Source organism: Mirounga leonina, unplaced genomic scaffold (assembly GCF_011800145.1).
Source record: "Mirounga leonina isolate KUSES-001 unplaced genomic scaffold, KU_Mleo_1.0 Mir_173, whole genome shotgun sequence".
NCBI lineage: Eukaryota > Metazoa > Chordata > Mammalia > Carnivora > Phocidae > Mirounga > Mirounga leonina.
Genome location: NW_023270447.1, coordinates 39797574 through 39869662, shown reverse-complemented (window position 1 = coordinate 39869662; position 72089 = coordinate 39797574). Strand labels below are relative to the sequence as shown.

At 37.4% G+C, this 72089-nt stretch overlaps 2 protein-coding genes across 6 annotated transcripts in view; both read right to left on the bottom strand.

Moving 5' to 3' along the window:
* Positions 1-3201, bottom strand: part of SLC35D1 (solute carrier family 35 member D1) — a 48735-nt gene extending 45534 nt beyond the window's left edge. For all 5 annotated transcript variants that reach the window (XR_004681647.1, XR_004681648.1, XM_035018314.1 and 2 more), the window contains exons 1-4: positions 2986-3201; positions 2133-2166; positions 1949-2035; positions 1181-1248 (exon numbers count right to left, since the gene is read on the bottom strand). Coding sequence is in view for 3 of the 5 variants with exons in the window: in XM_035018314.1 (XP_034874205.1) it covers positions 1181-1248; positions 1949-2035; positions 2133-2166; positions 2986-3188 (392 nt within the window). In the remaining 2 variants the exon portion in view is untranslated. The remainder of the gene's footprint in view (positions 1-1180; positions 1249-1948; positions 2036-2132; positions 2167-2985) is intronic.
* Positions 3202-27192: 23991 nt separating this feature from the next.
* Positions 27193-65402, bottom strand: CUNH1orf141 (chromosome unknown C1orf141 homolog). Its single transcript, XM_035020150.1, has 8 exons — positions 65328-65402; positions 61657-61814; positions 48658-48770; positions 42813-42880; positions 37727-37877; positions 31253-31322; positions 29818-30007; positions 27193-28084 (listed from the first exon to the last, which is right to left on the bottom strand). The coding sequence occupies exons 1-8, from the start codon at positions 65400-65402 to the stop codon at positions 27512-27514; spliced, it is 1398 nt and encodes a 465-aa protein (XP_034876041.1). The 3' UTR covers positions 27193-27511.
* Positions 65403-72089: the final 6687 nt, after the last annotated feature.

Here is a 72089-nt window from a genome sequence, read left to right as displayed (position 1 = left end):
CTCCAACCCTCCAAACAGCATCTATGATAATCTCACCCCATGAAATACTCCTTGATTGTCCTTTTGTGGAAGTACTTTTGTCTTCCTCTAAATTACCAGAGCACTTCGCTAGCACTAGTCAAACACACAGCCTCTTGCAATATAGTTATTTCTGAATATATCCCATTTCACTCCAAAGTGCCTTATACTTGGCTAGCAACCAAAGATAGGGTGTGAATGAATGGATGGATAGATGGATGGCAATGGATGAAAAAGAGCAAATTCTATACAAGCAGCACTTTGCAGCAGGTCTACATTTCTTTCCAACTGGGTAATGAGATGGAAAAGGATGCCCCAGCCATGATAAATTTGACTGCCATGAACCCTGCCCCAGAGATACCATCATGGTCGCTCTTTCACATTTCTTGGGTCTGAAGAAAAAGGAAATGAGAAACACTTTGTCTCTGATTTTCAGAGATCTCCCCATTCTGTTTTACAATCATCTAATATGCCAGGGGGTTAGCTTCAGTGTAAGTAGTGAAACCATGGATTTCTGTTAAATGCCTTCTCCATGTGTATAATTTTAATATCATATACACCTAATACATACTACACTCCTCAAGTGGAGAAGCCAAGAATTAAGAGGTTAGAGGATAATAAAACAGTATTGTCGCAGAGCAGAGAACTACTGCTTCTTTCTAAAAGTGAATATGCTGCCTCTAAGGTCATGGGTATGATATTAATCATATTTGTTCAGAGTTCCATCTGATGTTACTTTAACTACCTCATGTTAAAAGAAAAACTACAAAAGTTCTCATAACCACTCTCTGATTTTGCTTACAGAATTTGCCTAAAATATAATATTTATAAATTGTGTTAAAGAATTGAAATCCCAGGACCTCTTCACTACTATAGGTCTGGAAAAATAATGAAAATCTCCTATAACAGCATTTTATAACATTTTAAGACTTCTATTATCAAAGTGAGGGGGGGGAAACCCAAAACAAACAAAAACTCTTTCTTTTCAAACTTAAAATATTTAAACTTAAACCTCTGGTGTAATCTTATTTAGTAACAGAAGCTTTCTGGTTCTTTCATTTCTTTTCCAGAATCAATAACAATGTGTTAAATATTTGACATTCAAGTACAGTTTTAAGAATACATCATATTAACCTCACTAGTAAAATAAAGTTATCCATACTTCAGTTTCTTTGTGCTGAACAGTCCCGTGATTTGGTTCCCAAAATATAGTAGAGGTAGTGGAAACGTCTAGAAAATTTAAAAAGGGATAACAAAGCTCAATAATAAAGATAGCTAAAACAAGGTCCTTTCAAATAGAAACAGTTTTGTTTACATGATCAAATTCTCTCCACTTAAAACATAAGATTAGAACTCATACACAATTTTGGCCCCCATGAAGAACCCAAAAAACATTATTTCTGGATAACAGCACTACTATGGCAAAGAGAGGGAAGAATGGAGAAGAAAAAAGAAACAGAAATATGAATATGATCAAACCATATGAGACAGAAACATCATTTGCTTTAAAATATGATAATGTATTAGCCCATGGCTCTAATGTCAGCAGAAAAAGGAAAGGCATTTCATCTTCACGTGGAGTCAAGCAGAGGCAGACAGAATAGTGAGAAAATAAACCCAAAGAATAATGAATGTAGGATACACCAGCTAGATTAGATGGATGCAGAAAATGCAAAACAGCTGTACTCCCAACAAGTGTTCATTAATTAAAAAACACAAGAATTCTGGGGGCCTTTTCCCTTAATTTTAAGGAGCTGGTAGGACTTTTTAAAAACACATATTACATTTATTCTTTACCTTCATTATACCTACTCTGGGCGATATCAAGATTGCCATTTTTAAATATGCAGAGGACCGATAAAAATATATAGTGACTTGTTTTCAGAAAATAAGGTGTTTTTTGTTTGTTTGGTTGGTTTGGTTTTTTTACCTTTCGAGGTACATTTCTGTCAAAGTCAGGAAACTTGACTACTCTGAGCGCCTTTCCCACCCAGAGAACTGCCACTGTGGCCACCATCTGTAAACAGAGAACACAGATTCACTGTTCTACATATAAAGACACACACAGAAGTTCTAACGACATAAACCACGTAATGCCGAAGATTCCAACTAACCTGGCCAAGTCCAACACATAGTGAGGAGGGAAATCTACAAAAAAGGGAGAGAGAGAGAGAGAGAAAAAAAAAATACACGGTCAGAAAAACCCAAACGCAGCTCTGTGAATTCCATTTGCACATCTGCAACCTTAAAATATATTTTGAAACAAACACCAACGTCTGCGCCTTATCCAAATGAAAATGTGAGAAAAAATCCCTGCTGGCTGTCCGGCAACACCGCTGATTTTGTAGCCTCGGGCGGCCACTTGCCTCATCTTGTCCGAGTCCACAATTTCAGTCAGCTGCCCGCAACGCGTTGAAGACACAGGTCTCCTCGACGGTTTCCCATCTTTAAAACAAACATGCTTCTGCTTCTGCCTCAGGGTCCCAGTGACAGCAGCAGAATCGTCTTAAATGAGCTTAAGGATGCGCACGTCCCCCGAGACCGTCGGCGAACTCGGGGACCCCGAAGCCCCGGACCCCGGCCCAGGCTGCAGGGCAGGGAGGGCATCCTCGCTCTGCTCCCAGCCTGGCATGCACAAGAGCCAAAAGTCACAAAGCAACTCCGCTCCATCGATCTGAAGGGCAAGGTTTCCAGGGCGCTGCTCGGCGGGCGCTTTCCCACCGCGGTCGAGACGTGCGCGGGGCGGTCCAGAGCTCCGCGCCCGGAGCCGGCCCCGCACCCCGGGCCCGCGCGCCAAGCCGGCCCCGCCGCCCGGGCCGCTCATTCACCGCCCGCCCTCCCCAGCTCCCGCCCAACTTTGTTCAGCTTTAACTTCAGCAGCATGAGTCCAGGGAGCCGGCGCCCGGCCGCCGCCGCCGCGCGCGCTCCTCCCCACGGCCTCGGCCGCCGCCGCCGCCCCTGCCCTACCTGTAATTGGTGAGCACGCTCTTGTTGACCACCACGATCAGGAAGGAGCTCACGCCGTAAAAACCAGCGGCCAGCAGCTTCAGGAACACCGTCAGCGTTTCGGCCGACGCCATCCCCAGCTCCTCCTCATGTCTGTGTGTGGAGGATTTCGCGGGGGCTTCTCCTTTAACCCGGGCATGCTGACGTCTATGAACTTCCGCCATGGCTGCGGCGGCGGCGGCGGCGGCGGCGGCGGCGGGCGGGCCTGGCGGTGGGGCCGAGCGGCGCGGGGGGCCTGCTCCCAGGGGACTTGCGGGGCCCTGGCCGGTGGACAGTGCCGGCTCCGCCCTCGCCGCCTCGGCTCCCCGAACGGTCGCCGCCCGTCCCCGCCCAGGGGCAGGAACGCCGGGTTTCACACCCTTGGGGATTTTGCTCGGGCATTATGCAACGCAGGGTCAGAGGGTAGGGGCCGCGCCGGGATTGGCCTAGGCATGGGTTGGAGAGGGCGTGGAGAAGGGGCAGCGGCGACCCTGAGTTCGGGCGCAGAGGGAGAACAGGCCAAGGGGGAAACCACTCGGGGACACCGGAGCGCCAGGCGACAAAGCACAGCGACAGAACGCCGCCGCCGTCTCGCGCCTGCGCGCGAGTCTGCGCGGGGTCTCTCTGCGGCCGCGTTTCTAAAGCCGGGGAGGCTGGCGGCCCGGGGCCCAGAAGCCGTATTCTCCAGATAACAGCCGCAACAAAAGTACAGACCCTCCTCCCCTCGGTAACAGGTGGCTGACTAAGTAGTTCTCTGTGGTGGGAGCGTCTAGACTCACTTTGAATGCTCTTTTGGTCTCTCTTTCAGAAGATCAAAGTCCTTCAAAAGTATCATATGGGGATAAAAGGAAACACTCAACAAACATTTCATTCTGCATTCCCTCAGGCTTCTTACATTTTCTGAACCCAGAAAACACCAAACAATACTTTCTTTGCAGATCAAGGGAAAACTTGCTTAAGAAAAATGTAGACACAACTAAAAAAAGTAGTAAGATAATCAAGCACCTTGGGGATTGGTGACAGAACAAGGGCTTGGGAGCCGAGTTCCGATTCTAGGATTCCTAGAAATGCCCCCTCACTAACCGCGTGCTCTTGGATCAATTAGTTGACCTCTCTGGGCCAGCATCTCTTTATCTCTATGGATGTAAAACTAGCGCAGAGATAGTTTTCAGTAAGTGGCAGCCATTATTACATAACAGAAACAAATCATTATTATCAGCTTGAGCAAAGAAATGACATACCTAATTTTAATGTCAAAAAAGAAAAAAGAATTGAATTTGAATTATTTATCTATTTTGTCTATCGTTTTTATTTCTTTTATCCCATATTTTGTAATTGTGGTAAAGTATACATAACATAAAATTTACCATTTCAACCCTTTTTATTATGGTAAAATATGCTTAGTATAAAATTTATCATTTTACCACTGAGTGTACAATTCGGCGGCACTGAGTACATTCATTGTTGAGCAACTCACCACTACCCATCTCCAGAACTTTTGCATCATCTCTAACTGAAATTGTGTAGCCACTAAACAGTCATTCCCAATCCTCCTCGCCCCAAAATCTAGTAACCCTATTCTTTCTGTCTCTATGAATTTGACTATTCTGGGTACCTCATGTAAGTGGAATCATACGGTGTTTGTCCTTTTGTGTCTGACATTTCACTTAGCATAATGCTTTCAAGGTTCATCCGCTTTTAGGATACGTCAGAATTTCCTTCCTTCTTAAGGCTAGATAATACTCCATTCTGTGTATATCTTTTGATCCATATCTTTTGAGTTTTTCCGCGAACACCTTTGTTCTTTGAATATTCCTTAGGAAACACTGGTACACGGAATGAAGTTCTTAACATGGCCCACAAGAACTTAGGGGATGTTCCTTCTGCCCACATCTCCAGAGGCACTCCTCACATTTCCTTCCATAACCTGCAACTAAATTAAACTATGCCCAGTCCCGTGAAGAACAATGTGGGTTCCTGCCTCTATGTCTTTACTCCCATTTTTCCCTCCTTCTGGGATGCTTTTTCTCTCCCTCCTCTCCCCTGTGTCCTGGAGAACTCTTACTTTTCTTTTGTTATTTAGGCAAAGCGTTACCTCCTCTTTGGGTACCTTCTTTCACACTTCCCCTCCATGCCCTCCACAGAATTGATATCTCTCCTTTGTGCCCCTCCCACCCCATCCTTGTACATCCCCATTATAGAAGTTCTGGGATTACATGTTTATATGTCAGTCTGTTCCAGTAGACAGTGAGCTCCCTAAAGACAAGGCAGGGACACCTAGCACAGTTTAAATGTTTTGCTGAATGAATAACTTTTTAACAATGAGGAAAAATGAGCAGATGTCTTCCTTAACTGCTAGCAGCAGAAGAAAAATAACTAGAAAGTTATATTTTGGGGGAAAATTACTATAAAAATAATATCCCTCATAACAAAAGCAAACAAGCAAAATAAACTTGTATCATATAAAAAGTATCTTCCCGGGCGCCTGGGTGGCTCAGTTGGTTAAAAGTATCTTCCCCTCTTCCTCTTCTACCAACTCTTTAAAGAAAGCAACTGCTAACAGTTTAGAGGTTGTATTTAGTGCCATGTTCCATACACATATGAATACATATGTATGTACGTATCCATATCCATACACATGTATACTTACACACATGGATTTTTATGCATTTTTTAACATACATGGAATAGAACCAGATAAGAACACTGAGCCTCAAGCCAGACACTGCCCTGACACTAATTTTGTGACCTTGGGCAAGTTACTTGACAATAATGTGCCTCAGTTCCCTTATCCATAGGATGAGGATTTCAATAACACCCACTTCACAGGGTTGTGGTGAGAATTGAATGAGTTAATAAAGGTAAAATACTTAGAACATAGTACATACCTCACAAGTGTTTATAATAATAATAATTACAATTATCGTTATTATTTTTATGCAAACTTTCTGTTTTCACTTAATATTCTTCTAAAGATCTTTCTGTGGCAGTAGAGAAATTCTACCTCATTCTTTTTAACAGCTGCCGAAAATTCCATTAGCTAGATGCATCATAATTCATGTAACCTTTCCCATGGACATTTAGGTTGTTGCCAGTTTTTTTGGCTTATAAACAATGAAGCTTTGATTATCCTTGTCCATTCAACTTTGTAGAGGTATAAGTTTCTAGAGGTGGAATTGTTTAATTAAAGGCTTTTTTTTCATTAATAGCATTAACAAATTTATCTCCAAAGAGATTGTACCAATTTTGTATTCTCACTAACACTGTATAAAAATGAAACCCTCTTTTATAAAGTCAGATGGCAGCAATGGAGACCACTGAAAGGGGCCACGTGGTTCAAGTACCTCCCAGTAGAGGGATGAAATGCCAGGTACACATTTCTGCAATAAATCAATTGCAATTACACAAAATTAAATGAAAATTAATCTCCTAAAAGTATTAATTCAAGAAGGTGCTGTTGTTTTTCTCAGCATGATTATGTTATTTATTAATAAATATTTGTTTAGAACTACCATACACAGGCCAAGAACTATATTGGATTTTCTCAACACCAGGAATGCTTTATGTCCTCAGTAAAGTGCTGTGAAGTCTAATGGAAGTCTAATCTAATGGAGTCAAGCATTTGTATCAGGTGCCCATAGAAATAGGTGCTCACGCTCTAGTTGCTTTTTTTTTTTAATAGGTATTTAGATTTTTTGGTACTTTTAGGTATTTCAGGTGCTCAGACCTGTTTCCTAACCTCAGTAATATTAATCACAGAACTATATCTGGGAGATTTACATATTATTTATAAAAATGAATAAAGGTAGAAACATCTAAAATTGTACAAGATTGGAAAAACGATTTAAATGTTCTCATTAGTATACAAGTCTACTCTATTTGGAAATGTCAACATTGCAGCTTGACACATTTTATATTTTGCCAGGTGGAATTACTGGCAGAAAAAATCTTTTTTGTAATTAAATCATGTCTTTTCATCAAAACCTTGCTTTAGCCATCATGTTTCTCCAGAAGGGAAAATTAATTCTGTATACTATTTATTAAATTAATTCATGTTATTTCTTTTCCCTGAACTTCTCCCTTTGCCTTAGCTCACTTGCTCTTCTTTTTTAAAGATTTTATTTATTGATTTATTTATTAGAGAGCGGGAGCGAGAGAGAAATAGCACGAGAGGGGAGAGGGTCAGAGGGAGAAGCAGGCTCCCCGCTGAGCCGGGAGCCCGATGCGGGGTTCCATGCAGAGCTCAATCCCAGGACTCCGGGATCATGATCTGAGCTGAAGGCAGTCGCTTAACCAACTGAGCGACCCAGCCACCCTCACTTGCTCTTCTTATAGTGGAATTTATGTAGGCTTTTTTGGTGTCTACCTCCATTTATCAATTTCTTATTTCACTGCCTGCCTAGATCATCCTAGTGACCTGCCATGTTGCACCACTGATTATTTTACAGCCACGGAGCAAAGGTCATGTGTGTTTCCTATTTGAATAATGCCCTGAAAATTCCGAGACCTAAAAAGCATGGAAGGAGCATGGAGCTTGTCTGCAATGCCTTATACTTCTCTAAGTTGGGTTGGAAGGAATGAACTTATTGATTACTGATGGTGAGCCTGGCCATGTGCTATTGTAATTTATTATTTTATTTCATCATTACCACTCTAGGAAGTAGGTATGGTAAAACAACTTACAAATAGGAAAACAAAGGCCAAGAGGGAGTCTTAGACATGCCCTGAGTCCTACAGTTCTAAGTGACTGTACACAGATTTGGCCCCAGTATACTGAGCATTTAGTCTGTGCTCCTAAACTACACAGTCCTGTCTCATTTGGGGTAGGTGAACAAACTTGCTTTTATAAGAAGTCTGGCAATACCATTTCCTCCTTCAATTACCAAGTTTAGTGTTTATCAACTGTATGAAGAAGAATAACTAGGATAAAGAAATGAAAAATTATTGAAGTCATAGTCAATCATGACCCATTCACAAATACCATACCAGTCATCAAATTAGGCATTGAAAATACAAAGACATTTCAAACTCAATGTGTTTACAACTGAAATCCATACAAATCCTTCATAAATCGGCTGCTTTGAGATCCTCCTATCTCAGTAAACTTGGCCTTACTATCCACTGATTGACCGTGGTTCTACCCTTTCTATAACCACCCCCCTCACTCTTCAACCCACCCCAAACTACTTTTATTATCTCCCCACATGAGTGTTAATTGGCTTTGGTAAAAATACTACATGTAGAACATTAACTACAACTGAAGTCACCTCCTGATTAAGTTTATGATCATCCTCAGATATTTGTCAAGATCTGCCTTCTGCTTTGGACAAACAGGCCACTTAAGTGAGAATGTGATAGGTATCACCCCTCATGCATCTTTCCAAGTCTTGGTGATGGACACTAATCTCTGCAATTTCCCTGAAGATGTGCCATTCGTTTTGGTTACTCTCCTGGTAGGATAGAAAGGTTCCAGAAGCTTCCTTCTTTCTACTGTTATGGTTCTTATTCCATGGGTCAAAGAGCCAATGTAAGGATTTTGCCAGTTGCCAAGTATATCTATTATGTCTAAACGTGTATCTCTTCTAATTATGCATTCAAGAACTGGATAAATAACCATACAGTGGGTCTGCAGACCTACTGGGTCCTCTGTGTTTCAAATTTGGGCTAAGATTCCAATTAATATCTGACTCATCTAAGCCCCCAGTTTCACTGTTAGATTACAGTGATATAGATACCCAGGAATTAATATCAATTAGCCAATGTTTGATAATCCCCCAAAGGTCTAGCTATTTCTTTTTCCCCAGCACACAGTCACTCTAGTAAATGACTACAGGTCCCTTTGAGGAACACTTCGAGGAAAATATACAGTATTTCAATAGTGAAATTTCCCATAATTATACTTGGCTTACAGCCATGACAGAACTTCTCAAGAATGTACATGACTTACAAACAGTGTGATTTTCAATGTGTTGGTGATGAGAATGTCCTCTTGATCCTCAGGATTTAGTTGAGTAATGGATGTGTAAATTACACATGATAAAGGCACTCTAATATCCCTATCTCCCTGCACTTTCCTTCATCTACATTATGATATCTCAGTCTCATTAAGAGGTCGCTATAGAGCCCGAGTCTCTGTCAACTGATAAATGAAATTGTTAGATTATTTCCACCTGCCTGAGCTAACACATTGAATCCAGAACCTCCGGTAAGTGCACTCATATCAATACATTTGGCCTAATCCAGTGTTATATTCCATTTTCCTTAAAATCCATTCCTATACATTTTCTGTAGGTTTATAGTGATGTAAATTGGGAAAATCTTGCAATTTTGGGGTGTTTACAAGCTGTTTCCTCCTGGATCAGACTTTGTACTTGTTCCCCTGGAGCATGCTGACATCTGACCCTAGTTATGGGGATAGTGGATAGTTTTCAAGCCAGGAAAGGCTAATATCTTCAGACACAGAAGGACAAGCTGCTGCCACTGACAGAAGAGGTTCAAAGTGACTTGAGATTTCAAAATTCTCAACTTGGTCTAAGTCCAACCAGATGTATCCCCAATCTGAGTTTTGGGGTCCGCTCTCCTTCCCTATCATTTTCCTAACTTCTACATGAGAGCCCTGGCAAGACTATAGATTCAAGTGATGTAAAAACTGTGAACTGGACAATTAAATGTTCGTTCATTTTTTAGCAATGGAAGCCCCATGGCTATAAGAAATGAGAGATTCTTTTAGGGCTGCCATGGAATGTCTCTGCTTCTCTGATGAGACCTGAGCAGAGAGTGTAAGGACCCGAGGTTGGTACTTTCTTTCTGTAAGTGCTTCGGTGCACTCAGAAGAATCTATTTCCCAGCAGTTGTCATAGTCATTGCCACTGTTATAACAGTCAAATGCAGCAGGTACATGTTCCAAGGCACTTGTTTCAGTAGGCACTTTATCACAATCAACTACAGGTGATGACCTAATTAATCGTGATACTTCTGCATACATGGGTTACCAGCATTCATTCCCTATTAGCAAGGAGCTCAGCACTACAGTCAAGCCAAAGCACAAAACCAAGCTAATGCCCAGATCCCATCTTTTAGGGTCTGTTTCCTGGGACTATTCCTAGCAACAAATTCTGTACCAATCCAGTTAGGAGACAGAAAGCACATTGGTTAATTTGCTTAGAGAGAATTTAATATAAAGAAATACTAACTTGGTAAATGAAAGGTTTAAAAAAATTCTCTAAGAAATCATGGAGGTAGCAACTGCAGGAAAGGCAGAAGAAATAAAGGGGAGAGACTAGAATTATTAAACCTAGAAACTTAGAGGGTCCCCCCAATAGCTAAAACTCAGACACCTGAGGAAGAGATGCTACTCAACTGATACTGGAATCTTTGAGTTCAGAGGAGGCTCCCCATAAGCCTGGGATCCAGGCTTTGAAGAGGGAGAACCATCTTGTAGGTGCTGTTGGCTCCAAAGAGCATGATTAGACTGACTTTGCAAATGCAGGGAAAACTGCAAACTGCATTCAGCTACTTCTGTGGGAAGGACCTGCTGCTTCTGGGGTGAAGAATCATTGCTGGAGAAATGCTAAAAGGAAGCAGACAGTAAGGGGTATTTCTTTCTTTCTCCTCCAGCTTTGCAGTTTCCCTAGCACCACCGATGGCCGAGCCTCACACAGGGCTAGCTGGCAAAGCAGGAATGTGGTTTGCAAAATACAAGCATCAGCTTCACAAAGCAGAATAGAAACAGATAGTCCAAATTTAGTCCAAGGTTTGGAGCTGAGAGACAATAACTTAATAATTGGCACTCCAGTGTTTGTAAAAGGAACCACCATCCACCAAGTTGCTCACCTTAGAAACTTAGTAACTAGTCATTCTTAGGGCTTCTCTCTTTTCATTGGTCGTCCACAAAGCCCCTAAATGTCTCTGAAGTTTGAACCCACTGCCATCATCATCATCCCTCACCAAGATTTGATAACTAGCATCTGTGCTCCTTCAGTTCATTCTCTACTGAGGAGCCCCACAGCAAGCCACAGTGGTTTTGTAAAACTGCAGATCTAATTGTTAGGATTAAACATACCCACTGCCTTATTTCACAACATTCTCCTTTTGGTTCTCCCTGCTCTATACTCATACTTGACTCTCTTTAATGTGTTCCTCAAACACATTTTCTCATTTCTGGATCTTTGCACCTGCTCATTACTTGACTTACAGATTAATCTTCCATCACCACAAACCCCACCTCCCTCTGCTGGCTAACTTCTTCAAGTCTCAAATAAAATAGATGATCTTCAATGAGGTCTTCCCTACGCATAGACTCATTAACACCCATTCCTGCATGCTCCTGAAGAGGCATAATAACTTCAGTTACTAATTGAAATATTCTTTTCCTACTTTCTGCCTATTGCCTTCCCCTTACCACTTATGTGCAGACCATAATGCACAGGTGGTTGCTATTGAAATATACTCAGAGTATAGACTGCAAATTCTTAAATTCTGTGGTTAAAATTCAATGGTGCATAAAAATTTTAGAAAAAATCTTTTTCGCCTTCTTACTCCCTGTAAGCCAGATAAACACCTTCCAAAACATCTCCCCTCAGAGACTTCCCCAATTGAACTGATGAAAACTATTCTTCCAATTATTTAGGCCCAAAACCTTACAGCCATCTTTGACTCCTCTCTTTTTTTACAGCCCACATCTAACTTTCAGCAAATCCCATCAACTCTATCTTTAAAATATATCTATATTCTGACATTTATTACTTCTACTGGCATCCTAGTCCAAGTCACCATATGGCCTTGCTAAAATATTATAAATTTTTCCGCAATGGTTTTTCTGCTTCTATCTTGAATTTACCTTTCCCTATTAATCCTTTTTCACTGAAACACCCAAAGTGACCTAAAGAAATAAATCAAATGTCACACCTCTTCTCAAAACTGTTCAATCACTTCTCATCTTACTCTAAATAAAATCCGAAACCTTACAATGGCCTACAAGGTCTTACATGACCTTGCCACTTGTTACCTTTGTGATTTCATCCTCTGCCCCTCTCTGTTCCACCTCACTCCACTCAGCCACGGTGACCTCCCTGCTGTTCTTAGAACACTCAAAGAACACTGTACGTCAGGACCTTTGCACTTATTATACTCTGCCTGGAATACCGTTCCTCCAGATAGCCTCATGGTTCATGCTATAGCTTAATTCAGGTCTTAACTCAAATGTCATCTTAATAAAGTAGTCTTCTCAACTGGAGAAAGAAATGGAAGGAAAGCTAAATAAATGAAGAGCTATACTGTGTTCATAGATTGGAAAATTCAATATTGTTAAGATGTTAATTTCTCCAAATTCACCTACAGGCTTTTTTTTTTTTTTTTTTTTTAGATTTATTTATTTGACAGAGAGAGAGTACAAGCTGGAGGAGAGGAAAGGAGAGGGAGAGGTAGGCTACCTGCTGAGCAGGGAGCCCAACGTGGGGCTTGATCCCAAGACCCTGGGATCATGACCTGAGCCGAAGGCAGATGCTTAACCAACTTTCACCTAATATAATAATATTCCATTGTAGATATATATATCTTTTAATCCATTCATCCACTGAAGAACATTTATATTGATTCCATATATTAGCTATTGTGAATAATGTTACAATGAACATAGACATGCAAATATCTCTTTGAAATTCTGTTTTAAATTCTTTGATAATAAATACCCGAATTGTTGCAACTAGAGAGCATCATATTAAGTGAAATAAGTCAGTCAGAGAAAGACAAATACCATATGATTTCACTCGCATATGGAATTTAAGAAACAAAACAAGTGGTCATAGGGAAAATCAGAGAGACACAAACCAAGAAACAGATTCTTAACTATAGAGAGCAAACTGATGGTTACCAGAGGGTGGATGGGTGAAATAGATGATGGGGATTAAGGAGAGCACTTGTGATGAGCAGCAGATGTTGTATGGAAGTGTTGAATCGCTATACTGTACACCTGAAACTAATATAACACTGTATGTTAACTAACTGGAATTTAAATAGAAACTTAAAAAAATAAAAAAAAATCAAATCAATCAATCTAATTTTATATCTAAGGAAGTAGAAAAAAAATTTTAAATTTTTAAAATATTTAATAAATATCCAGAAGTAGAATTGCTGGATCATATGGTAGTTCTATTTTTAATTTTTTGAGGAAACTCCACACTATTTTCTCTAGTGGCTGCACTATTTTGCATTTGCTTCAACAGTGAATAGGGTTCTAATTTCTCCTCATCCTCACCAATACTTGTTATTTTCTTTTTGTTTTGTTTTATATAATGATCATCCCAACAGGTGAGGTGATTTCTTGTTGTAAGTCTGACCTGCATTTCCCTGATGTTGAGCATCTTTTCATATGTTTGTCAGCCATTTGTATGTCTTCTTTGGAGAAATGTCTACTAAAGTTCTTTGCCCATTTTTAAATCAGATTATTTGTTTTGCTATTATTGAGTGGTAGGAGTTCCTTATATATTTTGGATATTAACCTCATACCAGATACATACTTTGCAAATATTTTCTCCTATCCCATAGGTTGCCTTTTCACTCTGTTTCCTTTGCTGTGCAGAAGCTTTTTAGTTTGATATAGTCCCACTTGTCTATTTTTGTTTTTGTTGCTTGTGCTTTTGGTGTTATATGCAATAAATCATTACCAAGACCAATGTTATGAAGTTTATTCTTATGTTTTCTTCTGAGAATCTGGACTTCTAGACTTTAATCCATGTTGAGTTGATTTTTTCATATGGTGAAATATCAAAGTCTAATTTCACTCTTTTGCATATGGATATTCATTTCTCCTAGCACCATTTGTTGAAGAGACTCTTTTCCCCATTGTGTAGTCTTGGCACCCCTGTTGAAGATCATTTGACCATATACATGGTTTTATTTCTGGGCTCTCTATTTTGTTGCAGTGGTCTATATGTCTGTTTTTATGCCAGTATCATACTATTTTGGTTACTGTAGCTTTGAAATATGTTTTGAAGTCAGAAGTGTAAAGCCTCCAGTTTTGTTCTTCTTTCTCAAGATTACTTTGGCTATTCAGGCTTCTTCGTGGTTCCATGTGAATTTTTGGATTGTTTTTCCTATTTCTTAAAAAAAAAAAAAGCCATGGAATTTTGATAAAGATGGCATTGAATCTGTAGATTGCTTTGGGTGTTATGGACATTTTAACAATATGAACTCTTCCAATCCATGCACATGGGATGTCTTCCCATTAAATTGTGTCTTCTTTAATCTCTTTCAGTGATGTTTGGTATTTTTCAGTGTACATGTCTTTCATCTCCATTGCAAATACCTTATCTTTCTTCATAGTTTTACCACTCCTTGACTATGTTATATTAGTTTTTGTCTTTCTCTTCCCAATAAAATATTAGCCCCATGAGCAGGCATGGATCCAAGTTTTATAAAACCTGAAGCTTTTGTGAGCCCTTTTTAAGAAAAAAAAAGCAAAATTAAGAAGGTAAATGGGGCGGGGCGCCTGGGTGGCTCAGTCTTTAGGTGTCTGCCTTCGGCTCAGGTCATGATCTCAGGGTCCTGGGATCGAGCCCCGTATCGGACTCCCTGCTCCGCAGGAAGCCTGCTTCTCTCCCACTCCCCCTGCCTGTGTTCCCTCTCTCTCTGTGTCTCTCTCTGTCAAATAAATAAAATCTTAAAAAAAAAAAGAATGTAAATGGGGCACAAAAATGAATATCTACTTAATATAATAAAAGAAATCTTTTTAAAGCTGACAAATAGAAAATTCCTGTTTTTATTAATTAATTGCCTGTCACATTTCTGTGCTTTTTTCCTATATTTTTGGCTGCATACTTATTTGACTGCTCCTGTATGTAACAGTAATTTTGTAATTATTGAGATAATAGAAAAATAATTCAGTCTTTCTTCTAACATGGTTTGACAGTAATTTTGTCTGATGATTGGAGAAAGGTTTCATAGATAGCTTCTGATCTTGTATGTTTCAGATCTTGTTTCTCATCTAGTCACAAACGTTTGGTGCTGGCCACTGTAGGTCACATTTTATTTCATGGTATGTCCTCTGGACCTGTAACTTTGCGTCATATGATAGATAAAATACTACAGTAGGTAATAGAAGTATTCTAAGAAGCCATTCCTATGTTAAAACAGCTAAGTAACTCTATACAGAAGTGACTGCATACCATCTATATACATCCTACTAAAACCCAGGACATACATTCCTAACTTAGTTTCTCTGTACAAGGATTCTCAAAATATTTTCTGCCATTCAAATGTCATCTGATATGAAGGGAAATATGATGGTGGAAAATTGAGATGGAAAGAGACAACGTTCTTAACCAGTTATAGCTAAAATATCTTCTGCAAATTTTATAAAATTTATAAAATATATAAAGCAGAATAACATATTTCTAGGGCCCTTTGGGGCCTTAGAAAAAGTTCATACAAGTGAGGAGCATGAAGCTTAAGTTTCATCAACTTCATAGTCCCTGTCTGTATGAGTGGAGGACTTTGTTTTTGTTCACAGCTGTATTCTTGATACCTAGAAGAGTGCCTTACACAAAGGCATATTGTAAGCACTCAATAAGTATATGTTAAAAGAGAGGAAGGAAGGAAGGAGAGACGGAAGGAAAGAAAGAAGGAAAAGAGGAGAAGAGGAGTAGTTCTTTGAATAATTTCATTACAGAAGCATAATGTGGTTTCCTCATACTTGGCAGAAAATAACTCATTAAAGTTATTTCCAAGGAAGGAAAATGCAATTGGGCCAAATGAGGTAATCTAGGATCCTAAACTCCACATATTAAGATGATATGTCAATATAAGGAGGTCATCTGGACTCAGAAGTAGGGAGAACTATGAGATGGCCCAGGAGAGAAAGGTTCTGGATAGACACTTGGGTAGAGTTAAAAGAGGAAACTGAAGTTCCATGGAGGGTTTACATGCATATGTCCATCCAAGCAGACAACTCTAAAAAATGTTGGGGTACTGCAGTCTTCTTCTAATGACTCTGGAAAAGCCAATGTTGTTGATAAGTCACATAGCTGTGTGTCTACATTGCCTCCTCAATTCTTCTTAGGGTTAATATTCAATAGCCACTGACCACTCCGTAGTTAGAATATAGGTATATTTCTATAAATGTTGGTAAACAGTAACTTCCCCGGTTTCTCTGAGACTTGACCATGGTCACCCCAGTCTCTCCTCTGGGATCCCCCAGACCTCCCCACAAACGAGCAACCAAAGGAATAGGTCTAGGAGTGACATCCTGCTTCAGCCATAAGTTTCATTGGCCCTGGCCTACACTGTGCTCACTGTTAAATCTTTTGCATATAATCCCTGGTTCTACTAAGCAATCAACATAGCTGCATGGGAGAAAGCGTGATCTGGGAGAAGGCATAGTCTCACCCTCTGGGTATCCTGTGGGTTAGTCTAAGAAAAGAGTACTACAACCTTATTGCTTAGATTGATTGTTTTCCGTGGAGTTGAGCTTTCCCAGGGTGGAGCATTGGACAGGTAGTCAGCTTCCCATCAAACCACATAAAGGGCGTAAGTCAAGTCTATTCTGGTCACTGTAAGATTTCCAGCCACTAGTACAGTGATGGCACATAGTAAGTATTCAGTAAACATTTTTTTTTATTAGAACATGAGCAGCAAAAAAGAAAGTAGAATCTAAAAGGTCTAGATCTGGAAAGATGATCCAAAATCTTGGGGAAAAAAATCATTGAAAGTTTTCCCTGGTATTCAAGAGGGGAATCTGAGGCTTGACAGGTTGAAGGTCTTACCCAAATAACCATGAATTATTAACAGAACTGGTTGTAGAAGCCTTGCCTCTTGTATCTCCATCCAATGCTCTTTTCACTACACTGAGCTGTCTCTCTTAACTCCAGGGAATCAGGTAATCCTACTTTGAATTTCTTGTAGCACAGAAAAATTCAGAGATAATCAGTACTGTCACCCACATGGGAATTGGAAGATTTAAGTAAACTCCAGGATTACATGAGGAAGAAATCTTGTATTACAGATGCAGCTGGTTTTGCTTTCCTCCTATTCTTGGAACTGGTGGGCAGGGTGAAGTCATGAGTTTGAGCAGAGTGGGAGAGTTTGGAACAGCCACCATGAATGTGTGAAAGGAATTCAACAGGAGTTAAAAAGATTGCTGAGAGCTGAGAGAATGAGGTTGACATTAAATAGGATGACTGTGTGTGGACCTACTCGCTACGGTGGATGAATTTTCTCAGCAATGAAGAATTATCCTTCCCAAAATGTCAATAGTGCTGAGTTTGAGAAACCCTGCCCTAGAAACATTTTAAGTATATAATGGCCACATGTGGCTAGCAGTTACTATATTGAACAGCACAAATATAGAACATCTCCATCATTGCAGAACATTATACTGGACAGCTCTGGTCCAGAAGATTTTCAAGGTCCTTTTTACCTCTGAGGTCCTAAGCAAATCAGTGAAAGAAAAGAGGAAAAGAGCAAGATAGTAAGAATGCTGGGAGAAAGGGGAAAAAAAGGCAAAAGAATGAATGGATCTGTCTTTAGAGGCATCAATTACCAGTTACTGCCACTAAACATGTGTAATTCATATATGGAACAGAGACCCCTTTTTTTGATCCTGGTTCACAAAAAAAAAGTGTACTGTTTGGAGCAAATTAACTGTTGGCTAAAATTAACTAAGTATGTTGACAAACTAAATGCCACTTGGGAATCTACACTGTGGCTACTCGTCTGACTAGTTCTTTGTCTCTTTCTTGTTGTCCTCCCACTGCTATAGCTATAAATGCAGTGCCCTACCTCTTTTCTGGGCAGAGAACATATGAAATGAAAGTTGTCTTTAGAGTGAAAGAGGCGGTAAATAGGATTTACATTTAATAATATCCCCTCAGCTTTAATAATGATTGGTTTTGATTCTCTCTTTGGGGACCGAAATAAAACACCTTCCTGCTCATACCACACCTGTGTCTAATCCTGGGCACCTGACTCCTGGAGGAAAATGAGATGTCTCCGATGTCTTTAAATAGCTCAATGGCTTCCAGGCTGAAGGAGAAATGTTTTTTAAAAGTATCCAATATTAGAAAAAAAGAAAGGTGATTATTGGATATTCTTTTAGTGGAATGCTGGGAATTGTCAGATGGATTCTTAATATATTAATTAATTCTTATAAGGGTATGCACCTTTGATTAGTTTTCTAATAGAAAAGTTATCTTGTAGAAAACTACTTGTGATGCAAATGACTCTTGTCTATAGCACAGATAAATTTTATCTGTTGAGATAGAATTGATTTCCCTCTGGTAGAATAGATAAACATAAAGCTTTAAATTTATTGCCCTGTAAGATATTAACCAGTTTGCATTTATTAGCATATTCACTTTAACATTCATTTGGCTAACTTGACTATATAAATCTGTCTTCATATTTTCTTTAGTATTGGTTTTAACATCTCACTCTTTACTCATTAATGGATGGGTTGAATAAAATCCTTGACATAGGTTCATTTTATATTTCTGTGAGAGCCATGTATACTTAAAAGAAATCTAACTTAGTCAAGTAATGCTCCTGGATCAAAAGGGTTCAGTGGAAGCCGCAGATTTTTATCTTACCATAATGAAGAACTTACCAAGACTGTGTGCTCAGTATCTTCCAACTGATTCTCATGTTTACTCACAACCCAGCTCTGTGCCCTGGGAGGTTGATTTTTATGGATTATATCAATGGGCTCTCCTCACCCAGGACTGGGATTAGATGAAGCAAGAGAGGCACCTAAGGCAGGGCATTTAAGGAGGCACTCCCCCCCAGGGCTGATGCTGCAGTTCCATGGCTCTGAGAGGAAGTGTCTCCTTGTATGTTGTGCACTAGACACCCCACTTGCCTCACTCTGGTCCATCACTGGTCTCCATCATTGTACTGGACAGCTCTGGTCCAGAAGCTTTTCAAGGTCTTTTCCACCTCTGAGGTCCTAAGCAAATCAGTGAAAGAAAAGAGGAAAAGAGCAAGACAGTAAGAATGCCTGGAGGAAAAAAATAAAAAAAGGCAAAAGAATGAATGGAACTGTCTTTAGAGGCATCAATTACCACTTATTGCCACTAAACATGTACAATTCATATATGGAACAGAGAGCCCATATTTTGATGGGCTGATGCTGCAGTTGCATGGCTCTGACAGGAAGTGTCTCCTTGTATGTTGTGCACTAGACACCCCGCTTGCCTCACTCTGGTCCCGGCCTTAACGCCAGACTTTTGATTGATTTTAGACAATGGGAGGTGCTAAAGGCACCAGAGGGCAAAAGGAAAGTGAGGTCCCAGGGTACTCATTTTTACCCTGGCTTCCTCCCTGGGATGTTACCATAGGCTTGCATCACATGTTCCTCTCCTTGTCTGCATTCCTCTAATCCCTCCTTCCCTTCAGCCTGTAGACCTAGGGTGGTTACTAGCTCTGAGGCCCTATGTTATCCCTTGTAGTTTCCTTACAGAGCTGAAGCCTTGGTAAGTAGGCCCTTATTAAGTTCTCAAATTATCCACTTTGGCTGTGGATAATTTTGACCATCTAAGTCCTGTCAGGTCCCTGGGTGATACACAATTAGCAAGTCCTGAAAATGGCATGGGCTGTTTTGAGAAGAATGGCTTCTCTGCCTGCTAGAGGTGTTCAAGCCAAAGCTGGAGGGTCAGTGGACACCAAAGCCATGAAGGAGTTCTCTGCTCTGGAGGAAGGCATGATTATGGGACTATGATTTTCTAAATATGGAGACTGCACAGTCTCACACACACAAAAAAACTGTAGTGTGTGTGTGTGTGTGTGTGTGTGTGTGTGTGTGTGGTGTTTGTAGGAGTGATGGGAATAGGGAAAGAAAAGAAGTAAAACAGGGGACTTTATTGCCTTGCTAACAAATATGTAGTCAAGGGAGATTTGTTGGTGGTACTAGGAAGGAACATCTTGGTTAGTAACAGAGAGTAGTGGAGTTAAAAGAGAGATTTTACTGGATCATCTGTGTCAAAATTAGCAGAATTTTAGGTCTCTTCTTTTGAAATGTGAGTACCTGGCTGTGGACTCCTTCTAAGAGTATGCACATCCTATAGTACTCAGGTATAGATTTTTTTTTTTTTACAGGTATAGATTTAAATTGGGTATACTAAGTCTCTTACTCCGTGTAGCAGGAAGAAAAGTTTCCAGATGTGCAGCTTACAGTATGGCCAAGATGGTGAAATGTCATCTCAGATTTAAAGCACAATGCATGTTCTCCAAAAAGGCATTCCTTGTGGGCAGCTAACCCATGTTAAATTTCTAGTCACAATGCTGGAACAAGTAGGAGCCTGGGTTCAGCCCACACTGGTGTCTTAGGAGCTGGGGTCAGCATGGAAATAGATGAGGACCAGGGTATTAGACTCTGAGTTCCAGGAAAGCGTGGCTCAGGGAGCAAGGGAAGATTGAAGACTTGCAAACAGTTTAAATTCCCCTGGCAGTTCTCTCCTTTCCACCCCATCTACATCCACACTCAAAGTTATGTGATGGAATCAATGTCTTTGACAACAGATCTTTTGGGAAAGTACATTGGAAAATGTATGTGGGAATTTGAGGGGGGCTAACAAATAATGTCCATCTTCCTCACTGGAGTTTGAAAGCAACAGAGAGATAAATGCAGCAGGTAGGTTGATGGCAGTGATAACATAGTCATAACCTAGTTTGAGCTGTTTGGAGAACATGGCTTGGGTTTGAGTGCTAAGTGGACTGGTTTAGGACTATTTTCTGCTTCCCTGTCTTCAACTGTGAGATTGCCCACCCAGTGGAACATTTGAGTCTGCACAGCAGGCGCACTGCATTTATTGCTGCTTCCTCTGAATTGGGGCAAGAAGGGAAGAAAATAATCAATTCCTTAGTGCTTAGAGTCTTTTAATAGATTAGTCCTACCAGTCAAGAAACTTGGGCTAATCACTACCACCCTTAATGAGGCATCTCACTCCTCCTCAATGGGGAAAAGTGAGTAATGAATGGGGCAGAAGACCATGGATATTGCCATGAGGAAGTCCCACTCTCCACAGGGAAACACGAGGAGAAGGGAAATAAGTATTCTTCCCTAACTTGACCTATTGAACTTAGTCATTAAGGTTAGGGTCGATCAGGGATGTGGAGAGGAGATTTGTAGCTATCAGGGAAGCTCTATTCCTTACCTTTTGTGAGATTGCACCTTTTTGAATTCTCCCAGGAATGTTGGTCAATAATGTGAATTTTGCATCCAGAAGACTCTAAACTATACATTAATCCTTATATTAACTAAATTAGCTCCAGGACCATGATGTGTCAAGATAAAAATTTCATTTACTATTTTATTTCCATTCTCACATTATGGCCAGGCCGTTGCCCAGTATGATTCATCAGAGGTTCTGTTATGAGATTAACATACTCCAATAATAAAATGCTAACAACATACAGATACCCGATTTTAAATATAAACCCCCTCCTACTATAAAATTCCTCATGAAAATTCAAAAATTAAAGTCAAAATGACAGTGTGTTAGAAGGGGGAAGAGGGTCAGTACTGAACCCTCCAGACTAAGAAGTCACTTTAATACCAAAAAACAAAGCAAGCCACTCCATATTATTTATACAGAGTTTTATTCAGGGTAATTTACTGACAGGGACAATCAGGCTGGTGGACAGACGATCCAGGTGTTACTATACAGCTATAATCTGCTCCATAGTCTCTGCTCATTCTCTGCACCTTCATCCCCAGCTTTTATGGAGTGAAGGACATGGTGGTGAGGACACAGGGTAGTTATCTAAAGTGGTGCCATCTGGGGGCACCTGGTGCCTCAGTCGGTTAAGGGTCTGTCTTCAGCTCAGGTCATGATCTCACGGTTCTGCAGGGAGTCTGCTTCTCCCTCTCCCTCTACCCCTCCCCCCACCCATGCTCACGCTTTCTCTCTCAAATGAATAAATGAAAAAAAAAATCTTTAAAAAAATAAAATAAACTGGTGCCCTCTGTGCGCCAGAGGGGAGAACAAGATGGAGGGCCAAAGATGGAGTCAGCATTCCTACATTGTGTTAGTCTGTTCTAATTGTGGAAATAACCCCATTATTTTAGTGATTTACAACATCAAAATATTATTTCTTGATCATGTTACCTGAAGGTCATGGGTTGGCTGAGGCTCTTCCGGGCTTTGCTTAGCTGACCAGGGCTCCAAATGTCTTCTCGTACTAGCACCCAGGCTCAAAGCGTGACTACTACCCGAGACACGCTCTTCTGATGGTGGAAGATGGGAGCAAAGCTAAATCACTTGAGTCATGTGTGCTCATATTTTATTGGTTAAAGTAAGTATCATGACCGAGCCCAAGTCAGTGAAGCAGAGAAATACACTCCAGCTATGCAGAAGAATGTCAAAGGCAGGGAGGAAGTAATTGTGAACAAATTTGAAATACTGTAAACAGTAGTAGTTGAAATTTTTGCCCTTATGATGTGAAGTCTCCAACCTCCACTTTTTTTTTTTTAATATTTATTTGAGAGAAAGAGAGAGAGCAGGGGCGGGACAGAGGGAGAGAATCTTCAAGCAGACTCCCGGCTGAGTGTGGAGCCCTTAGGCAGGGTTTGATTTCACAACCCATGAGATCATGACCTGAGCAGAAACCAAGAGTCAGATGCTCAACTGACTGAGCCACCCAACTACCTCTCCAACTTCCACTTCTAACCCATCTTTCTTATCTTCTCTTCTGCCATGTCTCTCTGACTTCTGCATTCTTCTGCTTTAAGGGGTCATATGATTACATTGGGTCCACCAGTAATTCAGAATATTCTCCATATTTTAAGGTCAGATGGTTAGTAACCTTAAATCCTTCTATAAAGTCCTTTCACAGCAGTATCTAAATTAGTGTTTGACTGAATAACAAGGGGCGTGAAGCTTGGGGAGACATTTTGGAATTCTGCCTGCCACACTGGCTTCAATAATAAAGTAAGAAAAATGACTTGTGAATTCATCTAGTCTTAGTTCCTGTCATGTAGGAAATTGGTCTATTCCAAATATCCATTCCTAGGGGTCAATTCTGATTATGTCCTTTTTGATAGGAGATCACCCATTTTTTCTAGATTTTTCAAATTTGTTGGAATAAGTTTGCATGTAATGTTTCTTCTGATTCTTTTCCTTTCTTCTATATCTATGGTTGTTTCTTTTCTCATTCATAATCTTATATTCCTTTTTTGCTCCTTTCCCTTAAATCAGGCTTGAGAAGGGCTTATGCATTTTAGTGTATTTTAAAAACAAACACACAAAATAACTATTGCTTTTATTTATCCTTTTATACAATTTTTATTTCTACTTAAGTATTTTTAGTGTTTCTCTGTATTAATTTCCTATTCATAATTTCTTGTGGTTTATTTTATGCTTTTTCTATTTTCCTGAGATGAGAACCTTGGGATCCTTTTCACTAAATCTTTTTCAGGAAAAAAGAGAAGGAGAAGGAGGAGGAGGAGGAAAAGGAGGGGAGAAAAATGAAAACTTGACATTTTCTTTTGAACTAGCTTTTGCTGTTGTGCAAAATGTTTTGGAATGAAATGGTTTCCTTTTCATTTTCTACCTTTCAATTTGAGTTTTGATTTCTTCTTCATCCCTTCTTTATTTTCAAATAGTAAATAAATTTGGATTTTGCTTTATGTTTATTCTTAACTTTATTGGATTATTTTTTACAAGTCTCTACATTTATTTTAAAAAAAGAATATTGGGTGTTTCTGCGTAGCCCACAATAAATCAATTTTCTATGAACAAACCCCCAAATCTATTTTCCTCTGTTTCAAAGAAACAGAGGTCTATATCCATTACATCAACTTTATTAATTGCATTATATAATTACTCTGCATCCATACTTTTTTGTTTTGTTTTATCTGTTTAATTCTGAAAGAGATGAACTGAGGCCTTCCACTATAGTTTTATTTTTATTACATTCTCCTGGGATTTCCAGTAATGTTTACTTTATATAATATAAGCCACTTTCTTCTTTGGCATGTACATAGAGCACCAAAGATGCTGTTTTCATATATTGTGCTTTTATTATTACATAAGGTATAAGGTCTTATTTATTGTTTTTAACCCTAAATTTTAGTTTATCTGATATTAATAATGCCACTCCCACTGCTTTTTATTTCATTGGTCTGATATCTCTTTCCCCACTCCTTTATTTTCAAGATTTCTTTATTGCTTTAACTATATTTCTTATAAACAGTATATAGTTAAGTGTTATTTTTTAAACTCAGTCTGAAAGTCTTGTCTTTTAATGGGAAAATTCAACCTATATAAACATAATGATACTTGATTTCAATATTTTTATGATTTATTTTATATTTGTTTTTTTCATTTTCCTCGTTTTTTCATATTAATCCCATTTCCCCTTTTATTTGGGGGTCTTATGATATATTCTATTCAATTAATCATTAACTCTTCTATCAAGATTATGCTCGAAGGTAATAACAAATCCCACCAGTATCTTAAAGAAAATAATATAGTGAGTGTGCAAGTGTGTGTGTATAGTGTGCTGTGCTTGAATCTCCTTAAGTGTCTTATTGTTTTTTTTATCAAATCACTCCTTGTCTCCTCTAGCAGCTCTGTGTGTTTATTTTATAGCTGGTTACTGAAAGAGTTGGATTTGGCAGGGTTTTAGCAAACAGGAAACAACTTTATTTTTTCTAATTATTTTTCTCACTGCTAATCCTATAGAATTACTGTGTTTACTTCTTCCTCCCCACCCCTGAAGGAGATCTCTGGGGCAATTTTCATAATTTTGTCCTTTTCTCTCTTACAGTCCTGCCTGGCTGGCCACTGGCTGCTGCAGGACCCCTTTAGATGGGTTGCTATTTTCTTAGTTGGCTCAGGGAAGCGCAGGTGTTTGCAGTATTTAGTGACTACAGTACCATGAAGGTAAAATCTTGCCCACTATGATGGAGTGGTGCTATAGAAGCAAGCAGACCATAGTCGCTGGTGAGGCTTCCGGGGGAAAATTCACGGGTCTCTGACTTCCCAGTTTTCTCACAGGCTTAGTGGTTCCTTCCTGGCCTCTTGGGGCCAATGAAACCAGAAACACATAGACCAAAGATAATCTTCCCCTCAGGTAATCCACAGCTCCCAACAGCCAGCTGGTCTTGGGACACAGCACAACCTCCATCACTGCCTTGTGACTCGGAGTCCGGTCTCCAGGGCCATACTCAGATCTCAGCACCAGAAGAGAAACCATGTCTATGTTTGCACCCCACTGCCTGACGATCTCAGCAGCTGTTTGGCTTAGAAGATGACAGATGGAAGGTGAGAGTAGAGGAGAAAGGTGCTGAGCGTAGGTCACTACCTTCCCAGAACCCACTGCTCCCAGCTGTCCAGCTGTTTTAAAGGAGAATTCTCAGCCAAATGGAATTTTTAAGTTGACTTAGTGCCTTCCTAAAAGATAAAGCTCACAAGTTCCAGCAGAAACTTCCAAAAACAACGAATACAAAAATCCTTAGTTCTAATTTGCATCTAGTTTGGGCTAAAGTTCAAATACTGTAGTTAGGTCCAGCATTTAATTTAGAAAAGATTGGAGTAAGAGACTTTGGGAGGGCATCTTTTAAGATGTTATGTTAAGAGCAGGGGAAAGGGTGGAAATAGGAAGGGAATTTTTAATGAATGTTTACTACACTTAAGTATTCAGGACTCCACATTATTTTTTTAACACTGAAAATAATAATACTGTAATAAGGTATTGTTGGGGTTGAGGCTCAGACAGTTTACATTCTTTCCCCATATTTATTCATGTATGTCCATATCCAAGGTCCACATGTCATTATCTTACACTGAGTATCAGGGAAAAATTACCGTCATTGTTTATGATATTATTAGGTACGTTTTCTATTTCTTGTTATTTTTATTGTTGGTGATTAAAAAGAGTTTGCGTTTAATCTTCTGAGCCAGCAGGGTAGTTAGGGAAACTGTTTTGCTTTGCAGTGAGCCAGGGAAGAGGGAAAAGGGGGATGGGGTGGGAGTGGGGGTGAAGAGACTGGATCACAGCAAGCCAAGAGAAGGAGAGGATCCATTCCTATTTGCTAGAAAAGAGAAAGATGACTTCATAACTTTGAGCTGCTGCTGCATCTCCTTCAGTAACCAGAAGAAAGGTACAGAGCCAGGAAATGTTGTATGGTCCTCCTCCACCTCCTCCATACCTGAGCCCATCATCTTATCTTAAAGCCTTTTACTCTTGCTCTTCCCTCATTTAGAGTTTCCAGTTGCACCCCTCGTCCCTAACTCTCCCCCCACCCCCATGTTCTCCCCTTTTCATTCTGTTTTAGAGCCAAAACCTGACTCTCCTTGGGATGAGGTGCCCAAGAGGAGCCTTGGCACATGGGAAAGAAAACCTCTAGTCTGAAGTGGAAACAGGAACCTGAACAAATTTATGTCCTCACCTTTGAAAGTTGCCAAAGGCCCCCAAAGCCTTCCCCTAACGGAAATGCTTCTAACTAAACCTACTTCTCCTCACATACTAACAGTTCAGATTTTTAAAAAATCTTTAAACAAATGGATTAGGGGCACCTGGGTGGCTCAGTCGTCAAGTGTCTGCCTTAAGGCTCAGGTCATGGTCCCAGGGTCCTGGGATTGAGCCCTGTCATCGGGCTCCCTGCTCAGTGGGAAGCCTGCTTCTCCCTCTTCCACTCCCCCTGCTTGTGTTCTCTCTTTTGCTGTGTCTCTCTCTGTCAAATAAATAAATAAAATCTTTTTAAAAAATAAATAAACAAATGGATTAAAAATGAACTTCTGAAATCCAACTTGTTTCTAATTTGAGTTCTGCCTTTATACTGCTTGGGTTAATGATAAACAGTAAAATAGCAATATAATAATATATGTAATGTTCAGTAATCTATAGGACTTGCTATCAAATTTTTTTAGCTTATTAAGGATAAGTTATTCTTTTAAATTACTTAACAGTTCTGAAAAAAGTCAAAGTTATACTTGGAAAAGGCATTCTATAGCAATGAAGTTCCAGTGTCTACTAACAAAAAGCTATTTTAAATTTTACAGTCTTTTTAATTGCATGAATTGCTAATGTAATACTATTTTCCAATGATTATCCAAAATGCTGATATACGATTAATTCCACATGCATCAAGTTAATGGTACATTTGTCTTATTTGATACTCAATTACTAAGCAAGGTTATTGATGTTATTTGGCTTCCAACAGCAAATTACCAGAAACAGTCTGTGTCATTCTTGGTCCCCAATCAGACTTAACTGTGGAAATGCTGATGATTGAGGAATCTAATTGAGATCATAAAAATTCATAAACTAGTTCCTCTTGTTGATAATTATTTCCTAATTTTGTCCTTTTATTTACTAAAAGTGTTGGCTTTTCTTGAACAGATGACTGTTGACTTGTAATTCCAATGTCAATGCTTTGCTTTCTTATACCATCCATTTGAACATTATTTTGGTAAGAATTTCTTCTATGATCTTGGAACTTCATTATTTGCTTTTTGTTACTTAAATATTGCTGTATAAACAATATTTTTTGAGGTGTCTAAATTTCATTTGACTAGTTTAACAAATCATCCATTGGTGTTACATTATTTAATTTATGGACTTTGAGTATATTTTTTAAAGGCTTTGAGCAATGTTTGACTGGTAAGGCACTGAATTTGCTCCTTGGTTTTACTGTAGAAAACATTCTTTCAAAGTTGCCATGTCTAGCACTCATTTCTTGAATAACACTTTTATCAAAGGAGCCAACAAATTTTTTTGTTAGGCTGGAAAAAGTCTGTGAGAAATTGTACAGTTTACTCCAGGATAAGTTTTCAAGTGTCTGCTTATTAGCTTTCTTTCTTAGTTTACCCTCTACAACTCTATGGCCCACTTCAAAAGATATTGCTTGTATATCTCTTTTCCATGTTGTAGGCATAATTCTTTTAGGTTTGGAAGGGATAATAAATTGATCACTAATTAAAGATTTGAGGATTTCACAATTTCTTTCTAAAACAAAATCTGCTCTTTTATATGGGTAAATGTTTTCCTTTTCTATAGGATGGAAAGGAAGCTTATTTTTTGTCAAAAGTAACATTTGTACATATCCAGTCTCATGGAAAATTATGGGATTTGTGTCATTTTGTTCCTGTGGATTAAAGAAAAGAGTACTTAGTCATCAGTCTAGTGAGAAAAGAAGGCTATATATATTTTTCAACATGAAAATAAAATGGCAAAATATTCTAAAAATGACTACAGAGACGGTTTTAATATGAACAATAATGGTATTCAAACACACAAAAAATGTACTTGTATGTGACACACTTCCTTCTCTTAATATTCTGCTGAGATATTAGGGGTAAAATCTGAACTTTTGGCCTACTAGAATCCTTTTTGAATAAAGTGAGATATGACAAAATAAATATATTTCTTAGATGTGTGCAATGTTGTCACTGGAAAATAGGATAGTTGGTGGCATTTCTTAGGTTCCCACGTTCAGAAATAAGAAGCATACCAAAAAAATGAATTGAGCCAAAGATCTTAAGAGACATAACTAATTATAAGCCAAAATTACAAAGTCTGGATATCCCAATAAATAATTCCAAGAATATAAAAGTATCTTTACAATATTATATTTATTCTTGTACTCCAACCCTTACTTAGCACATAAAAAGCACTCAATATGTATTTGCAGAATAAAATAACCAAAGTAATAGATTGACTTTAAAAATAGACTATTTTTGTCACAGTACTAGCAAAATTTGTATGTAGGAGCTACTCACTAAACTCTTTTCCATATTTCCATTATAGGGCAAAAAGATTAACTTTAAAGAAACTGGTCAACTATGCATATTACCAGTATTTACTTTGCAAACTTTAAGTCAATGATTGCTACCTTTCCTTTAGAAATATAATTAATGAAGTAAGAAACCAAGGATCATCTAATTGTACATCAGCATACTTAGTGACAAAGGTATATTATTGCCTATAATTACTAAAAGATGATGACAAATCTAGTTTTGCAATCCACTGGGATGTCAATGCTACCTATTTAGCCACAGTAGTGGAGATTTGTCATATTTTTGGTCTGTCCAACACCTCTGGGAATTTTCCACCTTACAAATCTACGTACTCTTAAACAGAGACAGAAACTAGCTTTATTAGCCTCCCTTGAGGTTAGGGCATGTGACCTAAGCTCTGCCAATCAGATACACCTGAGATAGTTTTCAGTTCAGAGAAGGCAAGCACTGGCAGAAGTTGGGCATTGTGAAAACCACTCTAGTGAGAATGGCAGCAGATACATCTGCTTTGAAGGGCAGCAGTGTCAAAGATCTTAAAAAGAGTATCTCCTGCCCAGAATCAAAGTCATTAACTCCATAACAAAAGCATGGGTCCCGGTGGAGCAGTCTGGGGTTGTAACTGGGTGACTCCCGACTGTATAGCTTTCTTTTTGTTTTTTTCTTGACTGTATAGCTTTCAAGCCAGATTGTCTCTCCAGCCTTCCGAGAGACTCTGTGAGCTACCGAATAGCCTTTAATGCATGTATTTTCTGCTTCAAATAGCTAAAATAGACAGAAAAGTGAAACATCATGCAGTCCCCTTTTGAAAATACCATTTTTGCTTTATATTTCTTTTATAATCAAGAAAATTTGATAAAGCCTTCTTCATAAAGAAAAACACAAAACTTTCAGTTGATGCAAAGGAATCCCCACTTTTGGGGTGGCAGTTCTAAAAAGAGCATTAAGAATCTAAGTGTTGTCACTTTGTAATGCGAAACTGAAAAGTAAAAAGGATTTATCAAAGATTCCAGTCACTAGAATATAAGATTCCCACAAGTAGCAATTATACACATATTTACTGAACAATAGTAGATATTATTACCACGTGAGACGTTATTGCCTTTGGTGGACTAATGTTGATTATCTTGGCATTTGGCTTTTTCAATTCATCCTCAAAGCACAAGGGAAGCAAGCTTTTCTTTCTTACGGAGCAATATTCACTTAATTGATCATTTTTTATGGTTTTGTTTTCTTCCGTGCTAAATTCATCCATCTGTGGGGGAGATTTTCTTCTGAAAATGAGCACAAGTTCAGCATAAATAATGATAGGGTTGATTTCAGTTTGTCAGTTCTGGTCTGTCTCCCCGATCCCTCAAAGTCACTGCCAGCTTTTCCCCCAAATCCTCAGCCATACACTTTCCACAAGACAAGACCATTCCTTCCTGCCTTGTGTGTGGGGGAAATGGCAAAAGCAGGGGTGGAAGCAATACAATAATATATATGCCTCTTTGACTTTTGAGTGTGGACGAGATATATTATGTAGCGTAAGGACAACCACCAAAGGTAGAGAGGTATTCGCCATATCTTTTGTTGAGATTCTGGGGGAAAAAGTGCTTTGTAAGGCAGCTTCCTGACAACATAGGGTGGCCCCAGCTTTGTTAACAATGGTATGGTATAGTTAAAGGCCGAAAGAGGATATAGTTTTCATTCCAGATTTCCTTTGGTTCACATAGGACATGGACACTGAGTCTAGGCTTACCAAGGTGGTTGCCATTTCAGGGGTGAGGTAGCCCATATCAAAGGCCTGGCATGAGTGAGGTATGGGTAGTCTAAGGACAGATGAAGGTCATGACGGAGGCTCAGAGGGTTCTACCACACTAATGAGAGCTGAGAGTGGACCCAATCCAAGGTCAGAGAGAATAGATCTTATATTCATGAACCACAGATGTCAGCAGCCACAGAACACCTAGAAATGAAACCAGCAGTAAAAGGGCATTGACCAAGATACTTACTCAAGTACCTTTTCCTCAATGTCAAAAAGTCCAGTGAGCATCTCATCACATACTCAGATACCGTCTTAGAAACAGGACTGAGATAAATTTAGAGAGGCTGTACATTATTGCTCCAAAGTGTAAAACACGCTGGGTTAACATGATTTTACTCAATCTGAGTATCTAATGAGAAAGATCAGAGCTTTATACAAAACCACAAAGCTACTTTTCTTACATCCATATTGTAGTGTATTTAAACTTGTCTCTACTAGAAAAACACAATTGTATTCTCTCTATTCATTTTTCCATGTCCTTCTTTCCATTTGCCTATGAACTTGAAGCAGATAGAACATGAGTTCAAGGTATGAAGGTGCTGCTGACGAGTAGAGCACTCTTAGACCAGTCGTTGGATTGTAGTACAGTCCTAAATGGTAATAATGTGCCCGAATAAATCCATTCTGGTCTACTAAAAAATAAAAGGCAGAACTCTTCCTATTAGAAACATCATTGAACACAATAAAATATGAAAACATTAAAATAAATTACCTTTCATTGATACAGTCTTCTAAGTGACCAGACAAATGTAATGATTCCTCAGGGTTTTTTACAGTTTGAGCTGAAATTATAAACAATTTTCATAAAAGTGACACATATATAATGGCATTTAGAAAATACCTTGTATAAAATAGTTTACAATGTAAAATAACAATGAAAAGCACCTGGTATAGTGCTTGATCTGTAGTAACTACTCAGTTAGAATTTTTATTTTTTTAAAAGTAAGAACTTAAGTGAACAAGACAGAACTGGAAAAGATTGAGGTCAAGGATCTAATGTTTGGCTAAGACAAATCAAACATAAAACTGGTCTTGGACATTTTTGTGGAAGAAAGACATTCCCAGATTTTCAAATCTTTCCAACATGTAGTCATTATTAGCCAGCAGGAAGCTTCAGATGGTTAAACACTGTTGGTAAAGAGGGAGGTTAGTTAGCAGAGGTCAAACAGATCTTGCCATCTGGCATGAAGGAGGTGTCCAGGGTTGAACTCTTCCAAATATGCTTAGCGGACACTCCAGCATTTCCCTACTTTCTTAGAAGTGTTCCCAGACACATATGCTATTAGCAGTAAATTCAACTTTTCTTTTGTCCTGAAGTAGTTTGTATTCTATTGTATTCTAGTGCAGTGCTTCCCAACATTTTCCACATCATGGTGAACATTTTATTTTTTATTTTTACTTAAAGATTTTATTTATTTGATAGAGTGTGTTCAGAGGTGGGGGGCAGAGGGAGAGGGATAAAGAGGGAGAAGCAGACTCCCCACTGAGCAGGGAGCCTGACTTGACTCCAGGCTCAATCCCAGGACCTCGAGATCATGACCTGGGCTGAAGGCAGATGCTTAACCGACTGAGCCACCCAGATGCCCCAATGGCAAACATTTTAATATTTCTTTTACAGTACACTGGGATAAACACTTAAGTACACTTTGTAGCCAGACTGACATAAGGCCAACCCAGCAGTCTTGAAGGCTGAAGGATCAATATTTCAGCATAACAGTTTACCACAAAAGCTCTATTCCAGCAAAAGGAAACAGTCAATAAACAAGTAAATAAACCGACTAATAAATACATAAAATAATTTCAACCACTTGTAAGTATTATGAAAACAAATAAACATGGCACCTCACCTATGGTGGCTATAGAGGCTTCTCTCAGGAGGGGATATTTGAATTGAAGTCTGAGAAAGAAAGGCAACCAGGTGAAGCTTTGGGCAAACAGACTACTAGGCAAAGGAAATAGCAAGTGTTAAGTTCTCACTGTGAAATCAGGGGGGAATGGTGAAGGAACTGAAAGGCCAATATTACTGGAGTGTAGTGAATGAAGGGGAGAGTGGAGAAAGCTGGGAGAGACAGGTAGCAGGGGCCATATCATATAGAGGCACATAGGACATACAGAAAACTTAAGACATTATTCTGGTTATAACAGAGATCATTTAGAGGGTTTTAAGCAGAATAAGAAAGAAGTTTGATTTATGCTTTAGGAACATCACTCTAACTGCTCTGAGATGGACAGTCTGTGGAGGTATGGAGGAATGTGGAGAGCGCTAGCAGCAATGGAGAGACCAATTAGAAGGCTATTGCTATGGTCTAGATGAGACATGGATTAGACAAGGATTGTAGCAGAGGGAGTGCTGGGTAATGGCTGGCTTCACGTTATATTTTGGAGGCTAATCCAACTATCCTGATTCATGGATGGATATGGGAAATATAGAAATCAAGAATGATTTCTAGGTTTTAGCCTCAGTGATTGGGTAGCCTCAGCGAAGCTATTTACAGAAATGAGATAGGCAAGTGGAAGAACCAGGTCCACTGCTTGAAACAAGGGGCTGGGTTGAGGTTCCCTGGTTTGTGAAAAATTACTCCTTCCCAGGGCCAGCTGGGTAACCAGGAACTAAGTTAAACCACTTCAGGGCATGATGACTGGATCTGCCTTATCTGCAGTATTTCCCTAGCAGGGGAGGGAACATTCACAACTCTAAAATCTGGTTCATCCTGAGGGCCATGAGGTCTGAGTGGCAGCAACTTCAAAACTTCTGGAAAGGAAGGAGTAAGGTGAAGTGAGTAAATGGCAAGTGAAGAGAGAAACTTCTAAAATTTTAAAACATATGAAAAATATAAAGCTAAGAAAGACAGCCAACAAAGTTAACAAGCAGAAGATAAATTCAGTAATAAAATTAAATAGAAGAATCCAAAAACAACTTTAAAATTCTAAGGTATATATTAGCATCATGTCATAGTTTGATAGTGTCATTGTTGACATCTTAGACTTGACAAAACATGGTATGTTTAGGAACTTCAAAAACATAAATGAAAAAAATTCATATAAAAAAACAGATATTGTGAGATGAAAACAGGCTGAAGTAAGAACAAAAAAGTCAATATAAAAAAACCTGGAAATCTTGAAAATAAATTCTATATCTCTAGATTACATAGCCAAAGCGAGAATTAGTGAGCTGGAAGAAAACGCCAAGGAATTCACTAGGAATGCACAGAGAGAAGAGCAGAATTTGATAAAGTATGTTATGTATTTGATTGTCATTGACTTTAAAACTAACCTTATTTTGTATTTTAAATGAAACATTAATATTTATTGCATTTATACAAACTCTTTTCTCAGATTGTTTTAGATTATTATTAAATTATTTTCTTCAGATTATTTTAGATATAAATTATTTTTTAAAATTTTATTTAGAGAAAGAGAACACACAAGAGTGCAAGAGGGGGGAGGCGCAGAGGGAGAGAGAGAGAACCTCAAGCAGAGTCTGTGCTGAGTTCAGAGCCCTACACAAGGCTGGATCCTATGACTCTGAGATCATGATCTGAGCCAAAACCAAGAGTCAGACACCTAACCGACTGAGCCACCCAGGAGCCCCTAAATTATTTTGTTTTTGGTGTTTTAGACTTTTGCAGTGTTAGTCTTTTGCTTTCTTTTTAACTTAACTTATGGAAGTATAATTTGCACACAATTAAATGCATGCATTTTACATGTATAGTTAGATAAATTCTGACATATATATACTCATATAAGCATCAACAAAATCAAGATATTGAGTACTTCTATTATTCCAAGATAGTTTTCCTATGCTCTTTTTCAGCAAGTTTATTCAATTTGTTCTGTTCTCTCTTTCAAACACACTGGTTATCTCAGGTTTGGATACCTGTTTTTTTCCCTCATTATATTATCTTGTCTAATCCAGTCATAGTTCTGTCCTTTCACATTGCATTCTATGTGATTTTCCTAAACCTGCCATTCAGACCTTTGATTTGGTTTACTCCAGTGTTTATTCTCCTCTTTGCTACTTTAATATAATTTTAGGTTGTGTATTATCTTAAAAATATTTTTAGCTCTGACAGCACCATTTCATTTTTGGCAATTATCTTTTATATCTTTGAATCTTGTTTCACAGAATCCTCATTTTCTTTAATCTCTTGAGCATATGAAACAATTATTGTCTAAATTTCTTCCTGTTTCACAGGGTACAATTTCCATCAGAATGTGACCATTAGCTATCTTTTAAAGTATCTCCTTTATTTGCTACAAGAGATTTAAAAAGCCCCATGTTCTTGTTTTTCCATCTACTCACCTTTGAATCAGGACACTTAAATCCAGGCTTGAGACTAGTCCAAAAATAATAGAGGAAAATCTTTGGACACTCTCCCTGTTTATCTAGATACTGTTAAATTCTCCCCTTAGAAATTAATAGGCAAATCCAGATGTTACCTTATGTTATGAGTTCAGGCATTCAGCTGCCTGAACAAGCTGGTGAGGGAGCTGGAGCCCTGAAACATTATGGGGAAATTTGTTTCTGTGCACTATATGTTCTGTGAAACCTCTTCATGACTCTAATGAGGTGGTGATGGTGGTGGGTACTCTGTCCATCTATGTGTGAAGTGCCACATGGGTTAGAGTCCTCTCTCTTGGGATAAGCAAGTTTGAGGAGGCATTTAGTCAAAGAAAGGCCTCATAGCTCTTGGGCTGTTTGATGGAGTCATATATTTTTTCTTTACACAGTTGCCCTTGTGGCTCTTATTCATACTTGGAAAGATGATTCCTAGGAAATTATATCTTGTCTGTTCTGTTGTCAACCCTCCTTTCAAGACCTAGCTCTTCTAAGTTAGGAGGTTTTCCCCCTAACTGAGTACATCCGAAGCAATATTGGGAAGCCTAAGAAAGAAAGGGCTAGGTATGATCATTACATTTCTCTCAAAACACTGCTAATACAGATTTGGACTGCTGTTGACTTGCAAAGAGGAAAGGGATCCCAAAGGGGAGGTTTTACATCTTTCTGTGATACATCACTAATAACAATCCCCTTTTCTTTGAGTGTGTGGTGGGGTGGGAGGGTGAGGAGGTAGTGGTTAATAGAAGTATTTTCAGAATATCTTCTACTGGCTTTTTAAATACTCTTCCTTTCTTTTAGGAAATGGAATTGTGAATCAACTTCTGGAATCTTCTTTCAAACTATTTCATTTTGTAATAGGTAGCAGATTTTCTTTGAGTTTAGGATAAAATGTCTTAGTTTCAATTTAATGAATTTTTCTTCTTTTTGTTATTCACTTTGGCCAGGATAAATTTGTATTTTTGTTGCCAAACTTCCCAGAAGTCTTAATTTGGGACTTTGATAAAAGAACTATAATGCTTCTTCGGTAGAGAGACTCAAGAAATTTTATAAAGGGAAATTTGCTTTGCTGAATGAGTAGAACAGCCTGCTATTAGGAACCACTGCAGAGGAAAATAATGTGGTTAAAAGAGTTCTTGTCCATTTTCCCCCTTTTATACTAATAGAACTCTGATTTTATTCATCTTTCTCCAAACAACTATGTCTTTCATGGGAGGCTGGGCTCCTTCCTAACTCAAGGAAGTGAATCTTTAAATGATCTCAGCCTGTGCTTTTCAAAATGTGAGCTATAACACATCAATTTAGACACAAACTTAATTTAGCATCTTTTTTTTTTAAGATTTTATTTATTTATTTGAGAGAGAGAGAATGAGAGAGCACATGAGAGGGGGGAGGGTCAGAGGGAGAAGCAGGCTCCCCGCCGAGGAGGGAGCCCGATGTGGGACTCGATCCCGGGACTCCAGGATCATGACCTGAGCCGAAGGCAGTCACTTAACCAACTGAGCCACCCAGGCGCCCTAATTTAGCATCTTTTGACCAACATTTTAAAAAGTGAAATAGAATACAGTGTATTACATGTGTCCTTAGTAATAATTGTACAAAACACTAAAACACTACAATCAAGTTCAGCTAACAGAAAAAGACAATTAGGACACATGAAGCTGAATCTTCTGCTTTCTCTATATATCATATACTATATATGACTATATATAATATATAACATTTATATATTATATTATTAATTATTAATATATTACTCTATATTATTGTATATCTTATATGTATCATGTTAAAAGTTGGAAAAACTTATCTAAGCTGATAATGATTTATTGGTTGAGATAAGGGTGCATTAAGCTATTCTAGCCAAGGAGACAGCAGGGGAGGTCTGCTGGAGTGCTTGGGGGGCATTTTCCTATTGCATTGCTCAATACTTGCATTCCAACAATACAATATTATTTATAAATAATAATAGTGACAAGTGTCACTCTTGCCATGCCATAGACTATCATTAATTATGAAATTGGTTATTGGTCTTATATGTTGTTACTCATACAAGTTATCTTGAATAGTAGGCACCAAACTGTAAGGTAGGGCTAGGAGGACAGACTACTTTTTAAAGAAACTTGAGGAACAATGGAGGGTCTGGATATATCTCATCGAGCCCCTGAATTAACCAAGCCTGGAGCTGCCTTACTGATAGACTTCTTGTTATTTGAGATTATAGATATCTTTGGGGCACCTGGGTAGCTCAGTCGTTTAAGCATCTGCCTTTGGCTCCGGTCATGATCCCAGGGTCCTGAGATCAAGCCCCACATCGGGCTCCCTGCTCAGTGGGGAGTCTGCTTCTCCCTCTCCCACTCCCCCTGCTTGTTCTTTCTTTCCCTCTCTCTGTCAAATAAATAAATAAAATATTTAAAATTAATTAATTAATAATAAATAAATATCTTTGTTGTTTGAGCCATATATAGTCAGATTTTATTTTAAATACAGCTGTAAATGTCCCAAATATTCAAGATGAATAAGCATCTATCAGGTGGAGAAGTATGTCCTGAGCATAGAGACCAGAATGGATCAAGTTACACAACAGTTGGAACAGATTGTGACTAGAATCAGTAAGGATAAAGAGACAGAATAGAAGACTGAAAAAATCTTATATACCATACTAAGGAATCTAGATTTTACCATTTTTGTAATAGAGATTATTCAGATGTTATTAAGTAGAGAAATAATGTGGTGATATGATCAGATGCTGATATTCTTTGATTAAAGATTTTCTTAAAGCTTGTATCTTAAAGTTAGATACAGTTAATTTTCAGCTATTTCAATATAAAAACGCAAAATATATACCTGCAAATAAAGTAGAGTCTTTTTCCTTCCTGTAAGCATTGGATTGAATCCTGGGTGCAGGAGAAATGATGGTAGGACCCAGTGTTCTTCTACATGGTTGTGTATTCTGTGGATATAAATATAAATCATGCAAAGGGTTAGCATTCTTCACCTGAACATCAGGAAAAATGGAAAACTATCTTAGAAATTATTCCTTTCCAGGTATATTGATAAATAATTTAAATTTGATTATTCATATTTGGCATATCTAATTATGATAACTAACAGCTGTCTAGTTCTTTAAATACTTCTAAATATAATGTTTACTTAATCCTCAAAAAACCCCCTATGATATGGATGTTAATAACACTTTATAGAGGAGGAAACAAATCTACAGAAATTAAAAATTTGGACTATGTTCACACTTTTTGCTAACTTTTATTTTCTTTGTCTCCATTATATTCATATATAAAATTTATTTCTCCAAATGCAGGGAAAGTCTAAAGTTCAAATACTGAGCCAAAAAAAAAGCCCTCTTAGTTTACACAGAAACTTTACTCACACATAGATACAGCAGAATACCTCTGAGTAAAAGGGGAGAACTGGAAAAAGTGATCTAGCTTTTCCTAGATTGGCTCAGATTGGCTCTAATGTAGAAGGAGACTTTGGTGAATCTACTCTATCCCTACAAAGATTATTGATGTTTTTATTTTAACAATGAACTTGATCAGGTTCAAAATACACTCTGTCGCTGGAGCAACAGCTCAAATTTCAGTTCAGTTGTTGTATCCTTAGCTGGGCTCCTTGCAGTCTCCCTAAACATGCATGGTTCAGGGGTTAGTGAGAGACTTGGATAGGGGCTACCATCTTTGGCTCTCTTCTATTTGTCCCTCCTCAATTTCTAGAAGCTTGGGTTGCCCTGAACATTGCTCTCTGATTCTTTTGGCTAGAAAAATACATAAGTTTTCTGTTGGAGTTTTAGATGCCCCATGCAGTGCCAACTTCATCCACCCTTCAAGCTAAAAGCCATAAAAATAGCAACTTTGCTCAATGCAAGTCAGTTATTACAAGTTTCTATGCCTTTTCTTTGTCACCTTCTTTTGTTTACTCTCTAGGGTCTTCAGGTAATTTGTGTGTGTGTGTGTGTGTGTGTTCTGAATATCTTGTATAGAGTTTATAGTCATTGAGACAGTGTGGTATAATAGGAGCTTACTCAGCCATACTGCATCAGAATTCTCCAGAACTTTTACTATTTCCATTATCTTTTCCTATTGCATTGCTCAATACTTGCATTGCAACAATACAATATTATTTATAAATAATAATAGTGATAAGTGTCACTCTTGCCATGCCATAGACTATCATTAATTATGAAATTGGTTATTGGTTTTATATATAAGGTATAATTTTTTAAATTATGCTGATATTCTTTATCATATTAAACAAGTATTTTCTGTAGTTTTATCAATGATGGTTATTGGATTTATCAATTGTATTTTAAATCTTGCAGCTATTAAAATAATTTTCCGATGAAACTCCAGGCTTAGAGTTGGCAGATATTTAGGGTGAGAATGAAAACAAAAGTTGTAAAGAGGCAGGTTAACTGAAATTCTATGGAATTTCTGAATCAGTTGTCACTTCCCCCATTTCCCACTTACCCTAGCCCACATACAAAGTTACAGGAAATTTTATTTAATTAATCCCAGGATAAAATAAGTGCTCTTCTTCTGATAAACTTACTGCTAATGTGAGTTTGGTTTCCAGAGTGAAACTCTCTTCATGTTAGCATCCGAAAGACAGACTACCAGTCAAATAAACCTGCTCTCTGCCCTCTTACGCTAAAGTAAAGCTAGCTGGTTGAGAATTCTGATGTATACACAGAAGAGTTGGCTCTCAATTCTAGAGAGATACTTATTTATAAAATTAATGGCAGTTTCATAGAAAGATTAACCCATATCTTCATTCTTAAATATGAACAAATGAAGATTTATCAGATGTAATAAAAATCAATAACTTTAAAAATATCTATCATGATAAACAAAAGGAACACTGACACCAGAAAAGAAATAATTCAAGAAACAGAAAATAACTTAAGAAAATGAACTCTAATATCTTCAGAAAATGCTGAGAACAAATATAACAGGAGGCTATGAAAAGAAAAAAACAACTAAGAACAAGAAAGAAATTTAAAATGTCATTACCGAACCAAAATGAAGTAAAAAGACCAGAATAAAGGACAAATTTTCAGAGACAAAAAAAAAATAGAGAATAGCAATATAGAGGATTAGTTGAAGAAATCTATATCTGACCATTAGAGAACAGAAAATAGTGGAAAGGACATTGGAAAAGAAATAAAAGACATTTTTTAAAACCTAAAGAAAGATATTTGACTTTACGGTGGAGTCTGTTGAACACTGAACAGGATGAATTGAAGTAAAATTACCACATTCATACATATCCTCAAAACATCACAAAACAACATTAATAAAGAGGAGATCCTAGAAGTTTCCAGAGAAAAAGGTAAGATCACTTACAGAAGACTGAGAACTTTTCATTAGTACCATTGAATGGCATAGGACAATGGAGCAATGTCATCAAAGTTTAGGGAGAAAAATGATTTTAAAGATATAATGCTACTCAGCTCAACTATCATTCATATACATGGGAAAAATAAATACATGCCATTTCTAGGGAAGTTTCTTGAAGACATATTCTAGGAAAATAAAGATGAAATCCAAGAAGTAAGACATGGAGTATTAGAATCTGGCAACTAACCCAGGAATGGAATGACTCTGACAACTGCAGAGCAGGCTTAAAAGTAATGGGTCAAATTTAGAATAAAAAGTCACTGAGCTCCAATGAACAATTCCTCCAAGAAGACTGGAATGGATTCTACTCAATAGAGAACCAATAAGGAAGCTTGACCATATCCACATATAATGAGAAAGTTACATGCTTCTTTTTCAGAGGTTGCGTATCTTAGAGGTAAAAGAGCATGTATCAGACTGTTAGGTTTTTCCTAACTCTGTTATTTTTAATTTGATCTCAGCCAAATTACTGATCTTCTTTGTACCTCTTTTTTCTCATCTATAAAATAGGAATAAAAATAGTACTTACTTCATTGAGTTGTTGGGGATGTAAATTATAGACACACACATAAATACACACATACATATATATATGCATTTATATACTATAGAAGTACTATAAGTACTATATAGATGTTTGCTATTATTATTCTCCACAAGAAAAAAAGGAAGGCAACTAGAATATTCAGAAAAAAATTCAAAAGTGTACAGGAAAGTCAAGGTCTCAATATGAGGCAGACTAACATATAGCATTACTTTTTGAGTAACTGATGGAGAATAAGAAAAGGGAGCCTTTGTTTTTACATTTTAGCCATTGAGAAGAACTGTAATCCTAGCACATTATGTTGTTCTACTCTGATGGTTATTTACAATGTCATAGTAACATAGATATTATTTATAGTTTTGAGTTTTAGAATTAAGCTATAGACAAAACACGAAGGCTTAATCAGAGTTGCAAAGTTGAATATAATCATTGACCTCAATAATGTAAAAGTAAAGACATACTTGACTTGGGGAAGAAGATGTGGAGGAGAGTAGGAGAAAAGAATAGGACTGCTAAAATCGTCATCTTATTTAAAGGGGAATCAGGAGTTAGTGATTAAAGTTGATACAAAAGAAAAAATTTTTAGATATTTTATTTATAGATACAAAAGTTAATAGAAAAAGCAAAAAGGTAACTATCAAAGATTCAGAAGAAAAAAACGGAGAGAAGTGAAATGTAGAGCAGTGTAAATAAGCTATTTCAAGTATGTCTTACTGATTATTCAGTAGATAATATTTAAAGTAGATAAATAAAAAATAGTTGTAGAAGCTCATTCTTTAAAATTATAAGGTGAATCATAAGAGAAATTAAAACCCCCCTAAAAGTTAAACGTGGTTACCTTTGAAAAGGGGAAATTAGAACAAAAAGTATGGGATGCAAGTGCTTTGTGTTCTTATTAGCTTTTCTGTATTATTTAATTTTTTAAATTCATATGAATATTTCAATTTATTTTTAAAAATTAAAATGTTGCATGTTTTCTAAAAGATGCTAATAAATTTAGTATTATGAGTAAACTTGTGATGTTACAATATATATTTCTTGGAAGATTTTTATTAAAAATGAACCTAAACAAAACATGTAGTTGAGGATAAAATAGTCCAGACAGTGGATGCTGTAAATCTTCTTAAAAATTATAAAAGGCAGCAATCTGCAACAAAAATTATAATGTCCTTAATTATGGTCCAAAGTATGTATTTCTTTATGTTTCACTCTCCATGTTAGCAATAATCAGGGTTAATAATAAATAAATTAATACCTAAGAAACTCTTAAATGACTTTCCCTTGCTGATTCTCTGGATAACTTCTCTTTGTAGATAAAACTTAATGAATAATATCCAAGGCATGCTCAATGCTCAAGGTTAGCCAACTACTTTCCAGGATGCCCATGAACCTCTGCTCAAATGGTTATCAAGAGTCAATACTATGGTCAAATCACTATGTTGTACAGCTAAAGCTAATGTAACATTGTGTATTACACTTCAATACATCAATTATACTTCAATAAAAAAAAAAGAGTCTGTATTGTTGGTCCCAAACCTGTTTATGGTAATTGTTAAATGTAATTATATAATTTAAATAACCATAGCATGCTCAAAAAAAATGGTCTTGGCTACACATGAAAAGATTACAAATGGATGCATATTTTCATATTTTAAATTAAAATTAAATATTTAAGTTATGCATGTAGAGTTTTTTATGATGTCCTGTTTTAACTGACTTTATGGTAACTGTTATGCCTTATCATATTTGATAAATAATTTCTGCTGTATGGACCGTCAAGCAAATAATATATTATTTTCTGTATTATCCCTGTACATAAAGTTTTAGTAATATCAAAGATGAAATCACTTTAAAATTTTACATTTTTGAATCCTAAAATACATTTGAATTTGGGACTTACAGAAGTATACATAAAATTGTCGGCGCTAATCTGAATTTCTACCAAGTAATTGTTAAATGGACAAATTAAACCTACCTCAGCTGTATCCTTAAGATAAAGAAAAGGTCTAAAAGATCTTGATTTCAGATTTTCTTTCAAGGGCTCTAAAGAAACAAATCCAAACATAAATGATATTTCCATACTATTAGACTACTTCTAATCTATCAATAAACCATTTTCTCTACTTCTAGTAAACTTTTTGGAAATGTAATTTGATAAACTTAGGTGCTTACGAATGCATTACATGTGTATTTTCAGAGCTAAATATATTCTAATTTGCTTTAAAAGTGAGTTTCTATTAACAGAATACAACTTGTGATTATTATTTCTGGCTACTTATCAGAAATTATGGGGGGGTCAGAACTATGACCTCAGAACACGCAACAAAGTGGTATCTTCAGGAAAAAAATGGATTTCTAAATAAAATGGAATCACAATAATTTCATTCATTATTCCTTTGAAGAGAGAAATATTCCCCTCAACCTGAATCCACCCCCAAACTCTAATTATTTATTAATCTGGATTACCCTCTAATGGATTTTCTTAAGGTAGGTATGGTGTCAGGTCAAGCATAGACTTTGGATTTAGATAGCCTGGGACCAAAATCTATGTTTTTTCTGTAAGTCCTGTAGCCTTAGTTTAAGTTATTTAACTTCTGTGAGCCTTAGTTTTCTCATCAGTTAAGGGGAAATAATGGCGCTTACCTCAGAGAAATGCTGTGAGGATTAAATGAGATAATAGATTTAAAAACTTAATAGTATCTGGCATTCATTCAATCAACAATTTTTTATTGATCATCTATTATATGCCAAGCACTGGTGTTGGACTCTGTAATTCTGATTCCTGCCCAATGATGCATACATTTTAATGGGTAATAGACAAAATAAACAAGTAAGACAAAGGAGTGAATAATTACAAATTAAGATACATGCTATGATAGAAATAAATAGATTTTGGTGAGGAAGAACAACAGAGGGAGGTATAATTTAGATAGGGTAGTTGCTGTGGACTGAATGTGTTCCTCCCAAAATTTATATGTTGAAGCTCTAATCCTCAGTGTGATGGTATTTGGAGGTGAGGCCTTTGGGAGGTAATGAGGTTAGATGAGGTAATGTGAGTGAAGTCCCTGTGATGGGATTAATGCCCTTCCAAGAAAAGACATGAAAGAGATAATCTCTCTCTCCACCATGTAAGGATACAGGCAAGAAAACAGCTGTCTGCAAACCAGGTAGAGCACTCTAGCCAGAACCTAACCATACTGGCACCCTGATCTCAATCTTCCAGCCTCCAGAATTGTGAAAAATAAATATTTGTGGTTTAAACCACCCAATCTATAGTAATTTGTTAGAGCAGCCCAAACTGACTAAGAGAGAAATTGGCACTGAGAAATGGGGTGCTGCTGTAACAAAAAAATAGGGAAGTGGCTTTGGAACTGGGTAATGAGTAGAAGCTGGAAGAGTTTTGAGGTACATAGTAGAAAAGCCCAGTATTTCCATGAAGGGATTTTAAAGGGGATTCTGATGAGAATTCTCTAAGATTTTTCCATCTTCTTAGAGAATACATAATCATGTACAGAAATGTTGATAGACATATGGATGGTAAAAGCTATTCTGATGAGGTCTCATAGGAATTAGAAAAATATTGTTAAACAATGGAGAAAAGGCTTTCCTCATTATAAAGGGACAAAGAACTTGGCTGAATTATGTTTGCATTCTAGTGTTTTGTGAAAGGTAGAACTTAGGAGTGGTGAAACTGGATATTTAGCTGAAATTTCTTAGCAAAGAATTTTGCATCAGGAGGAATCATACCTTGAGTCTCACCAATGTCTGATTAAGATAGTATTCAGATAAGACTCTGGATTTTAACAATAACCTACAAAGTCAGATGTCAGTAAAATAATTGAAGTGTTATAAGATCCTTTTATTGTCCAGAATGAGGGTAATACTAGATTTTAAAAGGTTGCATAGGGTAATCATTTACTATATGCTGGCTAACTGAACATAATTTAAAAATAATAATAATCGGGACGCCTGGGTGGTTCAGTCAGTTGGGCAACTGCCTTCGGTTCAGGTCATGATCCCAGGATCCTGGGATCGAGTCCTGCATTGGGCTCCACGCTCAGTGGGGAGCCTGCTTCTCCCTCTGCCTTCTGATCCCCCTGCTTGTACTCTCTCTCTCTCCAACAAATAAATAAAATCTTTTAAAAAAATAAAAATAAATAAATAAATAAAAATTAAAAAATAATAAAATTTTAAAAATTTAAAAAAGAATAGAAACAGAGTATATAACTCCCAAATTAATAAAGGGGAAAAGTGAAACTTAAGAAATTCAATCCTAGAGAAAACATGAGAAGATAGGGAAAAAAGTATAGAATTAAAAGGGCAAATAAAGAACAAAATAAGATGGTAAAATTAAATCTAAAGTAATTACATTAATTACATTAAGTAATTACAGTAATTACATTACTGTAATTACATTACTGTAATTACATTAAGTATAAATGGACTAAGTGTTCCATTTCATTTCAAAGACAAAGATTACCACAGTAGATTTTTAAATTTAATATTATGATATTTACAAGAAATAAATCTAGATTACAATGTTATAAGAAGATAATAAAATGATGGAAAAAGATATACCATGTAATGGTAGCCAAAAGAAAGCTGGCAACTACAGTAATATTGGATAGTAAGACAAATCGCTTTACAATGAAAAAGGGTTCAATTCACTAGAAACATAATAATTTTAAATTTTATGTAATTGATAACATTGCCTAAACTATATGAAAAATGTATAAAGCAAAATTTGACGCTACAAGGAAAAATACAAGTCTGAAATTTCTCACTAACTGACAGAGGAGCAAACAGAAAAATCAATAAGGATATGAAAAAGTTGAAAAATATAGGGAACAAATTTGACCTAAAAGACATATACAGAACAGTGTAGTCAACTACTGTAGGATATACATTATTTTCAAGCACATACAGAGCATTTACAACAATTAACCATATATTGAGTGATAACACACATTAACTAATTACATAGGACTGATACCATATGGAGTGTATCCTCAAACAACCATGTAATTGTGCTAAAAAGCTATAGTCAAAAGATAATTAGAAAAGCTGCAAATAGGGATGCCTAGATGGCTCAGTCGGTTAAGTGCCTGCCTTCAGCTCAGGTCATGATCCAAGGATCCTGGGATCGAGTCCCCCATCAGGCTCCCTGCTCAGCGGGAAGCCTGCTTCTCCCTCTGCCTGCTGCTCTCCCTGCTTGTGCTTGCTCTCTCTGACAAATAAATAAAATCTTTAAAAAAAGAAAAGAAAAGAAAAGAAAAGAAAAGAAAAGAAAAACCTCAAATATTTTGAGTGGAGACATATACTTCTAAATAACCAAAGGGTCAGAGAAAAAAAACATAGTGGAAAATAGAAAATATCCATGATATTCTTGGAGAACAAAGTTGGAAGACTTGCTCTACCAAATTCAATGGTTATTTTAAGCTACATAAATTAATGTGGTATGGTATTTATGATAAATAGACAAATAATGAAATAGAATAAGATCCCCAGAGCAAAGAGCCCAGAGCATTAGGGAAAGAATAGCCTTTTAAAGTACATGCTGAGATAACTATATCCACATGAAAAAATTAAATTTGACCCTTGCCTCACTCAAAATTTAATTACAGGTAGACTTCAGGCCTAAATGTAAAAAGAAGAACTGAGGTCTTTTATAAAATAAATAGAAGGTCTTCATGACCACAAAGTAGGGAAACATTTCTTAAATATGGAACAAAAAGAAGTAACCAAATGGAGAAAGATTTGGTATATTTGACTTTATTAAAGCCAAAGAATTTCTGTTCATCAAAAAGACACCATAGAGTGAAAAAAAGAAGGAAAAAAAAAAAGAGAGAGAAAAGGGAAGATACTCACGATACATAAAACCAACAAAAAACTAGTGACCAAAATATATAAAGAAATCAATGAGAAAAAGACAAAAACCTATTTTTAAAATGATCTAAGGGGCATGTGGGTGGCTCAGTCACTTAAGCATCTGACTCTGGGTCTGGTCATGATCTCAGGATCCTGGGATCGAGTTCCACATCAAGCCCCGCTTTGGGCTCTGCACTCAGTGGGGAGTCTGCTTCTCTCTCTCCCTCTGCCCCTCCCCCCCCATGTTCTCTCTCTCTCTCTCAAATAAATAAATAAAATCTTTAAAATAAAATAAAATGAGCTAAAGCTCAGATGATTTCCAAAAGTGTAAGTTTAATTGATCAATAGTCTTACGAAAAAGTTCTCAAACTTAATGGTAATCATGGAAATGCAAATTAAAACATAATCATATATTATTATGTACACTAAAATAAAAATCAGGCAATTCTGAATGTTACCAAGAAAGCAGAACAAAAAGAACTCTCACAAATCTGATGGGAGCACAAATTGGTACAAATACTTTGGAAAGTTTGCCAGTATTTATTATAGTTGAAGATAAGTATATTTGGCAATATAAATCCTGGATATGTACTTTCAAGCAACTTATACGTATGCAGTAGGATGCATAAACAAGAATGTTCATTCAGCATTGTAATGGCTGACAAACCAAAAACCCAAAATTTCAACAGTAGAATAGATAAATTGTGATATACAGTTGATCCTTGAACAACATAGGTTTGAACTACATGAGTCCATTTACACATAGATTTTTTTGATACAGTACAGTACTGTAAATGTATTTTCTCTTCCTTATGATTTTCTTAATATTTTTTCTTTAGTTTGTTTTATTACAAGAATATAGCATATAATACATATGTAAAATATATGTTTATGTTATTGGAAAGGCTTCTGGTCAACAGTAGGCTATTAAGTTTTGGGGGAATCAAAAGTTATTTGTGGATTTTTGACTGTGCAGTGGAGTCAGTGCTCCTAACCCCCATGTTGTTCAAGGGTCAACTGTATACTATTTTAATGATGGAGAAGATAAATTAAGAGGAGAGACTGAAGAGTGATACAGCAGGAAAACAAGAGATATGGGTTCCAAAATCCCAAAGAGGAGAGTTTTAAGAAGGAGGGAGTGATCAACCAACTATATTCGTATTGAGAAGTGGAAGAAAATGAAACCAGAGAAATATTATTTGTACTTAGCAATGGAGATCATTGGTACTCTTGATCAGAGTAGCTTCAGTAGAATGGTGGAGGCAGAAACCAGACTGGAGTTGTCTGAAGTTTGAACAAAATTTGAGGAAGTAGAGAGAGTGTATGTAAACAAGTCCTTTGAGAATTTAGATGATGAAGTGTTTCAGAGAAATGAGGCAATATGGGGTAATGTGGAGTCAAGGAGCCTCAGTTAAAGGGGTCAATGAGAATGATTCAGTCGAATGGTTCTTTGATAATCCCAGATAAAGAAATGTAAAGGCAACACAAAACTCTAAAATTCTCTGAAGATCTGCAGTGCTAGTTCCTAGCTTACAGATTCCTTAAGTTTCAAAGAAAGTTCCTTTACAGTTTCTATAAAGTAAGTTTTTATTAAGCAAGATGTCCATACTTAATTGATTTCTTTTTTTAACAGTAACAAGAAAACTCTTAGGGTTGACCTGAAAGGAAACTCAGATATCTTCTTTCTAGAAAAATAAACATAAAAATATATTCTTAATTTGTGACTTGTATAAATTGTCCATTCTGATATTCTCTTAGGAAATTCTTCTTTCTGGCTCACTGAAATCTTTCACACTGCAGTTATAAGCCCTATACTTTCAAGCAATTTCTTTCAACAGAGACATCAAATCATAAAGAACTTTTAAGATACACATTAATAAATAATAAAGTATATAATAAAAGCACTCATTAATACATTAAAGGAGAAGTAAATATGTTACACAGAGCATTACCTATTAACTTGCTTTCTTGATTTTTTATATTTGTTGGTACAAAGTGTGGTCTTAAATTGAACTTTTCAAAATCACTCTCTCTAGGTTCAGGTTCATCTTTGAAGAAGACATATCTAGGAAAAATAAAATTAATCTAAATTAGAATATTCAGAGGGTGCCTGGGTGGCTCAGATGGTTAAGGTCTGCCTTCGGCTCAGGTCATGATCCCAGGGTCCTGGGATCGAGTCCCACATCGGGCTCCCTGCTCAGCGGGGAGCCTGCTTGTCCCTCATCCTCTTTCTCTCTCTCTCTCTGTCTCTTATGAATAAATAAATAAAATCTTTAAAAAGAAAAAGAATATTCAGAAAAATCTATGAAACTAATCTAAAAAATAAATTTGGAGAAATGTGGTTAAGTCCCAGTTATATAGATTAGATGTTGTATTAATAATATTACAATACAAAATGTAAAAGGATGGGACTAAGCCAGAGCTGAAAATATTAGTGATAATCACTTGAAGTAAAGACAGATAGGAAGCTGCTATTGTCATAGGATGGAGGGCACTCTAGGAAACTATAGTTCATAAGCTGATTAACCCTTTAAAAATATGCTGGAAATTCATTAAATGAGCTACTGGGAACATTGTCAGATCTGAGTTAAGTCATGGAACACAGAGTTATGGTCAGTTCAGATACCAAAATAGTAGACCAGATAGGATAATAGTGTTTATTTATTATAAAGGAAATTTTCTCCACTAAATCCTTTAACTGACTATTGATGGTATGTAATACAGTTAATGAAGTAATAAATAATAAATAATAATAAAGTATTACATAATTCATATTTCTGACCACTAAATGCTGGAATAACCCATGATTCAGTCATCCAACCTCAGACATTCACCTTCAGTTGATATCTAATCTCACATCTTTACATATTATCTATAGACTGATGTCTCCCAGGTTTATAATTATAATTTATAATTTATAATCTCTCAAACTCTTCCCTGAGCTCCAGATTTATATATCCAACTGCTACATGACTTCTGCAGTTAGGTATATTGTAGGCATCTCAAACTTAACACATTCAAAACCAAATCCTTTTGCTTCCTTCCCAATCTGTTCCTCTTTGAGGCTCCCCCAGCTCCATTCAACCAGAGGCTTAGGCCAAAAACTTGACAATATCTTTGATTTCTCTTTCTCTCATTCCCCATTCCCAACTGTTGCCCAATCTCACCAGATCTTTCTTTGAAACACATCCCAAATCCAGCTACTTCTTTCCTTGTGACTTCTACCCTAGTCCAAGACACCTTCATCTCCCATCTGAGTTACTTCCATGGGTTTCTCGCCTTCTGTTTCTCTCTGCTATTACTCATCCCCTACAGTCTATTGCCAGTGCAACCATGGTGGCACCCATAAAATATAAATGTGATTGGCATTTCCCTCCAATTGTTTCCTACTAGACTCAACTAAGGTTCAAAATTCTCACTCCAAGACAGAAACTGTCTCCCCATTGCTCATGTTTCTAAGTAGAGGAATTTCCATTGAATGCCCCTCCAGGGCTCTCTCTGTGCATCAAACCCCCACCTCCACGTGGAAGCAGTGAATTTTCCAGCTCTTTGGTTTAACGAGAAAGGAACTTAAGCTCCCACTTAAGGACTTTGGCATTTGCTCTTCCCTCTGTCTATAATATTCTTTCCCCGGCTAGTGCCAAGGGTTACTTCCTTAAGTTATAAGAGAGAATTTTGTTAAGACTCTACTCAAATTTCCATCTCTCCAGAAAGGTCTTTTCTGTCCCCTTCTCTATCTAAAATAGTAATCACTATCAATCTTAATTCCTTTAATTTACTATATTTTTCTTCATAGTATTTATCACTAGTGGATTTATATTATATATTCATTTGTTCATTTAGTTTAATATCTGTCTCCCCACCCTATCCTAAAACATAAATTGAGGGCAGAGTTTGTTTTGTTCACTGTTGAATACCCAGCACCTAGAACAGTGACTGGCACATAGTACATGTGTAATAAATGTGCTGAGTGCACAAATTGTTCTGGTAAATTTTTATTAAACTTTCTTATCATCTTATAATTTCCAATGAGATTTTAGTTTATTCTCTTCGGGTTTTTCAGTAAACAATCATTTAATCTTCATAACATAATTTATCTGTTCTTATCCAAACATTTATATTTTTGTCTTATGTTCTTATTTAATCACTGGCAAGCACTTCTAGAATAGTGCAGTATAGTGAGAATGGGCATCCTTCTGCTTCTAATTTAAATGGGAATGTGTCACGTGTTCCAACCTAAGGATGATGTTGGCTATATAGTCTTGTTAAGGAGATCATTTTTTTAGCCTTATCTTATTAAGTCATTTTTCAAATACATTTGCAGAATATATAGAGGTGTTTGGATATGAATTTCCTTATGGTGAACTAAAGAGCGTGGACTTTGGATTTGGATCTTACTTTGCATCTTGACTCTATGTGAACTTCTCCAGAATATTGATATCCTCTGAATCTCAGTCTTTCACAGGCCAAATGCAGGTAATAGCTACCTTATAGGGTTAGTATAAGAATTTTGTAAAATAAGGTTTAGAAAGTGCTCAGCAAATATTTGTGACATAGTAAGAGGTCAATGTCAAGTACTTTTTATTATTCCTGAAATTTACTCCACTTAGTTATAGTAGAGTAATATTTATTTAATATAGTGTTAGATTCTACTTTGTTAATACAGTAAGTTATTGAAAGGCACTTAGCCTGGTATTTTAGAGTGATGACCAGATGATTTTTTAGCCACGGCTGAGTAAAAAGGAAAAATAAACAGTCTGTATTCTACAAAGGCCCACCAATATTTGGAGTTAGACATTCCCTTCTTCTCCCAAGTAGCAGAAAACTGTAATGGGATAGGTGGGCATATCAGAATTATGTCATTGACCTCATAGAATCAGCTGTGACTTTTCCTTCTCTTTTCAGTGTCGAAGGGAGCAGGGATGCTTAGGGTTTCCTAAGGAATCACTTATAAAGCCTTGGCATTTGCTCTTCCCTCTGTCTGTAATATTCTGCCATCTCATTCCTCAGCTGCACACCCGATAGCACACTTGCTGATTTGCCCTATGTCTAGCTATATAAAAACAAATTTGGAGGGTAGAGTGGGGAGGAGAAATCAGAGCACACTGCCTCCCATTGTTTGGTATGGCAAGGATGCTTGAGTTTCTGAGGGGGAAAATGTACATTGTGGTTGTTACTGGGCTTAGGCCATTTTACTGGTTCCCCACTCAGATTGCTGACTGCCAACCTAGTGATCCTTAGCAAAAGAGGTTGTGATATATACAGGAGAGTGTAAGAGTTGAGGGTGAATTTGAAGAGGTGTGGCTGAAGGAGGCTCTCCTTCATTAGCGAACTGGTCTTTCTGAGGCACTGTTACCATGCATCGTTAAAGAGTTAGGCTCTTTTTTGTCTTCTCCTTCGTCTTGCAACTGTAAGGACTGCAATTTCTTGAGGGCAAGCACTATGTCAAATATAGAAATTCTGAGGCTCCTCTTCCCTTGGGACAAACACCACCTCTCATGCCAACACCAAATGCCTAACACTTACTACATAAGCACACAGGAAAAGCTTTTCTTCTTTTTCAATTGAGATATATTTGATCTACATTGTATTTGTTTTATGTGTACAACATAATTATTTGATATATGTATATATTGTGAAATAATCACCACAATAAGTCTAGTTAATATTCATTACCATATTACATAGTTACAAACTTTTCTTTCTTATGATGAGAACTTTTAAGATCTACTCCCTTAGCAACTTTCAAATATGCGATGCAATATTGTTGACTATAGTCACCATGCTGTACATTACATCCTCAGGACTTATTTATCTTATAAACTGGAAGTTTCTATCTTATGACCATCTTCACCCATTTCACTAGGAAGGCTCTTTTTGTTTTTGTTTTGTTTTGTTTTGTTTCCTTAAGATTTTTTTTATTTATTTGCGAGAGAGACAATGAGAGACAGAGAGCATGAGAGGGAGGAGGGTCAGACGGAGAAGCAGACTCCCTGCTGAGCAGGGAGCCCGATGTGGGACTCGATCCCGGGACTCCAGGATCATGACCTGAGCCGAAGACAGTCGCTTAACCAACTGAGCCACCCAGGTGCCCCCATAGGAAGGCTCTTTTTGACTAGAGTTGGCTGGAAGATGACAAATGAGAAAGAAGATGGTAGCAGTAGCTAGGTAAGTAAGAAGCACTGTCCTTTCCTTCTCCCTCCTCTCTTACTCCCATACAGGGGTGGGGGTGGGGGGTGTGGTGCTGGTAAATATTTAATAACCTTTTGTCCAAGTGTAGTTCCAACATGAATGTTGATTGACATTTTCATTTACCTTAATGAATAACATGAAAGTGAAACAATAAAGACATATGTTGGAACTTCACTCATTCATCAATGACATAAGCTACTTTTTTTTGCTGAGCCAGACAATAATTTTTGAATTCTAAAATATATCCTCAATTTTGTGTGCTATTCAGAGTATGATGGCTACTGGCAAGACAAACATTTAAGTTTAATCTTCATGAACATTTTTCTTCCCCACTTTCTTAAATCTAGACAAATAACAAATCAAGCCCCCTGTTTGTAGTGTTTGCCAATTTCTACGGTGTAAATACACCCATGGTTGATTTCAAGTGATTTCAGTGATGGGACATCACTGAATGAGGATTTGAAAAGAAATGTGTATTAACATGATATTATATAATAGTTCCACCATATGGATACAATAGATGTAAATGATTTCAATCACAGATGATAGTAAAAAATGGTAAAATAATTAGAAAGGGATGAGTTTTGAGTATTTGTTTTTATTATGTCATTGAATTTTTAGCTTACATAGTTTAATTTTTAATAATAACTTAACCATCTCATAAAATTCCTGAAAATTCAACAGTCAGTTCTAACAAATTGGTAGGAGCTGGCTCCAGTACAACACTTTTCCCATACCAGAAGCACAAAAGATTATAGGAAGGAAGAAGGGGATGTGTGCTAGGAAGACTACACCCACCTCCGATTCACTGGCCATACTCCTTTTCCACCTCAGCTCCCGCAGTGTCAATAGACTGGCTAGACAGGGGAAGGGGAAGCCTCAACTGGCATCTGGGATCAAAATACTAAATTGGACAGACTTTTAATAACCAAAAGTGATCAGAGTGAAATTGGAGAAATATAAGACTGTTTTATGTTATGTGTTCCTGAGTTGAGAATAGGCAAATGAAACAATTAAGCTAATATTTTATTTTAGGTTTTAAAAAATCTATATTTGTAAGTGAAATTCAACAATGGTTTTATGTTCTTGTGGTCAGACATGAGGATCAAAGACATCTTTTAAAAAAGGACTGAAACTATTCCATTTTTGTCTATGCTCAGAAACCATTTAAATACTTCTTTGAAACTCCGAAGAAACTGACCTCTGACACAACTTCAAGATGGTAGTTTTGTAAAAGATTGTTATTTGGCTATTTCTCAAAATTTTCTAGTTATTTATTTATGTTTTCATTTTCTTGTTGAGACTATTTCCCCATTTATACTTTCCCAGATTATTCATTATTACACCTGTGTTTCAAAGCAAAGTACTCATTATAATTATTTTAATTTCTTCTATATTCATAGTTGTAGCTCCTTCCTCATTACTAATATTGTGCCTTTATTTTGCCTATTTTTTCTCTTCAATTTCTCAAATTATGGTCATTTTAACATTCTTTTGGGAGGTGTTAGACATGCCAATTTTGTAAAATACTTTTAAAGGTCCCGTATGCTTATGAGAGGGTCAAAACTTGGTGGAAGTACTAGGAAATGATGGGGGTTTTATTTTTATTCTTTTTGTCTTTCAATTAATGCACACTTAACATGATTTATAAGAAATAAATTGAACCAAATGCTAGATATTTGGTTTATAAGATTAATTATACACAAACTCTGTCCTCAAGTGATCATGATTTTCTTTTCTAGTTTACAATGTCTCTTGTCATATTGTTTTACTTCTTTTAAAAAACTTTATTATAGGGATTAATTTTGTGAATTTAGTTGAGGAATAACCTAAATTATAGATCCTGCTACCTAGAAACAGATAGGCTTATAGGGTAGAAAAATGGGTATATACAGAGTTCTTCTAAGCCTGCAGGGACCTGGATAAGGGTGTTCTTTTACTCACTGAATAATGAGTCCAAAGTATGTTTACCACTCAGTTTGCAAAAGAAGAGCGGGGAAGGGTGTCACAGTTTGTCATTCTACCTCCAAGCTTCTTTCCTCAAAATAGGTGGGAAGAACTGTGAAAGGTCTGAGATTTGACCCTACTTACAAGCTAACAAGTTAACCTATTACAGTTTCATCTATGCTTGTGAAGAAGTAGACTCCTGGGTCAGGGACAAAAGCCTAATTATTGCTCACAGTGATAGGAATAGCATTTTCTGCACCAGTTCTTTGAGCCCCAGTTCCACAGGGCAACAAGCAGAGGGCCAGATGATTCCTGCACACACAGTGGGTAACCTGAGCTTATGGAACCCAAATCTTTTATAATGGAAGGCAGCTATGCTCACCACTATACCACTAACGCGAAATCTTTTATAATGGACAGTAACATGTCTGCTCTTGCTCAGAGAAAATCACTATCTCTTTTTTTTTTATTTAAAGATTTTTATGTATTTATTTGAGAGAGAGAATGAGAGAGAGAGAGAGCATGAAAGCGGGAGAGGGTCAGAGGGAGGAGCAGACTCCCCGCCGAGCAGGGAGCCTAATGTGGGGCTCGATCCCGGGACTCCAGGATCATGACCTGAGCCGAAGGCAGTTGCTTAACCAACTGAGCCACCCAGGCACCCCAAAAGCACTATCTCTTTCAAGGCTCTTTGTTATACAAAAATCCTTGAGATAGGAACAAAGGCATCCAGTGCCTCTGCTCACAAGATGTACAGAAATACAAGAGATCCATGGAGAATTTTTTCCAACAGCAGAGAAGGAATGGGAGGCTAAGAACCTAGGAATAAAAATTGATTTCCTAGCACTAGGTTCTCACACAATATGAAGAATGAAGCCTGGATTATAAATTTGGTGGGTTAATTCACTAGCATAAAATCATAAGTCGGTTTTCTGTAAATTGTATTGGTTTTGAGCTGCTTATATATATTTTTAATTCATCCCTTTCTCCCTCCCCCTTTTTTGGTCTTATATTTAGGAAAATTCCCTGTGAAATTATATCCTGTTGTAGTTGAGTTAAGGGAATATAGGTAAGGGCCTTGATTTTGTACTGCATGGGCTAGAGTTAAAGGAACGTTGCTGCACATCCATGGAATGAATGTGAAATGGCAATGGCACATAAAAGGAAGAAACCCAAGAGAAGGGCACAGCTCAGATGGAAGCATGGGGGTTGCTCTAAAAGCTCCTCTTCCCAACTGGAAATCTCTTATGGATAACTTCCCTGATAATGCTTTGGAATGTTTTCTTGTTTTTACAGAACAGCCACTGTGAGTTGGAAGTCCAGAGCTTTCATTCTGATGCCGTGGGATAATTCCAAATACATTTTTGTGTCATAAAGACTTCCAATTTGGATCTTTATTTTAATTATATTACATTTTAATTTGGATAAAATAGTTCTCCAGGTAAATTCCTCAGAGAGAATACATAGGCAGATTACCTTCTACAGTTTTTCATACCCTAAAATTTGTCTCTCTTTTGTTCTCATAAATAAATGACAGTTGAAAAAAATAAAAAATTTTTTTTAAATGATAATTCATCCAAGTAGAGGATTCTTGGATTGCCATTCTATTCAAAAGTTGAAAATGGGGTGCCTGGGTGGCTCAGTTGGTTAAGCGACTGCCTTCGGCTCAGGTCATGATCCTGGAGTCCCTGGATGGAGTCCTGCATCGGGCTCCCTGCTTGGCAGGGAGCCTGCTTCTCCCTCTGACCCTCCCCCCTCTCATGTGCTCTCTGTCTCTCTCATTCTCTCTGTCTCAAATAAATAAATAAAATCTTTAAAAAAAAAAAGTTGAAAATGGTTTATTATTTTCTAGCCTCAGAGATGCAGATGAGACGTATGAAACTCATTTGCTTTCCTTTCCTTTGTAATTAACCAATTTTTTTCTACCTTTGGAATTAAATAAATAATCAAATAATTTTACTGTAAGTCTAGCACTTGGTAACCCTTTTGATCTGAAAATTCAAGTATGTCTTCAAAAAAGGGGCATTCTTTCCCTAATATTTCTTTATTTCCTTACCATGTTTCTTAGTTTCCTGATTTATGTATTAAGGATATATTTACAGGTCAAATATCCTGATTGTGCCTCTATTTGACCTTCTAGATTAGCAATCCAGTTTTCATCTGTATTCTATTTCTATCCTACTCAATTTTTTATTTAGAAATATATATATATATTTAAGATTTATTTATTTGAGAGAGAGAGAACAGAGGGAGGGGCAGAGGGAGAGGAAGAGAGAATCCTCATCAGACTGTGCTGAGTACAGAGCCTGACACAGAGCTCGATCTCACGACCATGAGATCACCACCTGAGCCCAAACCAAGGGTTGGACGTTTAACTGACTGCGCCACCTAGGAGCCCCAGAAATATTTTTTAAATCTCTTTTTACTTTAGAAATATTTTTAAATCCCTTCACTTATTTTTAAATCCCTGATTATGTGTCCTTAAGATACATATTTTCGGGGCGCCTGGGTGGCTCAGTCATTACGTGCCTTCAGCTCAGGTCATGGTCCCAGGGTCCTAGGATCGAGCCCTGCATCGGGCTCCCTGCTCCGCGGGAGGCCTGCTTCTCCCTCTCCCACTCCCCCTGCTTGTGTTCCCTCTCTCGCTGTGTCTCTCTGTCACATAAATAAATAAAATCTTTAAAAAAAAAAAGATACATATTTTCTTAAGTTCTCTTCTGTTTCTTCCATAATCTGCCTTATTAGGAGTCACCTGTTCTGATTGTTTTTGTCTCCCTCCTTCATATGAGTGACCTGTGATTTCTCTTTGGCCTCTCATTTCAGTGAATGTAGGTTCCTCAGCACCTATAAAAGTCAGGCTATTTGAAACTCAGGTAATATCAGTCAGGGAGAAATAAGATTCTTTTGCCATGTATTAGCCACAAACAAGCTGTTATAAGAGGGTGACTGAGGGAGGGACAAATGAAGAGGCTTCTAGAAATGTTTCTCAAATTTCTAGCTGTATATTAGAATCATCTAGGGTGCTTTGATGCCCAGACTTTTCCCCAATAGTTAAATCATGATCTCTAGGCAGGGCTCAGCATATTTTCCAAAAGCTCTCAAGTGGGCAGTCACTGTTGAGAAGCCCTGCTCTAGAACATGAGGTTTCTCCGGGTATGAGCAGTAAGTAGGAGTCCTCTTCCAGCTACAGAGAAGAGGAATGTTCAGCGCAGTAGTGAAGCTCTCCCCACAGAGAGCTAGAGTTGAGGCTGTTACCTTCCCAGAATCCTCATGGGGCCTTGAAAGAGCCTGTGCCCACATAACTGAGAAATGGTGTGGGCAGTAGCAAGCGAGGCATGAATCTCTTTTTCCACTCACACAAAAGTTTCTCTCTTCTCTATCCTTACAGTTCCCACCCCACCCCAGCCTACTTACCTGTAAGTCCTACTTTACCTAAGATTCTAGAAATAATTGCCATATGTAAACATGACTTGTGTATCTCATTAGTATCTTATTTTTAATGATTGGAATATATGATTGTATATTTCAAAAATACAGCTTATATTTGTATTAGCTGGGTTTTGTTTTTGTTTTTTTTGAGTGCCTACTGTATGTTGGAGAATTTTAAACTCTTCACATATTTTAGTCCATTTAACTCACACAACAACCCAATGGACTACATACTATTAATATCCACAGGATAATGATGAGGAGACGAGGAGACTGAGGCACAAAGAGAGACTGAGGCACAAAGAGGTTATATAACTTGTCCAAAGTCACAACTAGTAGGAAGTAAAGCTAAGTACAAACCTGGCAACTGGCCTATAAACATCATTCTCTTCATCTCTATTCCAGGCTAATGTCACACAAAATATTAAACTAAAGGAACAAGGAATTTGGCCAGTTAAATTTCACTATAGGCTGCAAGTGAATGCTCTATTCATGTTTAATTATCTTTTTTACATGCAAGTTTATCCTATTGTCATAAAACTATTCCTAAAAGGAATATTCTTTTGACAGGTCTCAGTGTAGATTTATTTTTAGGAAAATAATTCTTCTAATGAGAAGCCCCTATTAATCTGTTAATCTAAAGAAAAAATATTCTTTTTTTGTTGTAACCTCAGTAATCTTGTAATTTTCGGTGACAACTTAAATACTTTTAATCTGTCTCTTCGCCCCTAACTTGTTTTCTATTTCTTACCACTTTATAAGTGGTAAAATTGCCATTTTCAGCTGATAATCCAGTACTAAATGCTTAGGTAATAGAGAAATCACTTTGTCTCTCCTTTAAAAATTCTTTACCCAGGTAATTTTTTAGTTTTATTTAATTTAAAAAATTTTTTTAATTTAAATTCAATAAATTCACATATAACACATTATTTGTTTCAGGGGTACAGGTCCAGCTAATTTTTTTTTTAAGATTTTGTTTATTTATTTGACAGAGAGAGAGAGAGAACAAGTAGGCAGAGAGAACAAGAGGCAGAGAACAAGAGGGAGAGGGAGAAGCAGGCTCCTCGCTGAGCAGGGAGCCTGATGTGGGGCTCGATCCCAGGACCCTGGGATCATGACCTGAGCCGAAGGCAGCAGCTTAACCGACTGAGCCACCCAGGTGCCCCTCCAGCTAATTTTTTAAAGGGATTTTTGCTAAAATGAGTATGACTCTTTTGTAAAACATCCAATTATGAAAAGTTGTAGAGAAGAGTAGGTTTGGTGTTTACTGAGAAATCTTAGAGAATTTTTATACAGATTAATCAAGAGATATTTTTAATATTTTATCAATTCCCATTTATCCAAGAAAAATACAGAAATCCTGAACTAATAATAACATGGAAAACATGTCTCTGGGAGTAAGTGAGAAAGAAGCCCTAAGAATTTGAATGGTTCTCAATCTCAGCTTTATGTAAGAATCATCTGGGGAATCTTGAGAATAGTAATGCCTGGGCTTCACTCCAAACTAATTAAAGTAGAATCCAATTATTTTAAAGCTCCCCAGGTAATACTAATGTGCAGATGGGTTGAAAACTACTACTCTGAAAGCAAAGCTCAGCTACAAATAAACCTGGACAGATTTCACCAATTAGGTGACCACAGCGCCAGATTGAGAGTTGCTATGATATTCATCAAACCATGGAAAAAAATGGAACGAACAGATGTTGGTGCTGGGCAGCAAGATTAGAGAAGCACATAAGCTTATGTGAGCTTATTTGAGCAGAGACTCAAAGGATGGTCCCTGGACCAGCAACACCAGCATTACCTGGAGACTTACTAGACATGCAAATGATCACGCCCCAGCCAGACCTACTGAATCAAAAACTCTGCAGGTGCAGCCCAGCAATCTGTGTTTTAAGGAGCCCTCCATGTTTGAGACCCACTGGGCTAGAGCAGTGCATCTCTATCATTAGTGTTCACAGGAATCACCTAGGGGATCTTGTTAATTGCAGCTTCTGTCTGGGAGAGGGTCAGACATTCTGCATTTCCAACAAGTTCTGGGGTGATAGGGTGCTGCTAGATGGAAGACCACCCTTTGAATAGCAAAGGGGCTAAAGGTCAAAAATGAAAGAAGCCTGCAGTGACCAGAAAGTCACTGGTCCAGGTGGGAGCAGTTATGACATAAAGTTTAGGCTAAGCTGAGAACTGTGTGAATTAGATCTGACATCTTGGCTCACTGTAGGAGCTAGGTTTGCAAGCACTGGTGGAGACTGGTATCCTAAATTATAATTACCATAACTTATAAGACCAGGAACTGCATCTCAAGATATGGAGGAACTGAATCTATCCAATATAACCAATGAAACCAGGCTATCATTGTTGATATGAGAAACTTTCAGCCTCATGCTCTGTTATTTAAGCAATCATTTTGTTATAGCTGAAGAAGATTCACTGCAAGAATGGGTTGCTTCCTGGAAGAAGAATGCCCCCTTCCTGAATACCCCACAGACATCTAAAACTTAATACATCCAAAATAAAACTCAGCTCTTCTCACTCTAATCCTCTAATCCACCCCAATCTGCTTTGCATCATATGTTCTCCTAAGTACAAAGTGTCATAATGCAGCTAGTTACCGAGCCTGGAAGATGCAAGTCATTCTATGTTCAGAACAGGGTGGTGGTGATACTGAGCACAGGTTCTGAAATCGGACTGCTAGAATTTAAATCCAGCTTGGACCACATATCTGTGTGACCTTGGGCAAGTTATTTAACCTCACTGAGATGGGCTTTTCATCTGTAAAACTGCACTGAACGCACTGAATGGTCACACAGAAAAAATGAGGTAAGAATCTCATTCTTAAGTCCCCCCTCCCACCACCACCAATGTACGACTGAAATTCTATTAATTCTACATCTTATTATTTCTTTTGTCTGGATTCTCCTCTACATTTCTGATGCCTAGAAAAATTATATAGCATAATGCACATACAGAATGCCAGTGAAAAACCAAGCATGACATATTCAGGCTACCCTTTGTAAGTACACAGAGAAACTGACTTACTTGATTTCTAGATGGACTTCTTTTGGAGTCTATTGGTCTAAAGTTTGAAATAAATCCTGACATTAATTTGAGGCAATGTAATAGAATTCAAGACAAGTCTTTCTTTAAAAATTCATAATTGTAATTAGTACCTAATTACCATCTGTAATAGTAAGATATTTTAATAAATATTTTATAAACGATGAATATTCAGAATGCTGATCAAGTATGTTGTAACTCATAAGCACTATGAAACATACCTGTGTTTGACAAAGCTTACATTTAATACAGATTACATAATCTAAGAAAAATCTACAGTAATGCTTTAAAACTCCAAACTGAAAGTCTGAGGTAGTTAGGATGGTTACCTTTTTGCTTTTTTAATTCTGTATGAATTATCTTCTGTGATCCTGGGTACTTTCTTAGATATGGATGGAACAATGGCCTCTTCAAATTCTAAGTGAAAGTCAAACGTCAGGGGTGTAACCGAAGTATTTTTCTTTCCTTGACTCTGAAGGCTGTTTTTCTGCAGGAAAGCCAAAGTACAACATTGTGAAAAAATGAGCACTTTTCATATAGGGAAAATCCTGTGTGGAAAGGAATGAAATTAGTCTCACTTTATGCACACACACAGAATTTATGTGCTAGTCAATAATGGAGAAATATTACAGATTGAAAACTAGGGGCCTTGTGTACCAACATTTTTTAGGCTGTTGCTGTGTGTCCTGAGCTGCTCTTTTCCCATTCATGAAATGAAGGAAATTTGGACTAGATGATCATGAAGGCTCCCTCGTAATTCTAAAATTTAGAATTGAAGAACGACCTATAAATTAAGCAAAGACAATCCTCATACATAGAGTTATTGGAAGGAGAGCAACACGGTCTCCAACCTGCTGCTCTCACTGTCCCCAGGAACATGGTGAATCACTCCAACATTGGTCTAGTTGCATGAGCCAGAAATAGAGTTAAGAAAGCAATCAAAAGACTTTGTTCAAATATTTATAGAGATGGCCAAAGAAAGAAAAGGATATAGCTTAACGAGTTAGTTAAGGAGCCAAAAATCTTTTCTAAAAAAATCTTTCAGCACTGCACAAAGGAATAAAGTGATGAAAAATGTGAAAGCAAGTCAAAGGATAAGAACTTCTGTTTCTGCCAATGAAGGATTAAGCACTACAGGAATTGCCCACCTGCTGTAAATAACTAGAAAACCGGACAAAACATAGGAAAACAACTGTAATCAGGCATTAGAAAGTAGGCGGGGGTGGGGTGGTGTGGGGGAACCATAATCCCCAGGAAAAGGGAAACAAATGAGGTAAATCCCACAATAGCTCAGCCTACTTATTGGAGGCAGTTTCCACACTGAGATGCAAGGGAGGGGGACTCACTTCAAACCCTGGGCCTTAACCTTGTTGACTTTAAGAGACAGAAATTGCACCAACAATTACATTCTTGGGCATTCACCCCAGAGAAATGAAAACTTATGTTCACACAAAAACCTGTACACAAATATTCAGAGCAGCTCTCTTTAATCTTTTTTTTTAAGCAGCTTTATTTTTAAAAGCAAAATACTGAAAACAACCCAAATATCCTTCAATGGGGAAGTGGTTGAAACTCTGTACATCCATATAATGGCATACCACTCAGCAATAAAATTTATATATTATTTATAATAATAAAGCTATTGATTCATGCAAAAACTTAGATGAGCCTCAAGGGCATTATGGCTTGTTCACAAGCAGGGGTAGTGGGAGAGGGAGAAGCAGGCTCCCTATTGAGCAGGGAGCCCTATGTGGGGCTCGATCCCAGGACCCAGGGATCATGACCTGAGCCAAAGGCAGATGCTTAACCAACGGGACCATTCAGGCGCCCCTCTTTAAGTATAATTTTTATATATATCTATATGTTGCTTATTTCCAAAAGTATGTTTTAATTTTATACTTTAAAAAATAAGAAAGTTTTGGGCGCCTGGGTGGCTCAGATGGTTAAGCGTCTGCCTTCGGCTCAGGTCATGATCTCAGGGTCCTGGGATCAAGTCCCGCATCAGGCTCCCTGCTCCTTGGGAGCCTGCTTCTCCCTCTGCCTTTCTCTCTCGCTCTCTCATGAATAAAAAAAAAAAAAAAAAAAACTTAAAAAAAAATAAGAAAGTTTTAAATTTTGATTATATATACTTTCAAAAGAATTTCCAGAGAATTCTCTCTCAGTAACACATAAAGTAGGCATAGTAACACAAAATCAGAAAATACATTGAAATGCTTTGCACAAAGGAAACTCAGTAAAAGGTAAGAATTATTATGACTAATCACGTATAAAAGGGAATTCCAGGACAAATTAAATAGATTTAGCTCTGATTATATTTTCTAAAATACATTTCATTTTAAACAAAAAATTAAAATGGAATGAACTTGGGGTACTTAAGTCCAATATGGTTGCTTTAGTAAGTTACTCCTGGTTTGCTATTTCAAAATTTGGGTAACGATAACAGAATGAATTTACTGTTTTTTCCAATATTTCCCTACTTTATTTTCTGAATAAAAGGAGACAATTATGGGCAAAAAAGAAAATCAAGTTATTATTCAAGCATCAGAATTTTCATTTTCAGGTTCACAAATATGTTCAGTCACTTTAGAGCTCCTCTCTGTGCTATTTTCCTTGATTTCTTGGACTCTATGCTCTTTATGCCTCATTTACCCACATTGTTATATTATTTTGCAAGTTTTTGTGTAACCAAATTAAATTGCTCATATGTGCTAAGAATCTGGTTTTTTTCCTTAAAGATTTTATTTATTTGTCAGAGAGAGAGAGAGAGAGCACAAGCAGGAGGAAGGGCAGGCAGAGGGAGAAGCAGGCTCTCCAATGAGCAAGGAGCCCCATGCGGGACTCCATCCCAGAACCCTGGGATTATGACCTGAGCTGAAGGCAGACGCCCAACCGACTGTTCCCCCTCTTGCTGTGTCTCTCTCTGTCAAATAAATAAATAAAATCTTAAAAAAAAAAACCCATATTCTTTTTTTTAAGATTTATTTATTTATTTGGGAGAGAGAGAGAGAGAGAGAGCGCGCGCACATAAGGGGGGAGGGGCAGGGGCAGAGGCAGAGGGAGAGGGGAAGCCGACTCCCACTGAGCAGGAAGCCAGATGCAGGGCTCCATCCATGACTGGGGGGTCATGACCTGAGCTGAAACCAAGAGTCTGACGCTCCATCAACTGAGCTACCCAGGCTCCCCAAAAACTATATTCTTTATTAATATTTTATATTGAATTTTATAAAAGTCTCACCTTTTTTACTTTAATTTTTATGACCTTTATTTTTAATTTGGGTAACTATACCAAATATTTTCTTCCTTTTAATAAAACAATTAAATAAATTTTTATATGTTTAAAATATTAGAACTACGGTAGTCACATTTACTATTTGACTGCCTATTTGATTTTTTTATCTTAATCACTTTAGATACATATAACCTAATGTAATATGGCAGCTATCCAATAGCCAAAATATGGAAAGAGCCCAAATGTCCATCAACTGATGAATGGATACTTTAAGAAACAAAACAGATGAACGTAGGGGAAGGGAAGGAAAAAAAAAATTAGAGGAAAACAGGGAGGCAAACCATAAGAGACTCTTAACTTTAGGGAACAAACTGAGGGGTGCTGGAGGGGAGGTGGTTGGGGGGATGGCGTAACTGGGTGATGGACATCAAAGAGGGCACTTGTAATGAGCATTGGGTGTTATATGCAACTGATGAATCACTGAACTGTACCCTGAAACTAATGATACACTATATGTTAACTAACCTGAATTTAAATAAAATCTTGAAAGAAAAAAATAATGGCAGCTATCCAGAAATTACCTTGTATATCTAATTAATTCTTTATAGTATACGCTTACATGGACTACTTTTTGAACTAATATTATTTGCTTTTTACAAATCAGTTTATATTTCCATATTAATGCATCATTAACTAAAAAGTAAAAATCATTCACATTTGAAATGATTAAATTTTAATGATTAAATTTAATTTTAGCTTTCATTTACAAACCTTCGCTCTTCTGGCCAAGAGTATCTTTGCCTGTTCATCCAGAATATCGAACTTCTCTAAGACTTTTTCTGCCATTTTCAGTCAGTAAACTCCTATTTAAAAAGGAGAAAAGAGAAGAAATCTCCAAAACAATTAAAATTTAAACATATAATTTGATTATTTAGGCATAAGAGACCCACATTTACATTACTGTTTGGGGTACAAAAGAGAACTGTATAGATCATGGAATCAATCATGGGATTATTAGAGGTATCCAAGTTTTTTTTAGATAGAAGGTCACATGATCAGAATTCCCAGATGTGTGTGGACCTTAGGAATGTTTAAATGTATGATGTGACTCATACTTGAAGAAAGGGCATATGGCTTGATTCATACCTATTTTCTTTTTGTTGTGATATAATTTTAATGAAAGTAAATGTGAAGAGTTCACATTTGTATAATTAATTGCATTCAAATTAAATTGATCAATGATCCTAGACTGTTAATACAGCACTTAGAAAGCGGCCAAGCTGGTTGAGTCCTATTGCCCTAATAACTCAAATTCTCTAGTCAATTAATATTGCTGAAAATTACATCTGAGGTCAGGCAGTCCATATTAGGCTTGGGAGCCTGAATGTTAGACATCAGGACATAAAGCACCTTTTCAATGCACTACAAGTAGCTAGGAGCAGAGTAGAGGCAAATATCAGAATATTAACCCCAAGGTCCCTCTAGATTTTTGCTCAGTGAATTGAATGTGCTCCAGTGGCATTTAAATGTAAACATGGTATGGTTCACAGAAAGTATTGAATTCATCAATATTTCCAAGGAACATCAATGTCAACACAAAGGTTCTTTCTAGCTCAAAAATATCTATGCTATTTCTCTCATATTGTATATTATTCAATCAGGATCTCCCAAAACAATAATGCATGAAAAGACAAGGATTAAGGATTCTATGCCAGAAGCTCACATTATTTAATACTTGGTTTCTTTTAGCAGTCTTTTCTACTCTTGGACTCTTCTGGGCCATGTGGCTGCAGGCAGATTGTTTGCCTTGTTACAAACCATATAACCTGAAGTTGCAGACTGGAGAGGGGATATGTAGGCAAGGGTGTTAGCACAATTATGAATACCTCAGACTTTCTGGGTCTCCTATTGAAGAGTACAGGACAGATTTTAGAAGAGAATATAGATTATCTAGACACTGTGTGTTGTCTTTTCTAAGCCAGGAACCAGTCCTCTCATACATACTAAAAACAACTAAAGGAATTTTAGTTTCTGTTTTTTTCCTTAAGCATAATATGAGTTCAGGGGGGTGGAGAAGACTCCCATATTTCTCACCAAAATTTCTTTAATTGGGGACAAAGATTTCATTTTCTCAATAAGGGATAGAAAGGCAAATAACTGTAAAAACCAGAATATTGAAGTGAATGGGTTTCCCAGTTTGAGGAAGGGATAAATTACACAAGGGACAACTGAGGCACAAAGCTTACTTGTGAGAGGGAACAGAAAGCAGGTCTTTTTAAAGGATAAGATGTCCTGCACCTCTCATTTGTCACACATCTTCAACATCACATCAGACATTTTAGGATGCACCATATCATCACATTTTACACACACACACACACACACACATACACAGAGCTGTAATTTGAAGGAATTGTTTTTTATTTAAAATTATTTTTCTATAGTAAATTACTTAGCCATGATATGATTTCTAGCAAATCACTGTGCATATCATAAGGTTTTCTTGAAGTGAGAAAACCTAAGCAACAAATTATTTTTAAATGTCAATGACAGTTTTATGAATACTAAATTTGACTGTTAATGAAACTGACAGAATGTTATTAATTTTAGTTTTGTAGTTTTATTTTGTAGTTCGTATTTTGAAGCCTATACTTTTTTTCAGTTTGCAAATGTTTTCATAGGTCTTTGGCAGTGTGCCAGTGGTTTCTAATGGATAAATGGCCATGGGACAAAGTGGAGGTGAGGAAACACTACAGACTAACTTGCTTGATTTCATCATTATACCAAGGGTACCAAGGGCTTAGCTGTATCTCTTCAAACAAACACTGACAGCAAAGCAACATCGGGCAGGTCTACTACAATGGTGTATCCGAACTGCTGTGCATAAACTAAAAACTAATCCTTTAATGCAAAGTACTCTATTACATGTTCCTCAATATGACTTTCTGTGTTTCAGTCCTTTCTTGATTCAATTTTTTTCATTTTAATGTCTACTTTAAACCAGCATATTGATTTCATACTTCTACTTCATACTTCTATTTCTATGAGCACATATTCTACTTCTAAGCATATATTATTATCAGATGGTAAACATTTAATTGTTCATTTCTTCATTTGGCTACTTAACTGTATTACATGAGTGATATTGTGCTAGGCATTCCATCAAATCTACTGAGGAAGTTGGCACCTGGCACACATTATCTTCTGAGCAAGGCAGATGGGCTCCCCTCTATCACTAAGAAAACAGAGGCCATCAGTCTTCTAGGTGGCTTAGTCGGTTAAACTGGCTCAGGTCATGATCTCAAGGGTTGTGAGATCAAGCCTTATGTGGGCTCCATGCTCAGCAGTTTCTGCTTGAGATTCTCTCCCTCTGCTCCTCCCCCTCGCCCTGCTTGCAAGCACCCCCCTCTCTCTCTAAAATAATAAAATAAATAAAATCTTAAAAAAAAAAGAAAGAAAACAGAGACCATCAAGTAAGAACTTCTTCAACTTCTCTCTCTCATGCCAAAGTCTTATCCGCATCTATTCCCATCTCACTTGTATTTTAATTTTAATGGAAGTGTTGCCTCTCCCATCCATAGTTAATCCCTCCCAGGGTACTCTAGACTATTACTTCTGTCCTCCTAAAAGAATTACTTCCATTGGTTGCACCATCTCTCTGGTATGGGTCAATCTCTTTTCTTCACCAATTTCTTCTCCTTAGCATGCTCACACCTCTTCTAGTTTTGAAAAAGAAAAAAAATTCTCCCCTCACCCTACTAGCTGTTATTTTCTCTCATCTTCCCTGATTGACACATTTCTTAAAATGCTCATCTTTACTTAGGGTTTCTAATTTCTTTTCCTTCTTAATTTACCATCATTTGGCTTCCTTCCTTACTCTGGTACTAAATCTACTCTCACAGAAAGTACTGAATTCAGCAGGGTCACCATCTTATAAATTAGTGAGCCCTTTTCTGCTCTTATTTACCCTATTTGAATGTCTACAACTTTTTTTTTAAAGATTTTATTTATTTTTGACAGAGAGAGAGTGTGTACAAGCAGGGGAAGCAGCAGGCAGAGGGAGAGGGAGAAGCAGGCTCCCCGCTTGGCAGGGAGCCCGATGTGGGGCTCAATCCCAGGACCCTGGGATCATGACCTGAGCCGAAGGCAGACGCTTAGCCGTCTGAGCCATCCAGGTGCCCCTGTCTACAACTCTTATTCATGTTGACTACTCCTTTCTATGGAAACTGCCCTCTCTTGGTTTCTATCACAACAGTCACATCTTCTTACTCTCTGAAGATTCTTTCTTCCTCCAATCACTCCCTAAATACTTGTGAGAGGGAAGTGTTCCTCATCCTTAGTGTTTCTAAGGGCTCAGGCCATCTTTTTCATTATTCCATACATTCTTTGGGATGACCTCCTAAACTCATAGCTTCATCTACCACCATCTGTTTTCAAACAAAATCTCTGAGTTCCAAACCCATATTCCTAACTCAACCCAGATTTTCCACAGGTAGCCCAAATTAGATCTAAAAGTAAACTTGTCCACATCCTCCTCCATCAGCCAAAAGCCTCTTTCAACCTTTATTATCACATTAGTTATCTCTTAGACATCCAGCCCATAAACTTAGGCATTGTAATAACAATCCTTGTTACTGCAGAATGAACTCGGAAATTTCCAAGGAATACAGATGTCCAGTTGCTACCCCAGGCCTGCTAAGTCAGGATTTACAGAGGTGAAGGTAAGGAATCTATTTTTTAAAGCCATACTGATGCAGCTATTCCCCAAACCGGGATTTGGTCACCACTCTGCTGGAAAACTCCCTCTCATCTGCTCCCTAAATATACACAATCTTTATCTTGTCTTTGCTACATCTTATATATCCTCTCAGTTTTTCTCCTCTTATCCATTCACATTGCTATTGTTTCTGTTTAGGGTTCCATAACTTGTTGCCTGGATTATTGCCACAGTTTCAAAATATGTCTATACTTTTGATCCATTCTATCTTCCATTCTGTCCTTCACATTTGTCTGACTTATTTTCTCAGGAAAACACACACACACACACACACACACACCACATCCCTAATTAAGGCTTCAATCTCTCCCTACAGCTTTCAGGACAAAGGGTCAAGTTCCTTGATTTATCATGTAAGAATCATGATTTGGCCTCCAAGTCTTTAACCTCGTCTGCTTCTTCTTCATGTGTACATGATACCCTAGTCTTAAGGAACAACTTGCAGTCCTCAAATGTGTTGTATTCTTCTTTACTTGTTGCTTGGCTTCTGCTGTTCCCTCTGCCTTCAAAGTTGTTCTTCCATTCCTTGTATTTCTAAGGTCTATTCATCCTTCAAGACCCAACACAAATAACACCTCTGCGGGGAAGCCTTCTCTGATACACTGTGATTTATTTATTTATTTATTTATTTTATTATGTTATGTTAGTCACCATACAATACATCATTAGTTTTTGATGTGGTGATCCACGATCCATTGTTTTTGTATAACACCCAGTGCTTCATGCAGTACGTTCCCTCCTTAATACCCATCACCTGGCTGACCCATTCCCCCACACCCCTCCCCTCTAAAACCCTGTTCGTTTCTCAGAGTCCATAGTCTCTCATGGTTCGTCTCTCCCTCCGATTTCCCCCCCTTCATTTTTCCCTTCCTTCTCCTAATGTCCTCCATGCTATTCCTTATGTTCCACAAATAAGTGAAACCATATGATAAATGACTTTCTCTGCTTGACTTATTTCACTTAGCATAATCTCCTCCAGTCCCAACCATGTTGATGTAAAAGTTGGGTATTCATCCTTTCTGATGGCTGAGTAATATTCCATTGTATATATGGACCACATCTTCTTCATCCATTCATCTGTTGAAGGGCATCTCAGCTCTTTTCCATAGTTTGGCTATTGTGGACATTGCTGCTATGAACATTGGGGTACATACGGCCCTTCTTTTCACTACATCTGTGTCTTTGGGGTAAATACCCAGGAGTGCAATTGCTGGGTCATAGGGTAGCTCTATTTTTAATTTTTTGAGGAACCTCCACACTGTTTTTCCAAAGTGGCTGTACCAACTTGCATTCCCACCAACAGTGTAAGAGGGCTCCCCTTTCTCCACAACCTCTCCAACATTTGTTGTTTCTTTCCCTGTCCATTTTGGCCATTCTAACTGGTGTAAGGTGGTATCTCAGTGTAGTTTTGATTTGAATTTCCCTGATGGTTAATGATGATGAACATTTTTTCATGTGTCTGTTAGCCATTTGTAAGTCTTCTTCAGAGAAGTGTCTTTTCATGTCTTCTGCCCATTTTTTTGACTTGATTATTTGTTTTTTGGGGTGTTGAGTTTGAGAAGTTCTTTATAGATCTTGGATACCAGCCCTTTATCTGTAGTGTCATTTGCGAATATCTTCTCCCATTCTGTGGGTTGCCTCTTTGTTTTGTTGACTGTTTCTTTTGCTGTGCAGAAGCTTTTTATCTTGATGAAGTCCCAAAAGTTCATTTTTGCTTTTGTTTCACTAGCTTTTGGAGATGTATTTTGAAAGAAGTTGCTGTGGTCGATGTCAAAGGAGTTACTGCCTATGTTCTCCTCTAGGATTTTGATGGATTCCTGTCTCACATTGAGGTCTTTCATCCATTTTGAGCTTATCTTTGTGTATGGTGTTAGAGAATGGTCGAGTTTCATTCTTCTGCATGTGGCTGTCCAATTTTCCCAGCACCATTGATTGAAGAGACTGTCTTTTTTCCATTGCATATTTTTTCCTGCTTTGTCAAAGATTATTTGACCATAGAGTTGAGGGTCCATATCTGGGCTCTCTATTCTGTTCCATGGGTCTATATGTCTGTTTTTGTGCCAGTACCATGCTGTCTTGGTGATCACTGCTTTGTAATATAACTTGAAATCGGGCAACGTGATGCCCCCAGCTTTGTTTTTCTTTTTCAACATTTCCTTGGCAATTCAGGGTCTTTTCTGATTCCATACAAAATTTAGGATTGTTTGTTCCAGCACTTTGAAAAATGTCATTGGAATTTTGATCGGGATGACACTGAAGGTATAGATTGCTCTGGGTAGCATAGACATTTTAACAATGTTTATTCTTCCGATCCATGAGCATGGAATGTTTTTCCATTTCTTTGTGTCTTCCTCAATTTCTTTCATGAGTGTTCTGTGATTCCTAGAGTATAGGTCCTTTACCTCTTTGGTTAGGTTTATTCCGAGGTATCTTACAAAACTAGAAGCTGGTTCTTTGAAAGAATTATTAAGATCAATAAACCACTGGCCAGACTTATCCAAAAGAAAAGAGAAAGGGCCCAAATTAATAAAATTATGAATGAAAGGGGAGAGATCACGACTAACAACAAGGAAATAGAAACAATTATTAGGAATTATTATCAACAACTATATGCCAACAACTGAGCAATCTGGATGAAATGGATGCTTTCCTGGAAACCTATAAGCTGCCAAGACTGAAACAGGAAGAAATTGACAACCTGAATAGGCCAATAACCAGTAACAAGATTGAAGCAGTGATCAAAAACCTCCCAAAAA

Bases quoted from the DNA above. Each gene is read 5' to 3' on its own strand.
- CUNH1orf141 (XM_035020150.1), bottom strand. From the start codon at position 65,402: ATGGCAGAAAAAGTCTTAGAGAAGTTCGATATTCTGGATGAACAGGCA. The intron at 61,815-65,327 runs GTTTGTAAATGA...GCTTTCCTGCAG, and splicing joins TCTTGGCCAGAAGAGCGAAG to AAAAACAGCCTTCAGAGTCA. The intron at 28,085-29,817 runs GTAATAATATCT...TTTAATCCACAG, and splicing joins AGGCAATAACGTCTCACGTG to GAACAAAATGACACAAATCC.